Source organism: Nothobranchius furzeri, chromosome 18 (assembly GCF_043380555.1).
Source record: "Nothobranchius furzeri strain GRZ-AD chromosome 18, NfurGRZ-RIMD1, whole genome shotgun sequence".
Taxonomy (NCBI): Eukaryota; Metazoa; Chordata; class Actinopteri; order Cyprinodontiformes; family Nothobranchiidae; genus Nothobranchius; species Nothobranchius furzeri.
In genome coordinates, this window is record NC_091758.1 from 34499188 (window position 1) to 34570732 (window position 71545).

The following is a 71545-nucleotide window of genomic DNA, read 5'->3' on the forward strand; positions in this document are numbered from 1 at the left end:
ACCGTCAACCCTGCTCCATGGTCAACTTTCCTTGCGGGGTCACACCCATTAGGACAATAGGAGGGTTAAAGGTTAACTTGGTGGTGCAATTTAAATTGACTTTAGTTTTAAAAACACTTTCTGTTCTTGTAAAACTTTTGATTTTAACCAGGTGTTTCAATGTTGATAATTAGTCCTTTTAAATGTTAACTTTTTAGTCTTGTCTTTGTTTGGCATTATTTTAATAATGCTTATCAGCTGTTTGCACTTGTTTTCAGAACCTTTTATAACAATTAAACCCATTTTAACACCACCTGCTGGGGACGTAACAGCTGCTAATAAATATTGGGCATCCTGGCATGTGTCCCAGTCGATGACACGATGCTCCCTGTCCCAGCTTGGCACACTTGTACCACGCACTCGAAGCCTTGCTCTGAGTGCACTTCCCAGAAGGGCGCAGTGCGAGTATTGGGACTGGGCCTTTATTTTCTCACATTGGGTTGGTGAATCATGACTTTCTTCAGTATTAATCTGTAAAAAATAAAATGATAAAATTACTGTCTGATTTTTTTTTGGGGAATGTTTATAGTTGTGAACACAGAGAACTGACCTACAAACCTAGTCTTTACAGGTGATTAATCAGGTCCACTTGCAGTTTCTAGCACTAGGCTGGTCGACTGGGATCGATCTTGAGAACATAACACAGTCGAAACCACAAAACACAAAAATACAATTTAGAATATTTAAACAGCATTTCTTCTATGTCCTGGAAATAAAATTGATCTGATTTTATTTCAGCTTTGTGAGAAAAACAAGGTCTCAGGTGTTGATCGGAAGATTAACTTCATTTATGTTATTTATGTTAATTGTGTTATTAAAGCAAACCAATTAATTTTCATGAGGTCATTATTACAAACACAGCTCAGACATTCATGATGGAAAGATTGAATTGTGCATTAAACATGGCAAAATTTATGTTTTCATTCAAATGTTTTTGTTTATGTCAGTACAATCAGCAAGGCACCAAAGGGAATTGAACCTCGTCTCCTTCCAGAGAGTATCGTTACAGGCGCCTTTGACTTTTTGTGTTGACAAGGAAAAGGAAATCCTGCATCAAGAAATACACGAATGCAGGAAAAACAACGTTTTAGGCCCGATTCAAGATGAGTTACTTTAATGAGTTGTAAATGTTTTCTATTTGAATGTTTGGGAGGTGTTTTTAACTTAAAAATACGTTTTATGTTTTCATTTCTTTGGAGGGCGGCTCATTTTTCAGATTAGCAGTTGCTTTTCTCAGATTAGTCACTCAATTTACATCTGGTTCCAACTAAACCTACTTCTTTAACAGAGTTTTGTTCATTTTTTTCAATTTTTAAAAAGTGTTCTAAGGAAACCCAGTGGATTGCATCGAGTCACTGACTTGTTGTGTCAGTCTTTACAGCAATCCTCATACTGAGCAAGCATGCAGCGACAGTGGAGAGGAAAAAAGCCCCTTTAACAGCTAACCTCCTACAGACCCCCAGTTCAGCATGAACAGCCGCCTGCCTCGGCTGACCGGGGTATCGAGATGACACACCCATATTTTTCTCGCTAAGATTTTTGTAATCCGTTCGGAAGAAAGTGTAATGTACGGTTGGTTATCTGAGCCACACGGAACTTCATGTGCAGCCACTTACATTTCTTCACTAGAGGAAAGGATTGATTAGGAGCATGCACCCCCACACAGGATGCCTCAAAACAACCAGCTCGGCTGTGGGAAGTGTGGTATGTCCTGATTTTGGGGTCATCACCCCAACAACATGATTTTGGGCCTAAATAACACATAGCCACTCTCTTGTGCCAGCAGGCAGGTTCCTTTAGAAAATGTATTCAGTAATTTTCTATTTATTATTATTATTATTATTATTATTATTATTATTATTATTGTTGTTGTTATTATTGGAAATAACGCATCATACATAACTTTCAGAAATTGTGAAATCATTTAGAAGAATTGTCCCATGATCATTTTTCCTGTTGGACTTTTTCCAGCTGTACTTTGCTTTCACCACGAGATGGCGCCACAAACACGCACAACAGTAAAGATGAATGAAAAGCTGCAGAAATAAAACATCAGACATCAATTCTGTTTGCTTCACAGCCAGACAGGACACGGTTACAAAAAAATATAAATAAATAAAAATAAAACATTTTTCCCGTTTACGCTCCTGATTAAAACCAAGGGAAAAGTAGCAAATTTCACTTATTCTTGGTGTAATTATAAAGTGATTTTTAAAAATTAATCTTCGTGTTAAATTGTGACTTTTATTTCAGCATTTGGAGACGTTTGGATGAAAATGCGCAAATGAAACACTTCCCTGCTGCTGTCAACCGGTGCGGGACTGCTGAAGTCATTTTGGCATCGGGGACTCATTAAATCGACAGACCAAAGGAATGTGAGGAAAAAAAAAAAAGAAGAGTTTCCAGACTCGGGATGGGTCTTATGGGAGACGCACACCGACTGGGAGGCAGAGCTTTCGCAAAAGGAGCACATATGATGGTAAAATGAGCGCATGGAACTGCCCCCCTTGTTAAGTAGCTGATGGTTGAAGGAATTCTTCCCACTTGGAAAAAGGCTTTCCCCTCTTGGACATCTGCTGGAGGAGCTTCCACAAGGACCCGGCATCAGCTCCTGTTCATCTCCAGAGTGGGCTCCTCACAGTCACTTTTACCCGGAGGGCTTTTATAGGTGAGCACTTTTATTTCTGCTAAATCACTTTGTTGCATTTTAATCATAAAACACATATGTACACACACATACATATTTTTTTTCTAAAATTACAAAAAAAAAACTTTATTCTGAAGCATAAGTCATTGTGGCGATGGGATTACTGCTACTAAATTGATGCAAAAGTCAAATAGACAAAATTAACATTAATATCGCAGCTTTAATTTGTTATTAATGACATTGTAAACCAGTTTCATTGATGAAATAAAAATACAAATGCAGGTAAAAACATGACAAATGAACCAGGGCTCATTAAATGAAAATTTTAGTTATAATAATTATGATTACAGATTTGTGTGTGTGTGTGTGTGTGTGTGTGTGCGCTTGCAGTGTTGCTGCTTGTGCGCCAGGCGGGGTGCTGAGCATGTGGTTGTGCTCTTCACTTCTAAAAATGCCAGTTTAGGAGATTATCTTCTTGTAAATGTTAACCTCTAAAGAAAAGATGATTTCCAACAGACAAGGGTGTGATTTCTAACATTAAAGGGATTGAATGTTGGGGTGCACGTGTGTTTTTGTGCATATCAGATCTCTGGTGGAGGTGTTTGCCGCTGCCCTACAAGGACACCCGCACTCCGTCCCTGCAGGGCTCTAAACCACAGATCAGACGCTGCTGCATGAGCAGGTCTGCACAAAAATGATCAAAGCAACCAGAGAGTAATCAATTTCCAGCCACTGTCTTATGAAACCCAGACAAGCTTGTGTTAATAGTTTTTTTTATCCTTCATTACCAAACACCAGCAGTGTGTCATTCAGTACTAATTACATACCTCAGGGCGAGGGTGTGGACTGGAGGCAACAAGGTGGGGCTCTCATTGTGTAAAGGAGCTTTGATCTTTATGTTTTCATTTAAAAAAAATGAAACTCGTGGATTCATCTCAACCAGTTGTGTTTGTTTCACTTTGACCACAACACGTCTTCTCCCTTCGCCTGCAGACTGATTGATGTGCTGCTGATCCTTCAGAGTGAAACATGAAGATAAGGCTGTCGGCGGTCGCGGCGGCGGCCTTCCTCGCAGCCCTGCTGTCCTCCATAGACGCTCAAGGTAAACGAAACCACCTGGTCTCTCTCTCCTCTTACATAACTGTCTCTTTATCTCCTCCTCTCTCCTCTTTCACCTTTCATCTCCACTGGGAGGGAGGGAGGCGGGAGGCGCGGGGGGCTTCTCAGGAGCAGCTTTAATGTCAGTAAATTTGATCTCTGTCTTCCCCTGATTGTTTTGAATAAAGTCACAAAGTCATGTTGTGTGATTATGTGAGTGATTCATTGATGCTTTAATCTCACCCAAAATCCAGATTTCTTCTGTTTAATCTGTAATTTAGATTTATGAGCAGGTTTTTCATCAGATTAGGTCAATTAAAGTTTGTTTAATGTGTTTCCAGTGTGTTCCTGCTACTTTTAGATTTAGAATAAAATGAGTTTCCCCAAGCTAAATAGGAAAAATGCCAAAATTCTTGGTAATTAAGTTTATTATAATATTGTTAAGGATCTTGTTTGGGTTTAGAGCGGGCTGCAGGGTAAAGTTGATCTTTCATCGTGTCGTTGGAGCTCAAGTTTTCTAAAAGTTGCTTCCAAAGAGTAAAAAAACTTCAACTGTGAGCTCTGAAAGACTCGAATGCTGTGATGTGCTGCAGATATGTTGAACTCATTCATTCATTCAGTCATTTATTTAAAAGCTACTGAAAAAGCGGCATCTGCTTTCCCGCTTAAGTGTAATTTTCTGCCCATACGTGACATTTGTAGTCATACACGATTAACCGTAGTTTGGATGACTTATCGTGACGTCTTATTTCAAACATCTCAGTCCAAATAATTGCATCCGAGGATTTATAGTATGGAAACTTTTTCTGTCTTCCTCCATCCTTTGAGAGTTCCCTTGTCTGCCCTCACATATCTCCACTAACCGAGTGGAAAGATGAAATATGAGAGTAGCGAATGAATCCTCAGACGGCGCAAAGACAAAGAGCCTTTCTGAAGTTTTCTTTTCTTTTTTTTATTTTTTTGCGGCATCCGCAGAATCGCTGAGTTGCAAGACATATGGAAAGTTAATATGCACTAATGTTTAATGTCAGCACATGTTGCGGAATTACTTTGGCATCTGTCCGGCCTCTTTGGGGGGGTCGGTGTTCTGTCCTCCTCCCCTCGGTTGCTACGGTCAGGACTGCTGACTGGATGGAGACGGAGGAAACACAACAGTAGCCAGACTCGGGCCCCCTGGGAGCCAGAGGTGTTCTTTATTAGGAACGGATGGGACCCTCGTTCAAACAACAAGAGCGACCACAGAGTCTAAATAACACACCAGAGGTTGTTATTCCAACAAAACCACATCTTTTTTGTTTTAAACCAGAAGCACATTTGGTCAAACAGGCTGTAACAAATTATGACAACACTCAGACCTTCTCGCCAAGAAGCAACCCGAGTCGAGCAACTGCACTTTAAAGACCTTTCTGAATTTATCTGTCACACACAACTCTTCCTCCTACACATCAAGCACATTCTCTATACCCCCCCACCCCCACGTTTGATGCTGGAGTTGAAGAAATAAGGGTGAACACGGTCCACCGGGGCTCCTTGAGTTGAAATGCCAGGTTGGTGATCCTCCAATCACACTTTTACGTGTTTGGCAGGCTCGTGTTTGTCATTGCCTGTGAACTCCGTGTCCCACACTATGGCCTTCTCCTCATAGTGTATTTTACAATGATATTCTTGCCTGATATGCAAACAAATGACACACAGCTCCAGTGCATGCTCATCTTTCTAATTATTCTAGCAACAAACCACCAAATTAGTCAAGGTAAGGCTAACAAAATCAGCAAATTAGATGGAAAAGCAAGATTTCTACACTGTAAAAATGAAATGTTGGCTTTACTAAACCAAATGATGCCAACTGGTTCTGCGTAACCGAGTTGCATAAATGCAAAGAGATGTATTCATTATCATTTTAAAAGTAAATGTGTATTACTCTTTACCTTGACGCAGCTAGCTTTAGTGGACGTGGTTGACATAACTTGTTTAAGTAAATTCAACATTTATTTCTTAGGCTGATTAAATTAAATGCAATTTTAACACCAGCATGCAACACATACGCTCCTTTTTGATTTAGAGTTAAAATGCAAGCCAACTGTAAATATTTGTCCCTTTTATGTCGGCCATTTTTATAATGCATGCAAATTCACATTCACCCCTCCCCCCCCCCCAAAAAAAAACGAATATCATTATAAAATACGTTTGTCATCTCTGTCTGTGTGGCCCCAGCTGTACATGGAAAACTCCTCATTTGTCCAGTCGATCAAAGTTGTTGAGATAAACAACTTTCTCATGTACATGATGCATGACGCTGCCGGCCGATTTGGCCCGATTCGAAGACGCGTCCCGCTGCTGTGGACGTTTTTGTTCTATTTGTTGTATTCATCTACACCTTTTTCTCTGTTATCACACCTTTTTTTATTTGATTTCATTTGACTCTAAAGACGTTCTTTCATGCCTTCTCACGCATTTTGCTGCCAAAGAAAAAGTACACAAGAGTCTCCAGCGACGACTTGTGTGTTCTTTTTAAAGGTTTGCAATGGATGTGTGCCACTCACTCGTGTTAAAGAAACTTTTTTTGTGTCTGAAATATGTTTATATACAAAGTATATACAACATATGGTGTTCAGTTTTGACAAGATTAACTCGTCACTTTATGGCAATCTTGATTCCATTGTATAATCGGTAACTTGTCTTTTGTTTTTTATCCTAAACTCAGCTCAATCATAAGATAGTATGTGGTCGAGGCATGCAATGTAATGAATGCACTTAGCATGTGTTGTGTGGTTCACTCACTTTGGTAGAGTCTGTGTGAAGTTGTGCACACTGCCAGTGCTTGAGTTGCACGCCCTCCCCCCACCCAGTTGGGCAACTCAAACAAGTGCCATTTTCTGTCCAGGAAAAAAAAAAGAAAGAAAAATGGCTACTCTCACTCTCTTTTAATGTCGTCACTGTCGTAAATGGATGTGGACTGTATGTGCCTGCACCCCAACAACGAACAAGCGCACTTCAGCCGTGAAGTGTTTGTAGTTGGGATTGATGTGAATGCTTGAACAAACGCCTGACGCCCGTTTGATCAGAAACACTTTGATACACGTCTGTCTCCCATGTCGGAGTTTAACTTGATTTCCTCTCATTTGCAGTGGAGCCCCCCTCAGATTTGAAATTTAAAATTCTAAACGAGAACACGGTGGACATGTCGTGGATAAGACCCTCGTCGACGATAGAGGGCTTCAGAATACAAGTTGTATCAGACGCAGGTAAGAGTGAAGCCCGGCGTCGCTTTGGTACGACCGGACGAGCAACTCTCTAACGTTGCACCTGCAAATGCTCCTCCTCCTAGATGAACCGGCCAGAGATTTCACCCTCGGTGCAGACACAACCACAACCTTCATCACCAGTCTGACCCCTGACTTGGACTATACCGTGTCGATAAGCTCCTTTTACGGTTCAGAGGAGAGCATCCCTATCTACGGACAACTGACAAGTACGTAATCTCTTCTATGTACATTTTCCCTCTGAAGAGCCAGACATCGTAATCCTTTAAAGTGGTCTCAATCAGTTCTCAAGGACTTAGAAACCCTTAAAACATTTTAGCTGTCCATTTGGAGCTTCAGGTTTATCATAGCCTACAAATCAGACATAGAGCATTAAAATTAAAAGCCTTTTTTTCCCCACCCAAATTCATGGAAAGAGTGAAGTTATGCAGTTTCCACTTAGCCACTGAGAAATGTTGGAAAGTGATGAGAAATAACATCTGTTTACCGTCTCGGGTTGTTCTCTTTTCATAGCTTATGAATGCGGTTTTGATCCTGCGGACTGGCTTTTATGATGTGTTGATTTTCTAGACTTTCTCTCTCTCTCTGTGAAAAACTTGTACAGCACATTGAAGGTTTTAGCGAGGCAACTCACCAAGTTCTTCTTTTGTTTCAGTTCAGTCGAGTAACACCAGTGGACGAGTCAGGAGGCCGCAGTCAGATGCAATCAGTGAGTATGTTTACTGTGGTATCTACCAAAGAGACTGGACAGAAACAGGCTTTCCAAATCTTCAGATCTATTTTTTTAATTGTCACTGCGATGTTCTGTTTGTGGCAGAGCGGCCACCAGGCCAACGGGGTTAGGTTCGGGTAAAGGGACATAAACATTTTGAAGCTCAATATTGTGTTGCATACAATGGAATAAAAATTGTTTATAATTGTTTAAAGATTTTAGTCGTCGTCTTCCTCTGCTTATCCGGGTCCGGGTCGCGGGGGCAGCATCCCAACTAGGGAGCTCCAGACCGTCCTCTCCCCAGCCACCTCCACCAGTTCCTCTGGCAGGACCCCAAGGCGTTCCCGGACCAGGTTGGAGATGTAAGCTCTCCAACGTGTCCTGGGTCGACCCGGGGGCCTCCTGCCGGCAGGACATGCCCGAAACACCTCCCCAGGGAGGCGTCCAGGAGGCATCCTGACCAGATGCCCAAGCCACCTCAACTGACTCCTTTCGATCCGGAGGAGCAGCGGTTCTACTCCGAGTCCCTCCCGAATGTCCGAGCTCCTCACCCTATCTCTAAGGCTGAGCCCGGCCACCCTACGGAGGAAACTCATTTCGGCCGCTTGTATCCGCAATCTCGTTCTTTCGGTCATTACCCAAAGCTCATGACCATAGGTGAGGATTGGGACGTAGATCGACCGGTAAATCGAGAGCCTGGCTTTCTGGCTCAGCTCCCTCTTCACCACGACAGATCGGCTCAGCGTTCGCATCACTGCAGACGCCGAACCAATCCACCTGTCGATCTCGCGATCCCTCCTTCCCTCACTTTTTTTTAGTTAGATAAATAATCAATATATGAATATATTTTTATATCTAGATTTTAGTTGTACTAGAAAAAAGGATTCAAATTTTATTCAACGAGACCAGGAGGTTTTCAGATTAAAGTGCATCCCTGTAGACCCTGCCAGTTTTCTTTCAATAGACGTCTTAAACGTTCCAGGAAATTACATTTTTGATTTAAATCCCAGCAGATTAGGGTCAGAAAAGTTGAACCTCAGCTGAAGGTTTAGTCTGCAAAGCCACATTTCAGCCTCCGTCTGCTGGAATAACTACAGCAGCCCGACCATCATCGCATTTTCCCTTTGACGCCTGATTTAGTCCAACAAGCTGTCAGAGATTAGATTTTTATTTAGACTTAAAGAAATTAGTCAGTGTTGTAGAAAAATAGGCAATATTTTATTTTATTATATTTTTACCATTTTTGACTTACTTGAAACAGAAAAAATGTGTGCATCTTTCTTCACATCCATCAGTAACCAGTACAGTAGATGTTTTTAATCCGGATTAATCAAAAAGCTTTAATGAAATATTGTTTCTCTACCTGTTTTTTGACAGAGTGCTCCGTCAGTGCAATAGCAGATTTAGTTTTTCTGGTGGACGGCTCTTGGAGTGTGGGCAGAGAAAACTTCAAACACATTCGTAGCTTCATTGCTGCCCTAGCGGGGGCCTTTGACATCGGAGAGGACAAGACCCGAGTGGCTGTGGTTCAGTACAGCACTGATACTCGCACAGAGTTCCCCCTCACCAGATACACAAGAAGAGGAGACCTGCTTCAGGCTATAAACTCCCTACCATACAAAGGAGGCAACACTATGACTGGTAGGGTGCTCATCAGCAGGGTTTATGTTCATTGGTGCAAGAGAGTGAAACATTAAAAAAAATCCATGTATACCTTTCATTTTTAAAGGCGACGCCATTGATTATCTGATCAAAAACATCTTCACTGAAGCTGCTGGATCAAGGAAAGGTTTTCCAAAGGTAGCCATGATCATCACTGACGGAAAATCCCAGGACGCAGTGCAGGAGCATGCTGAAAGGCTTCGGAACATAGGAGTGGAAATTTTCGTCCTCGGTATGTTTTATTATTCAGTGTTTTGCTAAACTGTGCTCCCCCCACGCAACTGTCTGCCTGTTCTTGGAAACCGTTTGATTTTCCATCGGTTGTTCATCATAAGAGTTTACTCAGAAGAAATAAAAAAGGAAAATAGTGTCGTTTTTCATCTGACTTGAGTAATATTCCAACAAGATGTGTGACATCTGCAAAGTGGGTTGGAGGAACACACGAGTTACTGGTGCTGTCGTACATTTTTCCATGTAGGTATCAAAGGAGCAGATGAGGATGAGCTCAGGGAAATCGCCTCCACACCTCACAACAAACACGTGTACAACGTGCCCAACTTTGACCTGATCCAGGACGTCCAGAGAAGGATCATCACTGAAGTTTGTTCTGGCGTTGATGATCAGCTCAGCTCTCTGGTTAGTGGGGAAGAAAGTAAGTCCCACCACATTTGAACAATGAGGGTTCTATACTATCTGTTCTGGACTACAATGGTGAAGTACTTTTTACTTTCCAACAAACCCTTTTTATGTTTTGTGTGTTTTTCTCCAGTGGTGGAGCCTGCGTCTAACCTGCAAGTTACAGAAATCGCATCAAAATCAATGAGGGTGACTTGGTCCGCATCCCCAGGAGAAATTACAGGCTACAAGATCACCCTCAATCCCATGGTACCTGGAATGAAGCGTCAAGAGCTGTACACTGGACCTACACAGACATCCATCAATGTTCGTGACCTTTCCCCTGAGACAGAGTATGAAATCAGTTTGTTCGCCCTCAAAGGTCTGACACCAAGTGAACCCATCCTGGATCTGGCAAAGACCCAACCTGTCAAGGTGCTAACAGGTAAGCGTAGTCTACGATTGTTTAAACACACTCATGTATTGTTGTTAAACCTTGAGGTAATCTTTGATTTCCTCTCTTTTTTTTCCAGAGTGCTCTTTGGGAGTGGATGTGCAAGCTGATGTGGTCCTACTGGTTGATGGCTCCTACAGTATTGGATTAAACAATTTTGCCAAAGTCCGTGCCTTTCTGGAGGTCCTGGTAAATTCCTTTGACATTGGACCAAACAAAATCCAAATCAGCTTGGTCCAGTACAGCCGTGATCCCCACACTGAGTTCGCCCTAAACACTCACCATGACATCAACGCCGTGGTCAAGGCTGTCCGTACCTTCCCCTACCGAGGTGGTTCCACTAATACTGGCAAGGCCATGACCTATGTGAGGGAGAGGATCTTCGTCACAGCCCGGGGAGCTAGAGAGAACATTCCTCGCGTCATGGTTCTGATTACAGACGGAAAGTCATCGGACTCATTTAAGGATGCTGCCACCAAGCTGAGGAATATTGATGTGGAGATCTTTGCCGTTGGTGTGAAGGATGCAGTGAGGTCAGAGTTGGAGGCTATTGCTAACCCGCCGGCAGACAATCACGTTTTTGAGGTGGAGGACTTTGATGCCTTCCAGAGGATTTCCAAGGAGCTGACTCAGTCCATCTGCCTGAGGATTGAACAGGAGCTGCTAAAGATCAAAATGAGAAGTAAGTAGAAGAAAACACGAGGTGATGTCAGGAAAACTTCAAACAAGGCAAAATTATGTTCACTCAACGTGACACTGTTGCGGTTGCAAGTTGGAAAAACTCAGAGATTTGCTCATCATCGTGCTCAACGACCGGGCCGATTTTATCAGCAATACCTGCTAAAGATCAAACGTTTGTGTACGAATGATTTATGAAAAAACATCGAAAGAAAGGCTGAAATATATTTAATGACGTGTGATTTGGGGAGGACAAGGGTGACATGCTCCTCCTTCTCCTGAGGTAGTTGGGATCCATTCGTGATTTCTGCTTATTTGTGCTGAAATGGGGTAGAACGTTATGTTCATGTTAATGAGGTCTAGTGACCAGATATTCTAAATGATTGTTTAAAATTTAGATCTTTAACCCCTCCAACACCACTCAACCCCCCCCCCCCCCGACTCAAATTCTTACAAATTCTTCTTTTGCAGGTCTTCTTCCACCCAGAGACTTGAGGTTCTCCGAGGTTACCTCCAGAAGCTTCCGTGCAACATGGAAGGCTCCCGAGGCAGACGTTTTGTCTTACCTAGTGCGTTTCCGCAAGGCTGAAGATATCCTAGGCGACTATGTTTCTCTGATAGTGCCTGGTGATACCACCACGTCCATTCTTCCCCACCTTTATCCCCTCACCACCTATGAAGTCAACGTCTTTTCTCAGTATGATAAAGGAGACAGTTTCCCTTTGACTGGAAACGAAACCACCCTAGAAGGTAAAATATTTGCTCAGATTTGCAATAAAACTTTTGAATCGAGAAAAGAGTCGGCATTAATGATCTGATTTCCTGTCAGAGCAAGGAACTGTGCGGAATCTACGTGTCACAGAGGAGTCGACCAACAGTTTCAGGGTGTCCTGGCAGGCTGCTCCCGGCCCGGTGATCAGATACCGCCTGACCTATGTTCCAGTCAGCGGCACAGGAGAAATACTGGAAGCTCAAACCCTTGGCCCAGAAACTACCATAGTTCTCCAAGAGCTGTTCCCAATCACCACCTACCGTGTGTCTGTGTCTGCTGAGTACTCAACTGGCATCGGTGACGAAATGCAAGTTGATGGAACCACCAAGGAAGGTGAGTTGGGAAATTTGTTTTAGAGAGGAAGACTTGTAAACCTGTGGTTGTCCAAATTAGTTTTCTCATCCAGCGTTGTCTTCTTTCAGTCCGTGGTTCTCCTCGTGACCTTCGTGTTTCTGATGAGACAATATCTACAATGAAACTGGCGTGGCAGGCCGCTCCGGGGAACGTCGTCCAGTACCGCATTGCCTACAAACCTGCAGAGGGAGGTGAGAGGAAGGAGATTTCTGTCAAAGGAGACACCACCCAGGCTGTGCTGAAGAACCTCCAGCCAGCTACTGAGTATGAGCTGTTTGTTACGGCACGCTACTCTACTGGCATGGGCGATCCCCTACTGGGCACTGGAACCACCTTAGAAGGTAAGACATCAAACAATGTGACACCTCCACAGCCTGGTACCGTTGTTTTGATTGTCGATGCGCTGTTTTGCTTTGCACCCTTGGGGTTTGTACCACTGTGGAGATAAACGTATTACCGTGTCCGGCTTCGTTTCCAGAAAACCTCAGCCATTTACATATGGTAATTTAGGGAAATCTCTCTTTTAGCATTTCCAGATTTCCAAGCCCTGGCTTGGGTTAGGATTATCCCACATTGTTAGACGTTGCCAGACTGCATCATCTGGTATTCCTCATCAGAATACTAGATTATAATTTAGGGAGTTGCAGTTTTAATTTGCAAGTTTGGTTAATTATCAGGGATGTGGTTTGTGAAGAGAAGACAGGACGTGGCACGTGATGCAAGTCCTTTGGCGCAGATGGGTTGGGGAAGCTTTGCCGCCCATGAAGATGGAAATAAGTGTAGAATTCTTGTAAACTTTTAAAACATAAGGAACCGCTTGGAGACTACCTCAGTTTGGTAATAACTTTATATCATGGCTTGCATGGGATGTAAGATTTAAAGCTTCACAGTCGGTGAGATGACATATCGATGGCTTAGTCATCAACCCAGACACAACTTTGCTTTTGCTGTAAATAATTGCTGCTGATTGCTTGCCTTCAGTCGAACACGTCTGACTAAACTCAGCCGTCAGCAGCTGTAGGCCAGCTGTGGGGTTGTGTTGCAAGGATCCCAACAAAAGATGGCCTGGTCTTCTGTTCATCTCACACAGAGCAGGAAGATTGTTGTGGTGTCTCACCACAGGAAAGGAAGTCAGAGAAAGCGAGCTAAGGCGGGGCGAGGTTGGGAAGGGTCAAGAACAAAGAAACTTTGTCTAACAAGGATGAAAATCCCAGTTTGTCAGCTTCAGCTTCAAAATCTGAAGAGCGTACTGTTTAAATAAAGGACTCAGCTAGGGTAATCTGGGGTAGATGTTGGTTTCTGAATTTGGTTACAAAATAAAATCATTTGCTTTGGATAAAGATGGATGACATGCTTATGGTAAGGTAGAGTGGATTACTGTTTTGGCCAAACTCTTCAGGAAAGGGCAGAGAGGAAATTAGGATTGCCTGGATTCAATTATGTGTTCCTTCTTTGGGTGCTTGAAGATCACACCGACTTTGCAAAAATAGGAAAGAAGTTGGAACTTATTCCATTTATCTTTGTCTGTGCCAGCACGAAAACAGAGCGGTGGCTGTCTTTAATTATGCCCAAGGTTTGCATGAGCTAAGCTGGATTCTCATCTGGATGCATTTCAGCGCCATAAACTCGGGTTAGTAGGATTTATTAAAGCGAGTTTTAGTATTTATTGTTCACGATGATTCAGGAAACAATTAATGCAAATCTTTGCCTTTGCAAGAGCCTTGTTTGGATTACAGAATAGACTTCCGAAGGTCAAATCCGTGCTGTCGTCAGTCACACACCCACTCAGGAAAAGCCTCAGTGACAAAGCACATTTCAGAAGCTGTGAAACGGTCTAGCCACAACAATAATCTAACTGTGTTTAATGCCATTCATCACAACTTTCCCACTCTGTGAAGTCAGTGTGGGCAAAAAAAAAAAAAAAAAAAAAAAAAAACTGGAAGAGAGTGACTTCTGCACAAAGAGCTCCCTATGTGGCTTGCTCGAGGTGCAAGCCAGCACAAAAGCCTCGGGCTGGACAGAAACCTCCTGAACTGACTCATTCAGAGCACAAAAGGTGCCACGAAGCGTCCTGAGTCGAACCAGGATATTATACACAAACACGGTCAAATTATTTACTTAAGAACAGGGAGTTTTAGTCAGCATGTGGAAGATGTTACCTAAGATTACCTGGAAGGATGGGTGAGCTGTCTGTCTTGTCTCAAGGAAAACTGTCTGCACATCTTCCTTGAGGGTGGAGCAAGAGACAGGCAGAGGCAGAGGCAAGTGGATGAGTGGAAAATAAAATAAAATAAAAACGGCACTTCAAGATGTGAAGTACAATGCCTCGGGCTGTCTCGGTGAATCAAAAGAGGTCATATGTTCCGCAGTCAAAGCTGGAAAATTGTAGCCACTTTGCAAAGTGATTAACTGCTTGCATGGTACCTGGAACATTTTCAGATTCGGGTTACTGGCTCTAATTTGCAGTAGAGCACATCACCAGGTTAATTCACAACATCTTTCTTTGATTTCCTCCTAAACTGATACCTCCGGCACATTTTTAGACCCTGTCTGTGGCCTTGTCATGCGAGTTTTCTCCACCTTTGCAAAGATCCTGTGAGGTGGAGCCAGGAACAGTCAGTCTTGGCTGACAGAACCTGAAGACTTCACCTTTTTGGTGCATGAGCACCCATAACCTTTCCAAGAGAAATAAAATGAGAATAGTTAGAATTTGGGCACTGGTGCTAAGATGTATTTTTTTTTTCCTGGAGTCATTTTAAAGCGGTCTAAAGCCGGGCGTACACTGTGCGACTTTTTCACTTGCAGCGTTCAGCTTCAGCTCAAACTGTACGACTTCCTCGCAGAGCAGATCTCACGAGTCATGTGCTCACACTGCACGACCCAGTTCTCGCATGCGACCTGACCGCTCACACTCTACGTCTGGTAGCAACACGTCGGCCCTAAAAATATGCTAAAAATAGCAGTTTTTACTCAACACGTCAGACTTTTTTTGTCTTGTCTTGCCTGTTGTCCTTCGGGAGTGCTGCAGGAGGACACACAGGGATTTATGGGGGTTGGATGAGGAAAACGAAATAAAGAAAGTAAATCTGTGTTTTGTGATCAGTTTAATTTGACATGAACACGACAAACACGCTTTCTTGACAATCTTTGTGAGTAAAAAAACGTGTAGAAACAAAAACGAACAACGTGTGTTATTAGGGAAATAGCGAGCGGCGTTGATGCAGGATTGCGCATGCGCCGTGAGCGGTTCTGATACATTTTGGGTCGCAGCTGCTCGCAGCGTCGCTTCAACAGTGCGATACCCTCACGAGGGATGAGCAAAATTTTAAACACGCCAGAAGTCCGTGCGACCTCACGACTGCTGATCGGCAGCTGGTCACGTGGTGTTAATCGCCTCTCGTAACCCCCTGTACACTACACGACCGCTTGGCGCAAAACTCGCCCCGATGTCGTGGATTCTCGCACGACTGGAAAATCGGCTCAAAAAAGTGAAAAAGTCGCACAGCGTACGCCCGGCTTAAGAAAGCATTTAGCCTAATCACTGAAAAATTTCTACCTTTGTCCAAATTGATTACGACATATAAAAGACACATAATCCAATCTTTTAAGACAAAAGGGCATTGCTGCAGCAGGGTGAAGTTTAACGTCTCTTTTCCTTGATTCTCATTTAGTTGACATATTTCTGGCTGCAGATGTGAAAGTTATGCAATCCCAGCAGAAGATGATATCTAGTCATGTCATATGTGGTTTTGCTTTAGACATCAATGTGAATTGTGCAAGCTGCTGTTGTTTCAGATCTTCATTAAAAGCCCTTTGCCTTCAAACGGATGATGGAGTATGGTCTGCTAAATGGAAGTGGCTGTAATCCTTTCTCTGTGATAATTATGGCTGTAAATTACCAAGCAACACGCGAACACGCTTCTTTCAAAAAAAGTGACAAAAGATTTGCTGCTTGGCTCCAAACTGCAGCAGCGCTTGCGTGCCATGTGTTTGCGTGCTTTGCCTTTCCCTTTTAAACCGTCTGCAGAAGTCATTACCTTGTGATCTCCTGGCCTCACGGTTCGCTCGCAGCCGGAAAAGTCAGTCAAGTTCATGCGCCTCATTCCGCCTTGCAACGATAAATCTTCTAATGCGATGATCTGGATATTTGTAAGCGGCCCACGCTGTTTTCATGGTTCTCCAAAATCTGGAACTCTTCATTAGTTTGTGGCTGAAGAAGCATCCTTTGCTCTTCAGATCGGTTTCCACGTGCAACTGAGAGGGAGAGGGTGGGTAGTGACAGTCTAGTGTGATTTTTGCTTAAATGTGTGTTTCATTCACGGTACATTTGAGTTACAGATCATTCTTTATGTTGTGTTATTTATAACAAAGTGCTTTTGTTGGGTTTGACAAATGAGATTTAGAGTTGGACCACCCTGCTTCAAGGTTCTGCTGGGCCTGTGATTATATTCTCATCAGCGGCCGGCGTCTTGGGTTGGGTGCTAGAGTGTGGGCATCCTCGTGTGACAGATCTGGCACTATCCAGACCAGAGAGCCTACCTCAACATTGGGTATACCTCTCAGCCAAGCATCTGCTGGCTGTCCATCATGAAACACATCCATTAAATTCCCTCCGCAGCGCTTCCGACTATTTCTTCTGTCACGATAATCCCCCAGGAGAAATGAGTAGAAAAACAAGGGGGCACGCTCGGCATCTGCAACTGTAGAAAACACACTTTGTGGGTCTGGTTTCCTCCGCTTCAATGGAAAGTTCAAGTTGAGCCGGGAGAGGAAATGTGATTTGCGATGGTTTTTGCAGAAGTTTTTCCAAAGGGCTTCCAGAAAATCCCGTTGCCCAGACGGACAGAGAGATCCTGAGGGGTTAAAGTGGAGACAGATGAGTGAGGGTTGGTGGTTTATTGCTAGAGTGGCTCCTTGTGTTGATTCCTTTAAATCTCCACACAGCTGCTCTAGAAATCAGCACCAGTTTGACAAAACAATCTCTGAACTAAAAGTTGGTACAAGCCCATCTATCTCACACCAGTTGTTTTACACTGACCTGAATCAAAGTACCCTTTTCTCATTCTGTTGGTTTCGTTCTGCCCACAGAACTCGGCTCGCCCAGGGACCTGGTCACCAAAGATGTCACCGACACCAGTTTCGGAGTGTCCTGGGTCGCTGCGCCTGGGAACGTCCGACAGTACCGGATCACGTGGAAGTCTATGTTCAGCGATGAGGCCGGGGAAAAAACTATCCGAGGGGACACCACGGCCACCGTTTTAAATGGCTTAACCCCAGAGACGCGCTATCAGGTGTCTGTGTTTGCAATCTATGGCCACGGAGAGGGTCAGCCATTGGATGGAGAAGAAACTACAGACAGTAAGTTTATTTTTTCTCTTCTGGCCAATGTTTTAGGTGCAAACATTGCACAAGGCATTAACGCCTCTTACTGTATATAAATGGATCACTTATCCTTAGCCTTACTAATCAATAAAATTAGCATTGGGCTGCCATTTGTATAGCGCCCAGCGTTCAACTTTGTGGCTTCAGTATCTTGGCCAAGGACACTTCGGCACATGGCCTGCAAGGCCTGGGGATGGATTAGAGGACAACCACCTTCCCCACTCAGCGACTGCTAACCTGACAAAAAAAGAGTTCTGCACTCGTTTTTTTTCAACAAATTAGCTTTGGTCGCTAATATAAATGAAGGCCTAGCATCTACTAGCTGTGAGGTGTGCTCTGCTGTCTCCTGGCTGCAAAACCAACACAGCCTTCCATGATCGCGAGCCAAGGTGGGCGAGGCCACGACCGTGATGTGGGAGAGACTGGCTTTTTTCTGATCTGACCCTTTCTCCACCTATTTCCTCCATGCAGCCAATGCAGGCGACAGGTGTTTAAGACCATTTTCTTGTGCAACCCCAAGTGACAGATCAAATTAAAAACAGAACAATTATTAAGGGTTCTCAGTGAACTAACTTGTTAAAGTTTCACAACGAAGTAAAAATCTTTGATTTTCCACCACACGTCCAGTTTCAACTTTTCTTTTTGGATTTGATCAAAGCTTCTCCTGATTCTGCCTTTTCACATCTTAACGATCGTGCAATGGTGCTGCAAATAAAACGTAGCGGTGATGTAATTTCCGAGACACCTGCACAGTCGTCATAGGAGACGTCCGACAGAAACTGGCCGCCCTCCTTGTTAGACTATACTCGCGCTTTGATGGGAAAAGCCCGTTGGATGGAAACTTGAACCATTTGGGAGGGATTTATCCACCAGTTAGTCGAATGGAATGTTCTCCCATAAAACTATTTCCATCCAACGGCACAGTTTATTGATTCTGGCCAGCTGAGGTGGCACATACATCAAATACATCCAGATTTTCAACTTAAATGATCACATTCTGCACTCCTATCATTGCCTTCTCTTTTGGAGCTCCACATAAATCAAAGGTCTCGTTGGGTCGAACTTGGACGTGTTGCTTTTTTCCATGAATAAAAGCGCGCCATCTGAATGCTTTCCCCAGCTTTCTGAAACCTTTGACTGTTCACATTATTGTTACAAAAAATCAGTTTAACAAACACAAGATAAAAAAAAAAGAACCAAAGATTTGAGCTTTTCTTTCAAATCCATCCAGTAACCGTGATCAGTTGTGTAAATTTGGGCCTTTTTGATGTACATTTCTGGAAATATTTGAGTAGGTTTATATTTGCACGCATATGGAAACCAAACTTTAGGCGTCCAAGCCTGTTACTGTTTAGGTTACTTAAAGCAGGAAATCCATGCTGCTTATGGCTCTGAAGGAATATTGGGTGGTTACGAGTGGATTCATCACAGATTCCCATTTGAAAAGCATAAAAAATCTCAGCCACTCATCATCACTCCCCTTTGATGTTGTTTTTGCAGTTTCAGCTGCAAACAGAGCCATTGTTGTGTCCGACGAGACGGAGAAGAGCATGAAGGTGACGTGGCAGCCGGCACCTGGAAACGTAGTCAACTACCGAGTCACTTACAAACCGCCAGGAGGACGGCAGCTGGCAGCTAAAGCCCCCGGTGGGACCACCTCCCTTGTGCTGAGACGCCTAACTCCCCTCACTACCTACGAGATCACCGTTGTGCCAGTTTATCGCTCTGGAGAAGGCAAAGCGAGGGAAGGAGAAGGAACCACTTGTACGTTGGTCCCAATTCAACTACATCCTGGTTACAAGAAGCAGGAAACACCAATTTATTTGAAAGTTTTTCTTGATTGTACATTTGTTTTCCTCTCCAGTGTCTCCCTTCAAGGGCCCAAGGAATCTCCAGACTTCAGAGCCCACTAAGACCAGTTTTAGAGTAACCTGGGACCCGGCACCCGGCGACGTTAAAGGCTATAAAGTCACTTTTCATCCAGCTGAGGATGATATCGACCTGAAAGAACTCCTGGTCAGTCCGTACGACAACACTGTGGTTCTGGAGGAGCTCAGGTGTGTCTTCAAGCTGGTTTCTCGTTTTAGCAACTGTTCAGTTTACTATAGAAATAAAATGATGTATATTTTGGTCCACAGAGCTGGTACCAAATACACAGTGAGTGTGTTTGGTATGTTTGAGGGAGGAGAGAGTATGCCGCTGGCTGGAGAGGAGAACACCACATACTCGGATGATCCTGATCCTCTAGCTTTCCCTGAACCAAGTAAAGTTCAAGGCTTTTTCTGGCTTAAAACGCACTCAAATGTGATTTAAGCTGCATTGTTTTAATTACAAAACCAAAGAACACGTTGGAAGTTCCAACAAGCAGAGCTCCTCTGTTGTTTTTCGTCTGCCATCGCCTTTAAAGCGTCGTCTCCAGCTTGTCATGTCTCCCACGAGCTTCAAGACTGAATCACATAAGAAACTTGGGAAAACTACTCTAAACACGAGCTCCATAAAAGACAAAAAGGATCTTTAAATGTTTACCCTCAAAGCGAATCGGCTCATGCAAAAGGCAGTTCCCCATGTCTCGCTTTCATCCCGGTGTCACTTTGGGGTTTTATAAAACCAGTTTCCAGTGGTTTAGAGGCTGTGGTGATACAAGCCATGCGCTGACGTTCTGTTTGCAGGTTTTGAATGTTTTACTGCCCAGTGAGTCAGAACAGGGCATGCTCTCGGGGAGCGTTTTGGACCTGTGAAGGTCAGTGTGACTCAATGCTCCTAATAAGGAGAGTTTGGGGGAATTTTTGGGATGGGGGAAGGTGACAGGGAACGACTTGGTCCTCTCAGCAGTTCTGTCTCCACACTAAATCGCCACTTTCAGGACTTTGCTACGACGTCAGAATACCATGACCATTTCAGCAGTGAGTGACGTCACTAATCAGCACCTAAAGGCGTCCACGGATGTTAATTCTTTTAAAAAAGTTTTATTTTGTTAAAGTATGCCATAAACTATTCCATTTGGGGAATGCTGAAAGTCAAAACCAGTGTTTAATGATCACAGGAATAGCCGTTTTATTAATTAATTTTTTTTTTCACGGTGCTCTGTAGGAGCGGCAGAAATTATAGCACGGTGGGGAATTCCGCCGCTTCTTCTGTTTTTGGGAGAAACGGAGATTTTAAAACAGCATCAATGATGCTTATTTTCTTCTCCTTCCACGTCACTTCACTGGCAGCTCTTCCAGTTTCACAAACGTCGATTGTTTGGCAATGGTTGCTGATATAATGTCCTACCAAATTACGACCAATCAGCATGAGTTAACCACCAGTACCAGAACAGGTCATTTGGGAGTACATACCCCAGTCTGGGTACTTTGTTGGTACCTGAAATTACCCGGAAAGTTGTCCTGTTGAACTGGTGACGCGTGTGTACCATGAAGCTCCGATAGTGGACACAGGCCCTAATATCACCTCAAATATCCCTTCAACTTAAATTAATACATTCTGCAAAAGCAGAAATATTCCATGTTATTCCCATTTTTTTAGGAATTGGCTGCTAAAAATTGGCAGGTGCGTTTTTTGTTTTTGCAGAGAACAAGAAGGTCTGCTGTTTTTAACACAACCGAGACACGTTTATGTCTGCAGCTGTCTCACTCGTGTGGAAGGACAGTTTAGATGAGTCTGTTCAAGTCTTGGTGTTATTTACAAATGAGTAGAAACTTAATCTCATCAGTTTTAAAGTGAGCGTGATCCAAAACTGGACTGCACTTCCTGAGTTTTACAGCTTAAAACCAAATTTTATTCCAAAACGTGAAAACCTGCCAGTGTTGTGGAAACTCAACAAGCCTCCAGCTTTCAGCGATTTCCCGTCTCACAATGGTGGCTCAAGATTTTGTTGTCATAGTTTTGAGAAGTACCGACACAAATCACCAGTTTGTTTCTGGAACGCTGCACTTTGTTTATTCCAACCGTGAGATGTTTCCAGAAGCTTTTCCTCCTTGCTCATTCATGTTTACCCTCCGCTGTTCACAACACGTCGTTTTCTTTGACAAGATCAGACTCAAAGAAACGAGAGACGTTGAAAAGTTCCTTTAAGGTTTCCCAAAGGAAAATCAAATGGTCCCAGTGAATAAAAAAACCCCGTCAGGCCCACTGTGTCTCTATTTCACCCTGACCCTGTTTTGCTAGTCCGTTTGTTAGAAATAATGTGTGCTAACAAACGTATTTTATACTCCTGCAGGTTTTCATGACAGTTTGTAAATCAACAGTTTTCAGTTTGCAGCGGTTAGGTCAACATCTGCCCGCCACCGCTACACATCTGCAGCCCTTGTTCAGCAGTTGGGATCCCTCCTCTGTCATCATGCAGGTGTTTAACAAACGGGATGTAAATGTCATCCTGCTGCTCTGGAGCCCACGTTAGTCCCGCCGGTGGAAACATGTGATGATGGGCCACTGGAGGCACGATCCTCCTTCGGGACTCATTTGAAGGAAAAATATGCTTCAGGAAGGAAGATGATTACGCCACCTGGAAAACCAAAATGATGCTGTTATGTTTGTGGTTGAAAAAGGAATTTGTTTGGTCTTCTGAAACTCTCATCCTTGAATTTTCTTCTTCACCTTTCACATTTCCCTAATTGCCATTTTTAATGTCATATTTCATCTTTGTTTTGCTCATTGGAGCTGAAATGCATCTGGTTTGAGTTTTGCGCATCACAAACCTGCTTCTGCCCTGTCAGATGTCATGTGTAAGACCACGGCTCAGGCCGACATCGTGCTACTGGTGGACGGCTCCTGGAGCATCGGGCGTCTTAACTTCAACACCATCCGCGCATTCATCGCTCGTATGGTGGGAGTCTTCGATATTGGTCCTGATCGGGTTCAGATTGGTGGGTCTGAGGAATCGCATTCACAGGTTATTTGAAATGAAAGCCTTCCTCTGACGAAGACGTTGGGTGTCTTTAGGACTTGCACAGTACAGCGGAGATCCGAGGACTGAATGGGACTTGAAAACCCATCGGACCCGGGAGTCTCTCCTGCAGGCTGTGAACAAACTGCCCTACAAAGGAGGAAACACCATGACAGGTACTTCCATCGCATCCGTTGTGTATTTTTGTGATTAAAGAGGAATAACTGATATTCTGTAATGTTTGAACTGCAGGCATGGCTTTGAACTACATCCTAAAGAACAATTTCAAGGAGAGCCTTGGGATGCGACCTAGTGCCCGTAAAATCGGCGTCCTGATCACTGATGGCAAATCCCAGGATGACGTCATCGTCGCCTCCCAGAACCTGCGAGATCTGAGCATCGAGCTCTACGCCATTGGTAAGCAAACATGACTTCCTTAAAGCCATCGCCAACCCCGCCGGACGAATCCGACTCACAAACTCAGCGGCTTGATTTACTTTAGGTGTGAAGAATGCTGATGAGAACGAGCTGAGGTCCATTGCCACGGATCCGGATGAAATCCACATGTACAACGTGGCTGATTTCTCCTTCCTGCTGGACATCGTGGACAACCTGAGTGACAACCTCTGCAACAGCGTCAAAGGTCCAGGTATGTTTGAGTTTGATGAAAGGGAGGGAATCAAAGAAAACCCTCAGGGATCAAAGCATCTGCTCTACGTTCAGACTTGATTAGCAGCTCACAGACATCCGATCAAATCCTCGGCTAAAAGTCTGGATTAATATGGGAAACAGCATCAGATCCAGATCCAGCCAAACTCCTGGAGATCTATTATTTGCTGCTTCCTCTAATATTTTACCAGCTCCCCTGGGAAGGGAAATAGCTTCCTCCTTAATGAAATTAAAGCGCTACTTGGGAAGTATCGGCTTTATAGCTTTAATAAGTACCATGCTGTCTAGGGTTCTGCTGGGACTTGCAACCGGAGACGTGCTTGTGTGCGTTGTCAGCTTTAAGAAAAGATGAATTTATTCAGCGATTGGAGGTTAAACAGGAAACCTTTTGATGTGTGAACAGGAGGAGCCCCCGACGCACCCACCAATCTGGTGACATCAGAGGTGACTCATCAGTCCTTCAGAGCCACCTGGACCGCTCCCGAAGGCCCGGTGGAAAAGTACCGAGTGGAGTACATGACCGTATCAGGAGCTCCCGAACAGGTACGGCCAGTCATAAACTTCCGCGTCAGCTGAGAGCGTCTCAGTGGGATGTTGGAAGTCTGGGATATTAGCGGGAATCTCCAGTCAAACCTCCGTTTTCAGTCTCCAGTTTGCGCTGGCCACTAGTCCGGTGTCTAATTCTATTACAGCCTGATACAGAGTGAAGGAAGACAAACACACATCTCCCTTTAGAGGGTTGGAATGATCGCTCCACTGGCCAGCAGGGTTTTACCTCCTCGATGTGAGGAAGAGATGAGCGAGTGGTGTCTGAATCCAATTACACTCCAGGAGGTGTTTTTTTTACCATCCCCCAAAGGTTTTTCTCCATAAGTGAATTCTGTAATGCAGTTTGTTTTTATTGTCTGTGAATTCAGACAGAAAACACGCACACTCATAAGTTCATTCAATCTAATGCATTTATTTGTTTTGAATGGAAACATTTGTGCATTTCTTTTACTTACCCGAGATTATCTGTCACCCTGTTCTTTTCTAGGTGTTTGTGGACGGTACAGAGACCACCGTGGTTCTGCAGGGCCTCACACCTCTGACCAAGTACCTCGTCAACGTCTACTCGGTTGCAGGGGAGGACAGCAGCGAGCCACTAAAAGGAACTGAAACAACACGTAAGTCTTTGTTTTTAAACCCTTTAAACCAACTTCTGCAACCGACGCTATCCAAGAGCTTCCTAGCCTGGCAAGCCAGACTAAATAAATGTATTATTTAGTCTGGCAACGCTCCACTGACGGCTCTCGGTTGTAGGGCGGGTTCTACCGTTGTCTTTCAAATGATCTCCGCATGCTACTGGACAATGAATGTGACATACTCACCGCAACAGCCATCGGTAAATGAGGCGGTCCGCAGTTGAAGAAGGAGAAAATACATCATTTTTCTAAAAAAATCACTTAAATACATCTATCTGCTCCTGATTCTAATGAAGCCCAAGTTCTAATAGTCCAAAAGTTTCAAACGAGCAGTCGCCATCTTGTTTCACTCTGTTGCATCATCCCACCCACCAGGCTTATAGAGTGCCCTGATTGGCCCACAAAGCGGATAAAGCTCTGTGATTTGTTCACTAAGCAGATAGAGCACTATGATTGGCCCACCATTATGGACCAATCACAGCTCTTTATGTGTTTGAAACTCCTCTAGAGAGCTGTGATTGGCTAGCCAGAGTCCTGGTAGGAGCTGTGGAGGTTCCAGTGGAGTGTTCCTAGACCAAACTTCGCAAAGCAAGAATTTGGTCTAGTTCACGAGGCTAAGAGCTTCCGATATGTAGAGTTAAACTAGACACGTCAGGTTAAAGGAAGAAAGGAAGCAGCAAAAAAAAAATGTTAGTTAGCTTTCAAACAGATAAAAAGTTTGTTTTCTCACATCCAAAGTCTTCACACGAGGCTTGGAAACTGTCAGTGAGTCCTTAATAACAGCAGAGGCTACAGAATTAAAAATATTAGGTAAAATTAACCCAAACTTCAGACATTGCCAATTTCATGATTCAGAATTTGTCACATTTTGCAAGATATTTAAAGGTTTGATTCTAAAATCTGTTGGGAATAAAATTCCAAATGTATAGTTCTGGAAAACAAGCGTTCCGTTTCAGCACGCTCATGCATCCCCCGTCGTTGTTTTTGTAAAAGTTTCTCCTGAGTCATCCGACCCGCTCTGGCTCAGTTGCACAGATTTCACACGCTGGGACTCTGATTCCTGTGTGGTCTTCTTTAATAAAACTTTCAGAGGTAACGTGTAAATCGTGATTTGCCTCTCAAGTCAAACGCGGCTGCACTGGGAGCAATAAATCTTAATTAGATGGAAATTTGAAGGAGATTTAAAGGTTTTATTCACTTTTTGACTCCTTTTTTTGTTACTTTGAGATCTTTGATGCTTAATTTGTGCATTCTATAAAACGTGCATGCATACATCCTCATTTGCATAATTGTATTTTAACGCGGCTAAATTTTCAGATATTTTACACGTATCCAAAGTTGCATCCGTTTGTTTTCTTTTAACCTAATGTCCTGTAGTGCCTCTGAGCGCCGTGAGGAGGATGACCGTTTATGATGAGCAGACCACCACCATGCGAGTGCGGTGGGAGGAAGCGCAGGGAGCCTCGGGCTACATGCTGCTCTACAGCGCCATCAACGCCACCCAGCCCACAGACGAGCAGGAGGTAACGCAAACTCAGCTCAGAGAGCGTGGGAGCTAAACGGGGAAAACAGCTAATCAACAACCGAAAAAGACACAATGTGACAGAAAAAAGTGGATGTAGTCGTAGCAAACGCACCTAATCATGCTGCAAAATGATTTTGATGAAATGCAGATGTTACTCAGAAGAAGCTTGCACAAAGCCACCACAGTTTTTTCTCACACTTAAGGAAAAAGAGAACAGAAAGGGACCTTGTTAGTCTCAAAGGGGAGGATGAACTATGATCTCAGTCTGCCAGGGGATCGTTATGGTTGTTCATGAAGTGTCAGACCCGGTGTGCAACAACCAAATCCAGCAAATGTGCTTAAAGCTAAAACTTCTTCTCACTGCCTTCAGACACGAGTCTAAATCTGTTCCTCTCTACGTTTGCTGCTTTGTTCCAGCTGAGAGTGAAAGCCGGAACAACCGATGTCCAGCTGACGAAGCTGCTTCCCAACACAGCCTACTCCCTCTCTCTCTTTGCTCTTTACGGCGAAAGCGCCAGCGAGCCGCTGACCAAGCAGGGAGTCACCCGTAAGTCACAGTTTCATTCCACCATGTCAACACGAAGCCCTTAAATACACCGTAGCGAAATCTCTTTTTTCCCCCCCACTTTCAGTGCCGATGCCACCAGCTGGAGAGCTGAGGGTTCGCGACGTCACCCACAGCACCATGGTGCTTCACTGGGATGCTGCTCCGGGTCCTGTTCGTAGCTACATCATCACCTACCAGCCCGAGGAGGGAGACGCTAAAGAAGTGAGTCGAGCTCCTGTTGCTGGATTTAAAAAGAAAAAAAAAAAACAAGTCATGTGGCAGCCAGATGTTAAGCCGCTTGGGCGTTTACCACACGGATGAAAAGGTTCCTGATGTTCCCACGTCTCTGTTCAGGCTGAAGATACAAGATTTACAAAACCCTGAAAACCTGTATTCTTCACTGGTTGTCTGTGGGAATCATCTGGTTTGATGGTGATGAATTTATCTAGATCTGTTTGACTGATGCTTTATTGAACTGGCTCCAGTTGCATGATAGATCCTGCAGCTGGTTGCTCGGACATTTGGAAACGTTCCGGGATTAGGCGCACAAAGAACGGGTTTTGAAACCATCAGAACGCGATTCTGCTTTGCTTTACGTGTGGTACTTTACGGTTGCTTGTTCTCCTTTGGGGAGCTCTTGGGAAACAGAGTCTGTGGTCTGCGTTTTGGTACATCCTCGGTCGTAAATCAGATCCGTAAAGCTCCCGGGATAGAAGCGCACATGTGGAAGTGGCTCGAGAGCCGAGGATGTCCGTGATGGAAGCCAGCGACAGCGTGCTACTCGCAAAACAAACAGCTGGACAAATGATCTCCAGGTGAAGTCTCAAGCGGGCAGATTATGATCCCGCTGAAAGACAAACACATGGCCACATGCTTTTAACGTTAGTTTACTTCTTCCCAACGAAACCTAACAATCCTGTTTGTTGTTCTGCAGCTGGAAGTTGGAGGCAGAGTGACGGAGAGGCAACTGGACAGCCTGATCTCACAGACCGAGTACGCTCTAGCGGTCACTCCGGTGTACGACGAGGGTCCTGGGCAGCCCATGCTGAATTCTGCAATCACTGGTACGAAAATGACAAACTTCCACGACGAGTTTAGATCATAGCTAAGAACAACCGTTGTCCTTTTTTACAGATGTGGTCCCGGCTCCAAAGAACCTGCGGTTCTCCGAAGTGACCCAGACCAGCTTCAGAGCAACCTGGGATCACGGCGCTCCCGATGTGGCTCTTTACCGCATCGCGTGGTCCAAGAAAGGAGAGGAGAACTTCCAATATGTAAGAGAACGATCCGCTTTAAATGAGTTTTTCTCAATCTTCTTTCAAATCTTTTCAGCTTTTGCCTATTTTTGAATCATCAGGCCATCCTGAACAGCGATGAAACAACCCACGTCCTGGAGGAGTTGGACCCAGACACGCCTTACGACGTTCGCGTCACCGCGATCTACCCGGACGAGTCCGAGAGCGAGGATCTGATGGGCACAGAGAGGACATGTAAGATCTTTAATCTGCCTCACGCAAAACGGTCGTGACTTGGTTGGATGTTAGTTCTGGGTCTGTCAGTGGTTACAGATGTTTTTAAAATGTTCAGTCAAGGGTTTGGCCGTTACATCTTTCTATTTCTGCCTCTGTAGTGTCCAAGGATGCTGGTAGACCAGGTAAGAATGTAAACGGTGAAAGCAGTAGGATGCTTTTTATTCGTGACAAAAGCATGAAGTCATCAGGACTGTTGTTTACGGGACAACAGTCTTTTCATCATCAAGAAACGTCCCTAACCCATCATCCCCCGCTCCGATGGCGCTGCCGCTGACACGGCTCCGCCCTGCTGTTTGTCTGTCCTTGTCTGTGTTTGTCTCTGACTTTAAATCAGTGGCTGAAGATGGATTTCCTCCATGCATGCCTGAGAAAATACGGAATTTAAATGGTTGTTTTTGAAGTCCATCCCATCCATCATCATCATCATCTGCTCATCCATCATCTATTTGTCCATTGCATTTATGAGTCAATCAGTCATCATCATCATCATCATCATCCCAGCTAAAGAAAAGACACGTCCTTCAGGAATGTCTTTTCCTCTTTAAAGCTGCAGTCCTTGTTGGTTGACTAGATGAAAACGGTCTTATAAAAACTTTATTGACAAGAACAAACAAGTCAAAGCCAACAAAATAACACAGGACTGCATCTTTAAAAGATATCTAATGGACATCCATACATCAAACGCTTCTACTAGACGAAACAAAAGTCCATTTGCCCGTAACTCGTGAATAATCCGCCTCTTTGGATGCTTCGCAGTACCGAACGCACCGCCCACCGACTTGGTTGTCTACAACGAGACCACCACCTCCCTGAACGCCAGGTGGACTCCACCTTCAGGCCGGGTCCAGACCTACAGGATCACTTACGTCCCCACATCTGGAGGCAAGAGTCAGACTGTAAGTCACGCCCCAACACCGGGGGGTTTTACAAAAAAAATGGATGATTTTGTTACATTTCTAGAGGATTTGGACTGTGCTCACAGTTTTCGTGACATATTAAGTGTTAAACAAGTTCAGCTGCATTTTCAAAAACAGATTTTGGATGCAAAACCCGAACTTTCAAAACAACAATTTGGTCTCACATCTGGCAGCTGGGGGGAAAATGAGCAAGATGGTGGGAATTAGAGTTTATTATCTATAAAGTTTCAAACATCAGCAGGTAGACTCATTATTCCAGGACCTTTGCTCCTTTTTCCTACACTCTGCGTTCCTCCCACGAGCCTCTTCACAAACGTTTCTTGGCTTTTGAGGCTTAGTGAATTTATTTCTACCTCCTAAGTTGTTACGTGTAAATCAGATCTCAGTGTTTGGTGTTTTAGTTCATTTTCAGTCACATTTCTTGAGCCATTAAGGTGACGTTTCCAACTCTTCTGTTGTTGCGTCCTCCGACACTGCTGAAGCTCTCCTACTGGTCCTAAACATGTGGCTGCTTTAACAAATGTGCAAACGCTCCATTTTCTGTCATGTTTATCACTTATTCTAAGGGTGAGACTTAAAACAGCGTGTTTGTGTGCATGTGCACCCACACTGACAAACACATAGTTTCACCATAAAATAAACCAAGGTCAAGCTTAACATTCCAAACAGTTTGGGTTAGAACATTTCTCCTTCAGTTCTTGGCTTCTTTTAAGGAAGCCATCCAAGAGAGACACAGCTATAGTCAAATGTAAGAATCCTCCTAGTTGAGGGTTTAATTAGAAATGACACTTGCGCTCAACAAAACCAGCAGAAATACTGAGTTGCTTTTAGCAGCAATACTAACAGCAGCGGTAATTTGCCTGCTGGACGACCTTATCGTTCTCATTTTGGAGGAATTTTGTCCCCCCCCCCCTTGTTTTTTTCACAGCATTGCTTCAGTTTGCAATGTGCAACAGTCCACAGCTGTCGTATGATCCTGCCACAGCTTTTCAATCAAACCGGGATCTGGACTTTGACTGGCTCATTGCAACATCTCCATGTTCATTTCTTTCATCCGTTCTGCTTGTGGACTTTTGATCATTGCACGACCCCACTTGGTCCATTTCAGGCAAATATGCTTTTGGAAATTTAGGATTTATGGGTTGTCTATATGGTGCTCAGTAGGAGTATAACAATACACCAATCTACTATAAAACATTTATTATATGGTCAGAAATCCAAAATGCGAAAATCCATATAGTAACTATCAACCACACTTTTATATTGAAAATTGTTGTATTTGAAATTCCTCTGACATGCCTTTTTCCTGCACATCACCAAACGTGGTAAATGAAGAGTGACGCCATGGCTAGCAGTGAGAAAGAGGTCGGTTTTTAATCCTCTCTCTCCTGGGAAATGATCGTGTTTGGTCACCTGTAATATCGACTCATTTTGATTGATGGGTCCTAAATCGAATCAAATCCAAATGGCAACATAACTAAATTTAAGATATTGGCAAACATCAAATCCACTGTGTCAACCTAATATTGCATTATGATCAAAGTAGTGACTTACACCCGTAGTGCTCATGGGCTGAGGCCCAGATCATCAGTGTTCCACCTCCATGCTTAGCAGCTTGTATCAGGCATTTCTTTCTCTTTTTTTTGGAGTCATGTTGAGCATAAGATCCACTTTGGTTTGGTTTAGTTTAAGGACGTTGCTCCATAACTACTTTTGATTTTGTTGAAAACTCCACAAAAAGGAAACAAAAAAGTAGACTCACACACATTTAAAGTGAATACAAACATTAAAAAGTCCATTTGATTCTTTGTTAGGTGCCGAAAGCCAAAAGCGGTGCAGTAAATTCATCAAGTCATGACAAACACCTGCTTCAAGCATCAGCACAGAGGTTTACTTTGGCGAGACCACAACGTACCAATCAAGTACAAAAACACTCTGAAGCGTCAACAGCCCAGTAGTTCTCCGGTGGAATTCTTTCCATGAGGTTATTAATTCTCAGAAGCCCATGGAGAATTTCTTTTATCCCATCAAAAACAGATCACGTATATTTTCCCCAACACACGATGGATGTTTGAATGTTTTATTTGAAGTTACAGCAGGAAGGAAATTCACTTTGGGCAGATAACAGCTGAGATGATGTTTCATCACTTAAACCAGGGAATTGCTCCCAGTAAGAGTCTCTTCTCCATCTAGACCCAGGTTGGAGGGAAAAAGACCAACGTCCTGCTCCCCAAATTGACCCCTGACACCGAGTACTCAATAGACGTGGTTGCCGTTTACGCCAACGGAGCCAGCGGGGACCTGAATGGACTCGGAAAGACCAGTAAGTGATTGACTGGTGAAGTACGAGTCTGTTATGGTAAATCTGCTGTAATAAATACATCACACATATTTTATTTTTAAACAACAGAGCCATTGGGAGGTGTCAGGAACCTGAGGGTGACCGACCCTACAACCAGCACCTTGAATGTCTTTTGGGAACCTGCTGAAGGAAGCGTTCGTCAGTATCGGATCTTCTATGTCCCCGCAGCTGGAGGAGAGGAAGAAATGGTAAGCAGGAAGTAACTTTTGCTACTTTCTCCTTACAAATCACAAAAATGCACAATCTCTCCTACTGAACAAAGCTGTTGTGTTTAGGCTCAGGTGTCAGGAAACACCTACAACACTGTGCTGAGGAACCTGCAGCATGATACAGTTTACACTGTATCTGTGGTTCCAGTTTATTCCAGCGGAGATGGACAACGCATGTCTGAGAATGGAAAAACACGTAAGAAATGCACGCCGTGGATCATGAGTTATAATAAAAGCAATGGTAGAAAATAGACGGTGAAACACTAGAATTAGAAAAGCCAGTCAGATCTACGTCACATTATCCAATTAGCATTCATGTACTCACCCTTCTTGGCACGACAGGGAGCGCTGTTGTTGATTTAGAGTCCAGGAGAGAGTAGAGCCCGTCTTGGCTAGTATAAGCTAACAGTTAGCATTAGCAACTCTGCTAGATGGCAGAACTCCTTCAAGCTTGTGTTACTTGTGGAAATCAAACATCAACGTTGCAGGGCAAACGGAGTCAGTGGTAGAGTCGTGTTGCTGTTAGCCAATCAGAGATGAGATGTTCGAATTAGAGATCAGAATCTGCTGCTTCGGCTGACACGTGCTCTCATGAACACTTCTAGTTCCTGAAACAGGAGCGCCAGAGCTTTTACGCTACAGGGAACATAGGAACAGCAGTAGAATGGGTGAATGACTGATCGTGTTGTGCAGCGCCTTGGGGGGTTGTAGAACCCTAGAAGGCGCCAAATACAGGCCATTTACAGAGATCGTCTCACAAGGCCTTCATTTATACTAGAGGCCACTGTAAACGTGGTGAAAAACGGGTGAACTTGGCCTTTAAAAAATGTAGATCAGGATTGGAAATGCCCTCGGATATTCACGGATTTCGTGCTGATGGGAAGGTTTTCCTGAGCCCAGATACCATTTATGTCAGTCCAGAGGGAACTCGTTGGCCTCAACTGCTGGCTTCATAAACGTCCCCAACTTTCTTTCATCATCCAGATCATGTTAGCCAAGCCAGCATAATCAAATGCAATTAGCTTTTATCAGGGAGTGGATAAGCACACATGAAATGTATTTTCCGTTCACGATGTAACATAAGCAACAGCTGAAAATGATGGTTTGGTGTTTGTTTCAACACACTTTTTCCAGTTTGTCCCACAGTTAAACCACCAAACTATGATGGGAATGACTCAGCATTTTGTGGTGTGATTGCATAGGAAGAAATTCCTCTGGACTGGCAGAGTCGCAAAGGGGTCTCCTCTGTCTTTACCGTAATAATAATAATTTACATGCTGGGATAAAGGGCAGCGGTCGGCATAATGGAAAGACTCGAGCATGCGGGAAGGGATGTGTTGAGTAGCTGGCTCCTCATTTTGGGAAAAAAGCTAACAAGAGAAGTTGGAATTGAAAGGAGGTATTATATATTTTATGGCTCTTGACTCTCTTGGTTCCATGTGTTCCACTTTAACCTCCGTTTTAGGCTTTTCCTTCCTGATTTTTTAACCAAACCCAAATTCTGCAGCCACAAAGCAGTTTTTTTTGTCTAAAGTTGATCTAAACCTTTTATTTGAAGCGTTTGGCCATTTTGTCTTTCTATTTCTGCCTCTGTAGTGTCCGGGGATGGTGGTAGTAGTCCAGGTAAGTCTGTTTGTGGTAAATCATTAGGACGCCTTCTCCTCATGACAAAAGCATGAAGTCATCAGAACTGTTGTTTCTGGGACAACAGTTGTTTCATCATCAAGTAAAGTCCTTAACCCATCATCCACCGCTCTGATGGCGCTGCCGCTGACACGGCTAAGTCCGAGTGTTCGTCTGTCATCGTCCATGCTGTCCATCCATTCTCTTCTGTGTGACTTCAAATTGAGTGGCTGAAGGTGGATTTGCACCATGCATGCTTGAGAAAACAAGGATTTAAATTGTTTTTTTTTAAAACCCGTCCCATCCGTCATCTACTCATCCATCATCCGTTTGTCCCTTTGCATTCATCTGTGCATTTGCGAGTCCATCTATCATCATCATTATCTAATTTTGTGATCAAGCAACATTCAGTATCTGATGCAGTGAGAATTTGCAGATACCCGAGCAACAAGATTTTGTCAGTGAAACGTTAGAACGGAGGCTCTTTCATCTGCTTTTTGCATTTTTCGGGGATATTTATGAGATTTGACTGAGGAGCGGCACAGAGCCATCTGCTTTAGTTATGAGGAAGGTGCTTCACACAGAGCTGCACGTTTCATTAACCTTCAGGGCACGGACAGGAAGGGCCCCACTGACAACGGTAAACAGCGTCTTAAACGGACCCCGGCTGGTTGCTCGGGAGAATTGTTCCCATTTTATCTCTGTGCTATAATTTATTATTTATTTAATCCATAAAACCAAAGTTTAAAGCCATCTTATCCAAGGACTCTCCATTTCTCTGATGCAAACATCTCTCTTACATTTGAATGTTTACCTTGGCAGTGGACCGCCTTCCAGCCAGAAACATAAAGGTCTACAACCCCACAACCAACAGCTTGAACGTTCGTTGGGAGGCAGCCACAGGCCCGGTGCAGCAGTACCGAGTGGTCTACGCTCCTCTGACTGGCATCAGACCCTCTGAGTCGGTGAGTCCCCGTTCCGAGAAGAAGCAAATGCATCAAATCTAGATGCACAACATCTGCAGCACACTCTGTGTTGTGCTTTACTGTTAAACTGCTCATCAAATGAAGTAGTGCGTTTTTATGCATGCATGTTTGCAATTTCCACCATTAATGAACCACACGTTCATTTAAGGAGAAGTTCTTGAGAACATGTGCAAAACGTGCACGGCATTTTCATTTGTGTAGAATCCATAAAAATCTCAGCTTCATCATCAAAATGAGCTCCTAACAGAAAGATTTCACCATTCTGATCTTTTTTTTTGAATATATACTCCAGTGGAATATTACAGAAGCAAAAGTTGCCGTTCTGTTTATATTATTAGACCTTTTCCATGCCCAGAGCCAGTGGTTTGCGTCAGTGACCTCTTTCAGCCAAAATTTCACACCATCTGGAGATTTATAGCCTGAATTATCAGCTTCACTGGTGTCAGCCAGCACACAGATTTTATACTGATGCTCCCAGACACTTCAGAGGCTTTTTCTTCAGAAAACACCTGAGCACAGTTCCAGAAAAGAAACAAACGGATCTGCGAGCAACATGAAAACACAACAAGCTGATTTAGACTCCATATTCTGTTTGTAAAGACCCTGTTGTACTATCGTTTCCCTTTTACATCAAAAACTCCTCAATAAAGGACTGTGACCCCCTCAAAGAGGTCATCAGCAGGCTAGAGGAGGCCTGACCTTATTCTGTCCCGCTAATTACCCCAAACACAGATTGCTGAGCCTTTGTGTTGTCCTCTGAAACGGTCAGGCTGTGTTAATTATCACACAGACTCCCCTTTTGTAACACCACACCCTTCAACATCAAAGGAGCTTTTCCCTTTCATGCAGCGAGAAGCTGTTTTCGTTTAAACACAGCGTAAGCTCTAGTTTTGCACGTTTTCCATTTAGGAACTCCAAAAGAATGTTTGAAAGCCGACGTGTTTGTCTCTGCTCAGGTCCTGGTACCAGGCAGCACCACCACAGCTCTTCTGAGTCAGCTTCTGCCAGACACTGATTACAACGTTGGAGTTGTGGCATTGTACAGCGATGGAGAAGGACCCACTGCTAGTGACGCTGGAAAGACACGTAAGTTACTAGAGATCACGTTGGACCAACTCGAGCTGTGAGTTACAGAAAAGTTTCCCCGTTTTTAATCACAGTGCCACGTGGCGGCCCACGGAACATGCGTGTGTATGACCCGACCACCACCACCCTCTCTGTCAGCTGGGAGCATGCAGAAGGTCCCGTCACGCAGTATCGCATCTCCTACGAGCCAACCACCGGAGACCCCATCGAGGAATTTGTGAGCGCGTTTAAGACAATAAAATTTGATCCTTTAGAGTTAAAAAAAAATCCAAAGAGCGCTTTTTAAAAACAGAATTTTCCCCTTTGTCTTGCAGACAACCGTTCCAGGGAACAGAAACAACGTGATCCTGCAGAACCTGGATCCAGACACACCGTATAACATAAAAGTGACAGCCATCTATGCAGATGGACCTGGAGGGCAGTTGGACGGGAATGGACGCACAGGTACAAACGCTTCGATCAAGCCTGATTATTAACTATTAACGACCACGGCACACACACATCCAGTCAAACAAAAATTGGAATATTTCAGTGATAATTCTAAGAAAACTGAACCTTTGACCCTTAAAAGCTGCTGGACTTCCACTTTATGACCCAGATTAGTGAGAAAGTTTAGTGACATGAAGTTCTTGACCTTTCAAGGATGCAACAGTACCATCAGCCTTCACCACAGATTTATTAGCTGCCTCTCCTTCAATGAAGGAAATTGAATACTTAGATTGTTGGTCAGAGTCTTGCTCAACTTTTCATTCCAGACCAAAGAATTGCATATGATGAAGCCCCACCCTATTTGAAGCCACTTGTTCTGTTTTTTAACCCAGCTGACTTCCCTTCATTTATTGCTTTCTGCAATATTTTAGGCACCATGAAGAGTTTATGAACTCATTAATTACGTTGCTAATAGATCATCCCTGTTTCTGTTTCCTGCAGTGGGAATGCTCGGACCCAGAAACCTCCGTGTTTCTGATGAATGGTACACCCGCTTCAAGGTAGCCTGGGACCCCGCCCCCTCCAGGGTTAACGGATACAAGCTTTTCTACCGACCCGTGGGTACGGAGGAGCTTTTATTCCCTCTGGAGAAAATGTGCAGACAGTTCTGTTTGAGTTCCACTCGTCTGTTGCTACACTGGTTGGAGGCATTCTTTCTTTATTTCCCTGTGTTTGTTTTCAGGCACCAACACATTTTCTGAGATGTTTGTTGGAGATGTGACCTCACACCAACTGCAGAACCTGAATCCTGGAACCACTTATGACCTACAGGTGGTGGCTCAGTACAACACGGGCTCTAGTCAACCTCTGACTGGCCAAGGAACGACACGTGAGTGGATAATCCTGCTTTGTGACGGGTTGAATGTAAAATGGACTAACACATTTGTGGGATTTCCTTTCAGTGTACTTAAACGTGACGGGCTTGTCCACCTACAATGTCGGCTACGACTCTTTCTGCATCCGATGGGCTCCCCACCGAGCCGCCACCTCCTATAGACTCACCGTCAGTCCTGTTGACCGTAAGAGCTTTAATCGTTTTCGTTTCTGTCTCTTTAATCTGTTCGGTCCTGATGTCGTGATTTAGTTCTTTACCTCACTTCTAGGGTCAAAGCGTGGATCTCAAGAAGTCACAGTGCAAGGCTCCCAGAGCACCAACTGTTTCGATGGCTTGAGCCCCGACACTCTTTACAACGCCACGGTTTACACCCAAACCCAAAACCTGGAGGGCCCTGGAGTCAGCGTCACAGAGAAAACATGTACGAAAATGACAAAAATCTTGGCAGAAGCTGCTAAAATCTCAACTTTCTAAAGTGAATCATTGATTTTCAGCTAAAAAAATAAATTTGCATGTGATTCTGTTTCGCACCAGTGGTCAAACCCACTCCTGTGCCGACTCAGCCTCCCCCAACTCCTCCAGCTTCAGTCCCACCTGCTCGAGATGGTGAGGAGAAATTTAAAACCAAAGTTTATTTTTAATGAAAACATTTTTTCTATAATTCTAAATAAATGATTAACAACATTATTTTCACTACAGTGTGCAAAGGAGCAAAGGCCGACGTGGTCTTCCTCATCGATGGCTCCTGGAGTATCGGAGATGACAGCTTCAACAAAGTCATCCAGTTTGTTACAAGCATGACTTCAGCTTTTGATGTTATCAGCCCGAGTGGCGTGCAGGTGAGTGCACGTCACTTATTTCTTTTCCCCAACCACAAAAACGTGAAAATCCTGCGCTCGAGTGTTCATTAGCAAAATATCACCACCGGATGGATTTTAATGAAAGTAACTCTTGGATCGTCGTCTGTAACTGATGAACTTTTATAGCTAACCAGATTCAAGATGGCCGCTGCAACCGATCAACACTAGTCAGCATAAAAATGGCTATAACTCAGTCAGTTTTGCTAGTATTGAGGTAATATTTGGTGTACCAAACCATTTTTACATGCAATGATCTTAGATTTGGTGTGCAAGATGTCAGCAGGCAGACATCATTCCTTTAACCCTCCCACTGTCCTAATGGGTGTGACCCCACGAGGAAAGTTGACCATTGAGCAGGGTTGATGGTTTATCCCTTGGGTTCATGTGGCAGGGGTGAGGAGTGAGCACCACCTCACTCCTGCCGCGTGGACATCTAGGGATAAACCATCAATCCTGCTCCATGGTCAACTTTCTTCGCGGGGGTCACACCCATTAGGACAGTGGGAGGGTTAAAGAACGCTTCATCTTGTTTTAGAGTTTTTATTCCATACTTGTTACTGTTGGTCACGGTCTTCTTCTTTGTCCTCTCACATTTTCTGAATAGGCTGCATTTGTGCAGTACAGCGATGACGCCAAGACCGAGTTTAAACTGAACACCTACCACGACAAGGGTGTTGTGCTATCAGCTGTGAAGTCAATTCGCTACAGAGGAGGCAACACTAAGACGGGTACCCCGCTTAAATAAAGGAATCTTTCAGAGAAAAACGGATAATTCCTAAAACTTTCTGTACTTGTTTCCCCCTCGTTCCAATCCAGGCATTGCTCTGAAGCACGTCTACGAGAAGGTGTTCACATCAGACAGCGGCATGAGGAGGAATGTCCCCAAAGTGCTGGTTGTGGTCACGGATGGGCGGTCCCAAGACGAGGTCAAGAAGAGTGCAGAGAAACTGCAGCACTCTGGTATGCATGAAGGAACTTCTCATCATTTTTGTTTGTTTGTTTTACTTCCTTTCCAGCGATAAATACAAAGCTTGTGGCTGATTATTTATTAAACTCCTGCAATGCTCCGAGAAGTGATGACAGATCCTGTGGTTTTTATTAGGTTTTTAACAATGGCCCTTGTTAATTGTGTGTGTGTGTGTTTGGCCCGCAGGCTATAGCGTGTTTGTGGTTGGAGTGGCTGACATCGACAGGAGAGAGCTGACAGCCATCGGCAGCAAGCCCAGCGAGAGGCACGTGTTTGTCGTCGACGATTATGATGCTTTTGACAAAATCCAGGACAACCTGATCACTTTCATCTGTGAAACGGCAACGTCCAGTAAGACAGTTTTATTGGTGTTCCTGCACAGGAAGCTCACTTCTGCTGATTCACCATAAACAAACCTTCAACATTACTTCATATCCAATCAGATTCCTCAGCTCCTGATGTTTTTGTCCCCTTACAGCGTGTCCTTTAATCTACATGAATGGATTCACCACTCCTGGTAAGTAACCATTTCCCGTGAAGGTTCTTAAGTTTCAGTGGTGCCACTTTTTCACTGTGTGTCTGCTTCCGTTCAGGTTTCAGAATGCTAGAAGCTTTCAACATTACAGACCAGACGTTTGCTGGCATGAACGGCGTTTCCATGGAGCCTGGTTCCTTCAACAGCTTCGTCACCTACAGGCTGCATAAAGATGCCTTCCTGAACCAGCCCACCAAGTAAGATTTGAGGCAAACAAAGAAGAAGTGGGACTCTCACGTTGCACCTGTTTTCTCACGCATCATCTCTTGAGAGGGATTTCCCAAATCCATTTTTTTGTTAGTTGGTAGAGCTTGTGGAATTTTGCAAGAGACAAAGGTGGTTTAATGTCCTAAAAGACACCTTGCTTGTTTATCGTTTATACTCAAGGCAGAAAAACCACATGTGGATCAAGGAGTTTACCTCACTTAAAAGAAACTTGGAGTAATCTGCTTTGGGATGGTGTATTCATGTTTAAAATGGTGCCAATTTAGTATGCATGGGTATTTTCATTTATCTAATGCACGCAAAGTGCAAACCAGAGATAGCAAATACTGTCCGTGTGTGTGTGTGTGTGTGTGTGTGTGTGTGTGTGAGTGTGTGCAAAGTGAAAATCATTAGCAGGTTTTACAGCTTGTGTGACAAACTCTTTGCAGCTTGATTATTCCAACATTGGAATGTAATATTCCGGTTCCCGTAGCTTGGTCCTTACTGGATGTTTTCTATGCTCACAGGGAGATCCATCCAGACGGTCTTCCTCCGTCTTACACCCTCATCCTGCTCTTCCGTCTCCTGCCCGACACGCCGTCCGAACCGTTTGATATCTGGCAGATTGCTGACAAAAACAACAACCCTGAGGTCGGAGTCACTGTGAATCGTAAGTTTCTAACATTAAAGCAACATGGCATCTTAATCCACTTTGGATATTTGTCAGTTTTTTAATTCAAAACGATGAATGAAGTCATTTAGGCTTTTTATCCTGGCATAGAAACCCCTTGAGGGTGTGGTCTATAGCATGATGTCATTAATGGCTACAGCTAAGGCTGAATGCTACGCTAATCACTGAGCTCCAATACACACGAGATAAATCCATCCATCTTCTTCCACAGTTAGCTTGACGTTTACAGACTGACTAATTACCATAAATCCTCTAATATTGGCCTGTATTCAATTAACGGCCGGGTATCACATTTTGGCCGGTATTGGAGTCGGCGGAGGTGAATAACGGCCGGCTTTTTACTGTGGCCGGGTGGAATGTGGTAACAAGCAAGTACCACGGGGGTGTGGGGGTGGGGGGGGGGTTGTGTCATTCGTCTCACTTTTGATTTGCCAGTGATAGACCGCGAGGGTAACTTTAACCATGGCAGGTGCGGAGACAAAGAGGAGGCGAAAATTTCATATCAAGTTCAAAGAGAACGTGCTGATTATGCTGCAGAACACTCTGGCGAGCAGTAGGGGTTATATGAACTAGTCACTAGTCGACTTCACCGCTCTATAGTGACTTTTTATGCCTGTCATCGACTAGTCGCTGTCACGTGATAATGACCGGCAAGATGCAGTCCACGGAAAAGACAGCAGCCTGCTGTCAGCAGGTGACGAGCTCCTGCGCGTCGGGAGGCAATGCGCTGTGCCAGAGCGTCGGTACTGACACCCGCCGTAAAATGGACATTTAACCAAATTGTGACCTTTACCCTCTTGCAATTTAACCTTTCCCTCACCCCCATCCTAATCGTAACCAGCTTGTGCATGCAAAGCTCTCTGATTGTTGACGCGCTCCAGACATCTGCGTCCTGAGCACGGCCACAGTAACATTATCAAATTAGGTGTTGCCACCTCAAAAACTAATTTAACCGCGATCGTTCATGTCGGCTCATTTCCTTTTATGTTTTCTGTCTTTTATTCTTTTATTTGTGCCTGATGCTTTTCGCTGCTGTGGAGCGGGGCGCATCACCTGTTTTGTCCTCGGTGACGCACCTCACTGATGCGGCCAGCGAGCACTCCGCTGTTTCTGCGGTCGGTAGATCTTTTAGAACTGCAGTTCAAAGGTAACTCATAAGGTGAATATATATGAACCCAGGTAGCAGTTTTTCTTTAGGATTTAGAGGAGATGCAGGAAGATAATAAACAGAGACAGGACAGAAAAGTAGTCAAATAAAATCAAGTTAGTTTTTGTACCTGGTGGTTGCAACAAACAGACACCATTGAAGGTAATCAGAAGTGAGGAACAGAAAATGAAATAATTATTTTAATGTTTAGAGCAGCAGGAACTCCGAGAGGCTGCAGGCGCATCAGTGAGTTTGCGGCTGCTGCGCAGGGGGAGGGGGGGAGGGCTGAAGCAGAAACTACCGTTGTTAAAAGAAATGTGTTTAACTTTGAAAATGTGGGCGCAATTTTAATTGTCAAAAACTCCAGCAAACCATTAGTTCATTTTGCTCAAATAGAAATTGAGGCCTGCCTCTACTTCTGCCCCTCCTTCCAATAAAGGCCTGGAGCTTGATGAGCTTGAGTCAAATACAGGCCCGGGCCTGTATTAGAGGATTTACAGTAAATGCAGCTCAAGTTAGCGTTCAAGCTAGCGCCATACTAGCCTATAAATGCAGCATTAAACAATTATCAGCACTATCATTTCGCTTATTTTAATAAAGAGTTAAAATATTCTAAAATTTTAATTATTTGGTATTCACCTGACCAAAAGAAAAAATGGCCACTTCTTCTTTCACCGCTTCAGTTTTCATTGATGTTATTTGGCTTCCCGTACCTGCTACAAGAGAAAAGAATACGCAGCAGCCTCCAGAACCATGTGCTCTCCATAGATCTGAACGTTGCGTGCATCATCAGACACCGTCAGGGATTCATCAAAGGCCCCTCTGTTTTCAGCTTCCAGTCAAACGGTGACGTTCTACAACAAGGACACTCGAGGAGAGATTCAGAAAGCTGTCTTTAATGAAGCTCAAGTGAAGCGAGTTTTCCATGGGAGCTTCCACAAGGTAAACATAATGCACGATTCCCAAAGAAACCATTGTCTATGTACATTTGAAAGTTTTTTTTAATTAAAAATTCACTTTTCGTGAACAATTCGGGGACTTTACATTCTGCTTATCTTCTCCCTTTCACATATATTTCTTTTCTGTGTCTCTTCCGCCTCTTTTATCCTGACTGAAGGACTTTTTAATGTGAAATCCTGATGAACAGCTCGTTCTTTGGAGCCGTATCGTGTTACATTCTGCTTTTAATCTTCATGTCAGTTTGCTGTCAAAGAGTGTGCCCATTTTTCATGATTTGACATTTAGGTTTAGTTTTTTTTAGCTGAAGCACTTATTTTAAGTAATGAGCTTTAAATGCTGTAAATAAGTGAAAAGAGGAGTGAGAGGGAAGGTCTGATGCATCAGTGGAGGAGCTCTTTGGTTAAACAGGAGATGGTAGATGCCCAGTTAAACCACTTTCTGAGAAAAACTTCCTAAAGATTTGGCTCCATTTTCTTCTCGAAGCAAACAAAAAGAGGTTGTGATGGTGTTTAAGGGTCACTCGAGGAAAGAATAGAGATTTTAGAGCAAAAATGAATGATGTAAATATTTACATTTCCCAGAATGCCTTGTGTAACTGAACTATACTGACTTGTTTGGGTGTCAGGCTGAGCTTTAATAGTATATACATATGAATGAAGTACATTTGAGACTCTTATTGTGAAGGTTGGCAGGAAGTTCTTTGTGTTCTGCTTTGGAAATTTTGTATTTTACACAGTAAAACACACCAACAATCATTAAAGTAAAAATGTAAAAAAAAAGAGAAGCAAATTCGGTCATTTTCTGTTCTTGAGCATGCTCCTGATTTAAACTTTTTAAAATTTGGTCACTTACTCTTTATCTATTTTTCCACTTGACCCTGTGATATTGTTGTAGCATAACTTTAAAGGTGTGGAACACTGAAAAACCATTTTTAAATGATTACTTCTGATTACAATCAGTCACTCTGAGTTTTTCATGCAGGCTGAAATAGTCTCCTATATACATCTCCTGCATTAGCTTCTGATAGAAAACAGACGGTGAAACTCTAGGATTAGAAAATCCTGACAGTTCTACGTCACACTGTCACCAACATTCATGGACTCCTCCATCTTGACTCATGACGGAGGATGCTGTGGCTGGTTTAGCGTCCAGGAAACGACATTAAACATCTCAGCTAGCAGAAGCTAACCATTAGCATTAAAGTTAAAGTCCATGGCTGATCCAGGCGCTTCTGGGCCTTTTTTTCCCTCCCCGACTACGACTTGCAAGGCATTTATTCCTTCCAGAGACCACTGCAATTGTTTGATTAAACGGGTGTTCAACACTTTTAAAAGCTCCTGCCAATGAAATTTTGCAAAAAAGCAATAATTACAACTAATAAGTAGATTTAAGGTGTTTTTCCATGAAAGTGCATCTTCCTTGCAGGCAACTAAGCTAATGCTGTCAGTTAGCATTTATTATAAACCAGGATTTTGCCTCCAACTCAAAACATCCGCTCTCCGGTGGTTCTATTGTGTTTAAAGAGACTTTCGTTCCTCTTCGTCAGCTAAACCACAATATTAGAGCCGTATGCCCAGCTCATTGCAGTCCCTGGCAAATGTAAACAGACACATCAAATGTCTCCGTGCACAATGCGAAGCAGCAGGGAGCCTCAACCATCTCGTTGTGCTTTAAGCACAGTGGGATCCGGAAACTCTAACAATAGAGTATATTTTCACTCAAACTTGGAATGTTTTCAGTTAAATTTCATTATTTACCTCAAGTCCAACCGCGTTTAAAGTTTGGCTCGAAGAACAACATCTCCTCAGTTAATCAAAGGTTATCAAAAAAAATGATTTTTTTTTTTTGACCAGTGACTTCAAAGTTCACCCACTTCCTGACATTAGAGAGAAAAGAGGGGCGAGTTGGCTCGGAGATCAGAGGCTTCCCAGTTTGACCATTTAACATCTACGCGGCTAATTGCGGACTAACCTCATGAGTGGATGGGACTTTGCAAACAGTTGGCTCGGTTTTTGATGTAATGACATCATTTTTTCTTTTCTTGTAGTTTTTCTTGCTGGTCTAGTAGGAAGGGGGCTCGATCTTTGTGTGTTTTCTGTTCTCAGCCTGCGGCCGTAGAGGAGACTGTAGTCTGAATGCGGACTATAGCTGGTTTGTGGTGCCATAGCCGAGCTGGCGAGTCCTCAGCGGTCTACCTAGCTGCTTATTTGTTGGTCTGTTCATTGAGTGCTGCTGCTGCCTGTGGTGATGGTGTGAGTTTACATGTTGTCAGTGGTTTTCTGAAACTTTGTGGCTCTTGCAGAGTGGCCTCAGTAAGCGTGGGCTTTTTGTGTCTGAGCTGAGATCTCTTGATCGGAACCAGCCTTCTGAAAGTGGTCTTAAATTTAGCACTTTGAGGCCCTCTTTAAGTTTTCTAGGTATTTGTCTGTTTAATAACTTTTACCCAAACATGAGTGTGAGCTAGAATGACGGCGTAGGGTCAGAGAGTACATCTAGATAAGACAGGCTAGCTAATAAACAGTGACCCAGGCTTGTGGTTTACCGCCACTCATGACATGATGGAAAGCCCTCAGAGGTGTCTGCAGTAGATGCAGACCCAGTAGGGAATCCCCTCCCACATACAAACCGTACGAGTTCCTGTAACCTAAAGCCAAAAGGAAATTTGACTAATTTGGTGTCCAGGGGTTCTTTGGTAACAAGTAATACTTTCTGCATTCCATCGTTTAATATTCATGATTATTTTTACAGCAGTGGAGTCAAAAGAAACCAGACAAAAGATTGATTTGAAGCATCTGAGCTTCAGCATAAATCAGCTCTCTGTCTGACCACAAGTCAGCATTTTCGGCTGTTTTCACCCAAAACAAAACTGCCTTTTTTAAAGGTTCATGCTATTTTTTGTAGGGGCAAAGTAGCGCACGACAAAAGCCATTTTGCATTAGTAACTGGGAAAATGAACAGATTTTTTTGGCACTTGGTTAACATTTTATATTAACAGAAAATCTGATTATGTGAACATAAACGGCTTAAAATAACAGTGTGCGTTCTAGTTTTTCCCTTCCTGGAAGCATCAGCATAAAAGTGGCCAATCTGATTAACTGAATTCCATTTCAGTTAACAGATTATTAAAAGTCCAGCAATGGAAAGTGCAGAATTCCTTGGAGAGGCTCGCTTTCCATTCTGTGTTGGTGTGATAGTTTCGTTTCCAAATGATTCATCTACTTTACTCCTACTATTCAGTTTGGACCACTTCTACTGACGTTTTGATGCAAAGGCGTTATCTTTCTTTAATTTACCAAGATAATCTTACTAGGAAAAAAATACTCATAAAAACTGAATGATCAGTTTAATAAAATAAATAGTTGCTGGTCACACCCACCCATCTCCTAATTGGGACGCAGAGTAGAGCTGCTGCTCCTTCAGCTTGGAGAAGTGAGAAGGAGTTCCCCATTTGTGATGTCACAAACGGGGACTGTTTGAAACAGCCCGTTTGAGGCATGATTCCTAAAACCAAACACTGTCAGAAAACTTTGGAGTGTTTATGGAGTCATTAGACACTCACATGGCAGCACTAAAAGATGCACAAAGTGAGTTTAGCATAATACGTACTCTTAAAAGCATGAAAGCAGGCTGGAACCCTCTGTGGTAATACAACAACCATCGCCTCTGAGTGCTAGTTGGTATTTTCCACTGACTTGAGTGTTTTTATTGGGTTTACTCACTGGTCAGTGAGGTAATACATACATGCTCATAATTTAGCATCCCAATGGATCATCCAAAGTTGTTTCGGTAAGCCCGCAAGAGCATCATCATATGTGACATGCATGCCAGGACCCTGGGATAAATGGCACCATTTTCTCTATGTGGTCCACCAGATAGTTTGTTGTGCTGCCAAGGAAGTAGGCTGTAATTTTGTGAATAGTTGCCAGGAACTATGGCCTAGTCTGTGGCTGGTATAGCTTTGTAGAAAGAAATGGTAGCGTGCTTTCTTCCGACATAAAGAAATGCTTGTTTGACAGAGAGGAAATTTAGCAACTGCAAAGGGAAAGTGTGGAAAGTGTAGGACCTTTGATGGCAAGCCACAAAATATATTGTTTCAAGATGTGGAACGGGGGTCTAATGCACAGGAAACCCAAGAATCTGGCCTTTTTTGTTCTTGGTCATTATGTAACAGCCGGCTACTTGGGAAAGCCAACCGTTGCACATTTCTTTTTTATGGTTCAAGCATCTGTAGAGGCATAAAAAATCTCTCGCCAAATCAGTAATCATATGAGATTAATGTCAGAGTCTGTGCTTAACAAGGTTTTGCAGAGGCTTAGCACTTCTAATAATTGCTTGAAGCCTTTTGGAATCACTTTTATGATCAGTTTTGGTCCATTTTCAAGTGCAAACATGTATTTTCTAAATGCAAATTAATGCCGAGGACAGCTTTTGAATTTTCCAAATGTATGTGATGCCGTTTGTCAAACTATTGTCTGGCAATGACTTTGGCCAATTTTTGCAAATACAGCAATGTTTTGTTAAAAATGCCCTCTCTCCTTCTTCTCCCTCCCCCAGCTCCACATTTCTGTTTCTCCTGAGAAGGTCAAGCTCCATGTGGACTGTCAGGAAGTGGCAGAGAAGCCCATCAAAGAGGCCAACAACATCACAGTGGAGGGCCTGGAAGTGCTTGGCAAGATGGTCAAGTCAGGAGGTGGAAAGAAGCAGTCTGCAACAGTAAGCACAAACTTGTAAAGGCAAAAAATGGCTGGAAAAAATACATCTGGAAGAAAATTCCTCAATCTTCAAAAGATAAAAAAAATCTAAAACCTTCTTGGCAAACTATTCCTGGTGATGGCTGCAGGGAGAATGAAAGTGTGCAATCTTGGATTTCTTCAAGGGCACCATTGTTTGGTTTTTCTTGACAGTGCATTTTCACTGTAAATAGGAGCCATTTGTAACACCCTTCCATGTTTATTCCCATCTTCTCTCGTGCAGTTCCAGCTCCAGATGTTCGATATTGTCTGCAGCTTGAGCTGGATCAGTCGGGACAAATGCTGTGAGCTCCCATCCACAGTAAGCGTCTTCCCCAAGCTCTTTAGTTTCACATTTCCTTTCTGGAGTTTATTTCCTGTGGTGTACCTAAATGAAAACCAGGGTTGAAAACAACCTTTTCTAGAGAAAGTGTCTCATCTGAACAGAAATAAACATTGTTTCATCCGTAATCCTACTATCTTAATGATGGATCCCAATTGCATGCCAACAACTCTTCAATTTTGGATCCCAAACCAGAGTAAATAACATTTATTTGTGCTGAATAAAGGATGATTGCACGCTTAAGCCAATTAAAAGCAATTCATCTGTAATTTGCAGCCGATATTAATGCATCACATGCATGATTGCAGTGTTGCGTAACTCGTTATGTTAATGATTCCCATACAGACAAGTGGACGAGGTCTGCAGCTGAAGGCTGCGCACGTACTTTGTGATAATAAGTGACTGAGCAGTTTTCATTGTGATTGCTTCTAAACTGTAATATCAGCAAAGTGAAACTCACAGATTTCCAGGATAAAGTCACAAAATCTTTGACTGTTGGAGCACAAACCCTCAGTCATCACAGATAATTAATGTGTGTGTTTAGTTCAACTCATGAGCTTATTTGTCTTTTTCAGAGAGTCGAAGCCAAGTGTCCAGCTCTTCCCCACTCTTGTACTTGCACACAGGACAGCATTGGCCCTCAGGGACCTCCCGGACCAACGGTAAAGATAAACCGTCACTGCTTTTTGTCTGTCTTCACCTGATAAAGTTATTGTCCCAGAGGCCTTGATGAAGATGATGATGATGATAAAGCCACGCAGTGCGATTCTAGAGTTACAGTGGACACAAAGCTTCATGTTTGAACTTAAAGAGTCTAAGTTTGACTTATTTATTCATTTATTTTAAAGTTCCCATCTGGAAAGAAGCGCTAAGGATTAAATTGACATCCCGTGAAGAGATGTCGGCTCAAGGAAAAGCAGCAAACACCCGAAACCGTTAAAATTATCCTGGATTATTTAATAAACTAGAATTGACCCATGGAGGATTCCTTGGTTCTTGGACTTTTAGGGTTTTTGAAACCTGCTTCTGTGATGTTCACTCAGGGTTTCTGGCTCTTTCCTTTTCCAGGGAAGCCCAGGTACTAAAGGACCACGAGGAGATACGGGATCACCTGGCAACCCCGTGAGTCAGACCTAACGTCTTCAGCATGCTGTAAATGATTTTAGAGGGATTCCTGAAAGGACTGGCTTTCATAAGTCTACATTATCTGTACTGTTTAACAGGAAGATAATAAGAGTTAAACAGCTGCTGCTATGTTAGCAAATTGGACACATCTGCAGACATTTAACAGCCTTAAACTCTCCCGTAAAGGAGGCTCAGTCCAAACACTTTAAAGGATCGATCCCAAAACACAGTTTACCATCAAAAGAAAAGTTCTGATTAGGTTTGGTTGCACTTTTCTCTTAAAACGTGGTTTTGTTTTAACACCTTGATGATGGTTTGTTTATTGCTGCAGGGCGGAATGGGTCCACGTGGTGAGCCAGGACTCCCAGGTCCGTTAGGACCACCGGGTCCACAAGGCCCTAACGGACTGTCTCTGCCGGGCCCACCTGTAAGTTCCAGACCTGCTGACATCATGAAAGTGATTTATTTAGCTGATATGATAGTTTGTGAGAATGCCCACCAGTGAGTGGCATTTAAAATTGACCTCGAACACTCCCCTCCCTCTCTCAGCCAACTGGCAAGAATCTCTTTTTTCTCGTGAAACTACACCATCAGTCACGATCACCGAGTAAAATGGTAAAAGCCTAACTTCTTTGCTCCTTCCTCCTCAGGGTAGCTCAGGACCAAAGGGAGATCGTGGAGACCCAGGCATTACTGGTCTGCAAGTAAGCACTCTTTTCTCATTTGTGGTTTATGAACAGGAAATGGGAAACAATCCCCTCAGAGCAGCGTTACTACGGGAGCTTGAATTCAGTCCAACAACCAGATTGAAAGCACACTGAAGAGTGGGAGGTTTACCGTCAGCAGGGACCCAGACTCTTAAATCCTCCTGCTGATTGACAAACAGCAGCGATGCAGTTAAATTATTGTGAAGCGTAGACTCGCGTTACTAATGGAAATGGAACTCGTCCTCCAGCCTGAAGAAGACTGACTTACAAAAGCAAACAGAGGATGGAAACCATATTTGCCTCTATGACAGTTGTGGTTAAAATCTGTGAAGTTTAAACTGTTAGGGCAACTCTGCAAACGCAATCACGGAACACACACCCCTCCCTCCCGTCAGGTGTCTTCCCTGAGTCGCGTCTGCCAGAAACCCGCAATGCCGGAGGAATCCAGATAGCGCTAAGCACCAGCCGCTCTTTTCTAAGTCCTAACGTGTTTCGTTGGCCGTGACTTCAAATGGTGTTGAAGTGGTAGCAGCCGGCTGTTTCTCCTCCTCTGACATTACTGAGCGGAGAACCTCTCACATTGGTGGTGTTCTGTTGCTAAATGCGTGAGTGTGTGATGAGTGGAGGACCCAGGGAAGTCCGCTGGTCCAATAGTCGCTTTGAGTCCAAAACGTCTTTTTTTAAAATCTCCACGATATATTCGTAGCTTTACTATGTTAGAACGTTGTTAAGAGGCGTGAAATTTAAGCCAATTTATTTTCCAAATTTGCCATTGCAGCTTTAAAGGGTGGGAAGTTATTTTGGAAAGCACATTTTTATGTGGGCTGGTATAGTTAACTCCCACCATTCATCTGGGGAGGATGTCATCACCGATTGGTCATTCTGGCCCTGAAATGGTGAAAATTGGAAGAGGATCATTGTTGGGGATTTTATCTGTTTCATTACAACAACAACAACAAAGTTGAGGCTCTCTTCTCTAAAACATATGAGACACAAGAGAACTTTTAAGGTTTTTACAAGAACAATAATGTATTTTCTTTGGCTAAACAAGGAGGGGAACTTCCAGTCAGCAGAGGCTTTTGGGAGCTACATAAAAGTTCGTTTTTTGACGATTACCATTTGATTAAGTAAGTGTTCTTTTTTTCCCAGGGTTCTCCCGGCCCACGTGGCCCTCTGGGCCCTGTTGGACCAAGCGGAGCACGGGTAAGAGCCATGCATAGAGAAGATACCATGTTCAGCGTCTAAAATATGGATCCACCTCATGTCTTATTTCCATTTGAACTTTATGCTGCTTGTCGCCTTCATCCAAAAGGCTGCAGCTACTCCATTTAAAAGGACACATTTTAGGCAAAAACAAACAAAAGTAATGACAATGATGTATTACACCAGCAGAGTCCCCCTGGGAGCTGTAACTCATGTATGACTGCGTGTTGTTTCTACTTAGGGGCCACCAGGAAAGGAGGGACAAGCTGGACCCAGAGGCCCACCAGGGCCAATGGTGAGTGTCTTTTAGTGCCAAATAAATACTTCTCATAAAGAAATGGAAGGAAAAAAAAGTGTGCTTCTCCTGATACAGTATATCTGCAACAATTACTCCTCTGGCTCCAGATTTCCACTCTGCTGGAACAGCACATAAAACCCAGACTGGGTCCCCCCACAGTCGCGAGAATGATGCATGCACCCCTCATTTTCCTTTTTCTGTGGTTTGCGGAGGTCTGACTCTATTTAAGCCAGCCATCATGTTAACAGGCGGCATGCCAGTATGGAGTGGTCTATAGCATCCTGAGTGCTACAGGAGCCATTAGCGTGATGGTTTGTGTTGGAGTGTACATGCATCCTGCTTGTACTGCTGTTGTGCACGTGTGTGTTTCCATCTCCGCTCCACTGTTCTTGGCAGCGTTTGGCCCCCCCCAACACACACACACACACACACACATTGCAGATGTCAACAAACTTTGACACTTGTTTTACAACCATTAACATGGAACGGTAGTTAAAAATTGCTGTAACTTTTTTTTTTAGCTAAATTAAAAAAGTCTTAAATGTTTATTTTGTATTTTCTAGGGAAGCCCTGGAAATCCTGGTGTACCCGGAATCACTGGAAAACCAGGAAAACCAGGAGAACCAGGAAACCCAGTATGGAATACATTATAGGACAGAAATCTATGTTGATGAAAAGTTGAAGCTAGTTCTAACTTTAAATGTTTTCCTTCTAAAAAGGGACCCGTTGGCCTTAAAGGAGAAAAAGGAGAGAGGGTATGCGTTCATGAAGCGTTCACAATATCATGGATGAGCAAAGAATTCATCGCCTCATGAAACTGTCTTTGATTTCCAGGGAGACTTTGCATCCCAGAACATGATGCGCTCCATTGCCAGACAAGTTTGTGAACAGCTTGTGAACAGTGAGCAAAACATCTCTGGAGCCTCTGGGAATTTTAATGCCCTTGAAATTCACGGCTTAGTGAGATCCGTCTGATTTTGTTTTATGTTTACAGGCCAGATGAGCAGAATCGACGTTATGCTCAACCAGATTCCTTCCGGATATCGCAGCAACACTCCAGGGCCACCCGGTCCTCCTGGGCCCCCTGGCAGCCAGGGAGCACGAGGAGAGCCAGGGCAAACCGGAAGATCCGGGTTCCCTGGAAACCCAGGATTACCCGGAAATCAAGGAGAAAGAGGTAAATGTTCTTGAACTTCTTCTCATTTTCGTTAGACGGTGTTACGCTAGCATGGATGTATAGAATAAGTAGGAACTGAAGCCATGTTGACACCTTTTAAGGTCTAGTTGTAATTCGGTCCACACGAACAGAAATTTTTAGCAAAACAAACTTTTCATTGGCTAATTTTGTCATGAATTATTTGGGCCTTAGTGGAAAGTTGAATTATTACGAGAAAATGTTGAGAGATCCCTATCTTTGTTATGGATCTGCCAGTGCAATGGGCAGGAATGTCCACATTCTCTCCTGCATGGAGATCTTTTATTTTTCAAACAGGATGGAAACGATCACTTAGACCAAGTATCCAGTTTTTATTCAATCGAAACCTTTTTTGTTCGATTTTCATTCATTTCCAAAATGTTAATTGTGAACTTTTTCAGGTTTGCCAGGAGAAAAGGGAGAGAGAGGATCTCCAGGAGATAGTGTCAGAGGAGTTAGAGGTCCACCAGGACCACCAGGTAACACGTTTATATTTATAACAGACTCATCTAATCAGATTCCAGTTTTATTAAATGTTGCAGCTGGAGCCAGGAACACTAAGTCTCTGTTAGATGTTATCCTTACTATAAAACACTGATTTGACACCGTTTCTGTGGACCTACTTGGAGTGCTCCCATTAGTCCATTTAAACATGACACATTCCAGCCTGGACTCTAATTCACCTGCATGTGGGTCTCAGTCATTTGGGCAGCTGGACTACATAAATTCTGTGGCACAACCTCCAAGGAAATTCACAAAGCTTTGCTTTCTAAAGGATTTATGGTACGCGTATACCCCACTTCTTCAGACAAACTTGAAACACGATCTGGTTGATGAAGCTATTTGAGAAGAATTGAGTCGAGACATCCATCATAACTCAGCTCCATGCTGCAGATCTTGAAGTAACTTGTAGAAAATGTCTTTAGGTTGATTTATTAAAGCAGCAAATCTACAAACCAAGCTAGCTTTTAAACACAAACACGGTCACAGAACGCTCCCCCCTTCCATCGTATATCATCCCTGGGCCACGCCCCCTTAGAGCGCCAAACACCAGTCACCGTTTTCTATGTCCAAATGTCTTTTGTTGTCCATGACGTCAAAGGGCTTTTTGGGACTCTTCCCAAAGTTGAAGTGGTAGCAGCCGGCTGTTTCTCCTCTGATGTTATTGAGTGGAGAACCTCTCACACCAGTGGTGTCCTGTTTTAAATACGCGAGCAATGGAGGACCAAGTGTGGCGGTTTGAACGTAGAACGTTGTTAAGGGGTATGAAAAAAATGATTTGTAGCTTATTTGTTTTCCAAATTTGCTGTAGCAGCTTTGATGAGGAAGTTGGTTTCTGAACTGGATCGCTCTTTTGAGGAAGAACTGGTCAAAAACCAACAAGAACCAAATACGTCTGTCTTTGAACGAAGTGAGAAAACCAGTGAGAGAAAGTCCACTCTGATGACTCACTCTTGTGTGTGTGTGTGTGTGTGTGTGTGTGTGTGTGTGTGTGTGTGTGTGAGATTCAGATTGTTATACAATAAGCTTTCTCTAGCGGCTTCATTGACTACACATGGACTCACTTAAGGAAGAAGGGGGGGGGGGGGAAAGAAAACGGGGGGAAAATTCCATCCCAAGTTAGTGCCGTCTAGACAGACGGGCCGGGGTAGCTCCACACAACCACAGACTGCATCTCGGGTCTTTTTTCTTCTTTCTTAGTCAAGTTCTTTAATTGAGCTGTTGAAAAATTGAAGTTGCTTCCTCGTGACCCCAACTGTTTCCACAGAAAATTTACGGGTGATGTCAGCTGTACTCCAGCTGGACTCTCCTAAACCGGCATCTCTCTCATTTGCAGGGCCACCTGGAGAGTCGAGATCTGGTCCCCCAGGTCCTTCTGGCTCCGCTGGGGTTCGTGGCCCTCCAGGACGTCAGGGTACTCCAGGTGTGAGGGGACCACCAGGACCCCCTGGATACTGCGACTCCTCTCAGTGTGTTGGTATTCCTTACAATGGACAAGGATACACAGGTACACATCTGCATGCTTTGACTTGAGGATTTAGACTAAGTGTATGCACACTAATTACATTTGCAACTCATTGCACTAGTTAATATGTAATGTATGGAGGTATTACTGTAGGTGTTCATTCTTTGGTGGTCGTATCTCCTTAAAAATGTTCTAGTTTAAACCGACCTCAGTCAGTGTTGATTCGCCTGTTTGGAGGTTTAGTTCCGATAAAGCAAACATCTGCCCTGTAACAAACAACATGACCATCGAGCTGTGGCCATCTTTGTTTTTTTTAGTAAAATCCCACCAACCTTACCGATAGAGTGCTGCTTTTGCCCAACAAACCAACCAATAAGGAAGTACGCCATACATTGTGGAAGAAGCAGGGAAGAAGACGGAAATACATTGTTTTTCTAAATAAATGCGCTGTGATTGGCCAGCCACAATACTGCCCGGGGTTGGAGAGGTTCCAGTGGAGCATTGCTAGACTGATTTACAAAGCAACATGTTTTTGCTTCTGCAAATGATGACCTAGATTCTAGGCTAAGATAGCTCTGCAGCTCGATCCACACGTTGTCTTCTTCCTCATTCGTCCGCACCTACCGCGGACGTCGGTCGGCCAGACACTCACTTCCTCGTTCGACCTTTGTGAGTGACTAAATCAGGACATGAATAAAGTCAAATCTAGGCAGAAGTGATACCTCCATACATTTCTAGACAACTTTAGAAAGTTGCATGAATGCATACTAGCCCTTGGAGTACAATAGCTTGCATTAATTAATTGAAATGCCATTAAGAGAATAAAACTCACCCACTTTTTGACCTGTATGTTTCCAGGTTTGGCATAGTAAACGTTCTGTCATCTGTGCCGCTTTCTCTCTGAAGTCCTGCTTCTGAGATGTTTGCCCGTTTGCTTTGGGCCTTGCAAGGATAATCACCATGGACATAAATGCTGAACATTAAAACGAAACATTACAAAAGAATACCAAAAAAAAAAAGGAGCATACTGGCACTAACATCATGTCACAGCTACAAGCTACAGTGATGGCAACCTGCTGGCCTGTTTGCATCTTGAACCACAAACCGTTGGGAAAACTAAAACAAAAAGAGACAGAGAGACTGAGCATTTCTCCGAAGGAAGCAGCATGTACAAACACCAGCCGACACAACTACTAACAACGAGGATCTCAGAATAGTAATAACGTGGAGGTGATATGTGTAAATAAAACTAATGTTTTTGCCTTGTAAATGACTGAACCAGGACTAAAAATCATGTTAACACCTTTTTTTGAGCTTGTGCCTCATAACTCACTGCTTACTCACCACCAGCATACCCCCCCCCCCCCCCCCTCCAGATAATTGGTCTTACACCTCTGGTTCAGACTTTCGCATGTTTCAATGTTATTATCGAGGCCTGTGATTGGCCAAATTGGTGCAATTTTTTCCCATCTATGCTTTCATGTTTCTTTTGTAACAGCTGGTCTTTTTTTATCAAAAATGTTGGATTTTATTGTGAGATTTAGAATTTTTGTGTTTTTTTTTAACCAAAAAAATGGCATCATTTCTATTAGAGATATTTTGTAATTCTGAGTGGAAGGTTTTTCTAATTGTTTATGTAAAAAGTTGATTTTTTTTTCTCGATTGGCCAAATGCTCTTCCAGCCCCCCGCTACCAGCCGGATGTCGAGTCTCTACCCGCGGAGCCAGTTGGAGGGGTTGAGACAGTGCAATCGCAAGGTTACATGAGAACCCAGCGAAGAAAGAGATCACAACCACAGGACAATACAGGAAGACTAGCATCATAGCCATGATCAGGAGCTCTCAGAAACTAATATTCCACAAATACTTGAGTTTGAATACTCAGAGTAAAACTATACTTATATGGGTTTGATACCTCTGGCTCTTTATATATTTTTATGACATGAAAAAGTTTTGCGAGTTTAATAGAAATCTTTACGTTACAAACCTGTGTGCTAGCTAAATGTTTCCCCTTCAGTGTCTGCTTGTTTGCAAGTGTTTGCCAGACTCCAGTTTGGAAAGCACCAACCATGTAAAAACCAGCTAAACATATGTGCAAACACGCATGTCCCTTAACAGCAACATGTTCCCGTTTCTAAATCCGTTTCAGGTCCTCTGTTGGTCAAAATCGATCCGTTTACGCCCAGACATTTCTGTTTTGTGCTGCCTGTAAGCGCTATGGTAATCTGACTAACTGTAACAAATCATATGTGTTCTTATTTTTGTTTTGTTACCAAAAAGGTTAAATTGCATGATTGTGTTGTATATTTACTGAGGTCAGAATATAGTTGTTGTTTTCTATCAAGGCAGTTTGGATTTGGTGGCAAGACTATGGCCATAGGATTGCTTTTCTCTTGTTTCAACTGCACATTTTTGTGAATTACACACAGCCTTATTTTCTTATTTATTTCTGAAACGGAAGAGGCATTTTTCAATAAAACTACTGAAAATGTAGCGACTGTTTTGGCTTCTTGGTCCTTTTCTTTGACTCCAAACTGATCTGTGTACAGTGCGTTATGTGTGGAGACGGAGCTCTGCTGGCAGGACCATCAAAATGTCAGATCTACAGCTGCTGTCAGCAATAAATTCCTCCGAACGAGTTCATTTGGTCATGAGCGACAAAACCGATTCTTCTCAGCATAAGTTCCTCAGAGATATGCTTTGAAGTCCTAACCTTTATTTATTTTGACAGCTGAGTATATTTCAAACTCTCCTGAAAGTCTGTTTGTGTCAAAGCGAAAAAAAAAGGGAGTTTGAGAACAACTTTACCGTCATGTGACCTGCTGCACAGACGTTTACATAACTTCTTGGCATCTGTCCCATCAGGTTCAAATTTTTTAAATTCCTGAGAGGAAACAATAAAAGTGCGTTAGGGCCGATACCGAAATTGGACAAATATTTCTGCTTAAAGAGCATTTCTAATGACGCCAAAAGGACTAAGTGTTTATTTGGACAAAAGAAACTGATTTTTGAGGAGTTCTGCACAAATGCCTGAGCTGGGAGTGCGGTCCAGAGGGGTCGAGATCACCACAACAAGAAGACGACGTGAGAAACTCCTTTCAGAACAACCCTTTAAAGTCTGGCTCCGATATGTTGATGCGCACAATGAAGTCTCAATCACAGATCGGCCGTGATTTCATGGAGTGTGTGAGCAGCTGGAATCTGTCAGTCATCAAAGAACGTTGGATTTAGAACAGAGGACAAAGACTGGACGCACTTTATAAAACCCAGCTTTCATAAAAACTTAAAAATCTTCAATCTTTAGACTTTTTGACTTTGTTGAAATAAGCAACACGACGTCCACATGTTTCAACATCAGGCTGTTACCTGAGGCAGCGCCGAGGCCTTTCCCCCCTCTACAGCAAAATCAAGTAATGCTTTCTTTTCCAAAGCCATAAATAAAATGGTCTGGTTGATACCTGAAACCATCCAAACTGTGCTGTTGTCTGGTTTTTGCACCAAGATTCATTCAAGATTGTTGACAGCTCTACGTGCACGTTCACTTTGTGCTGAGTTTCAAAAAGCTGCTGCAGTCTGTGGTCGTTCTAGGATTTGAAGTTTCTGATTTTCCTCCCGCTAAACAGCAAAGGCATTTCTTTCTCAGTGTTGAGAATTTATAAAGAAAGTCAAATATTCTGAGAAGCCTCTGATCCTAAACTGGAGGTAGGAGTTAGGTATCGACATTCAGCATATCAGAGGGGAACTATTGTGTGTTATTTTTAATAATTATATAAATCAAGAAAATTAAAACCTCAGATTTGAGCCAGAAATGGAATAAGTCTAACAAAACATTAAAAAGATGTCATAGTTTTGTTGGATTTGGACCCAAGGTGATGGAGGTGAACGCTAAGGGTTTAATAAAACCTAGGAACCAAAATGAACGAGAACTTTAGAAGGAAACCAGACAAAGAACCAAGATCACAGAAGAATCTGACTGAGGGAGAGGACTTTTAAAGAGTGGGACTGGTTGCTAAACAGGAACAGGTGAACTGGTAACTGATGACCAACAGGTGTGCAGAGGGAATGAGTGGAGCTGAAGGAAAAACGGAACTAGGAAAACGTTAGGGCATGTGGTCTTGTGTCCATTGGAACCATGCAAGATCTTTGGACTTAGGACACAGAACTAGCAGAAAGGAATCATGGGAACATTTAATCCTGGGACTTTAGGGAATTTGGGAGTCAACATGGAATCCATTTAACTTTGGACCACATGGGAAACTTGAACATGTAACCCTTGGGAGCTTAGAACATCAGCACTCCAGGATGAGAGTGGTTTGAACTTACAATATGAGACCATTGGAATTTTGTGATTGCCTTTTTTTAAACATGGCACCCTGGCAGCATCTTAGGAACGGTTCTCACGAAAGGACTTCTAAATTGTCAGATGATTTTTAAAGCGGGAGACCCTACCCATGAAGATGAAAAAAAAAACACGAGTATACCAGTTTTGGTCCAACAGTCTGCAGCAACACAGCAAAAACTCAAGGACATTTTCCCCTGGTTGGATGGGAAATCTGGTGAGGAATCTCAGTTTTTCTTCGAAACGAGACCAAGAAAATCCAAAATTTTGTAAAGCTCCAGAGAGATCGGAGCAGTCCAGGATCCCTTCAGAGCAGACCAGAATGATCTTAACACACCACACACTGTTAGAACTGAAGAGGTCCTTCACTCATATTTTAATACATTAGCAGTGGTCTATTGTAGGAATGCCTTGTAAGTCGCACTCTGGGGGAAAAAAGCTCAGGTGCACCTGTTTCAGCATGGAACATTCTGCCAGAGGAGAAAGTACCATCATCACCATCTTGTGAATGTGTATGTGCATGGGTGAATGACTGATTGTGTTGTAAAGCACCTTGGGGGGTTGTAGGACTTTAGAAGGTCCTATACAAATACAGGTCATTTACTATTTACCAAAGCAGCTCAGATGACGGGAATTGGAGACTTATTTCCCGATATTTAGACATCTCGCCTCTGATTGGCAAACAGCAACGTGACTCTGCAACTGACTCTTTTTGTTCTGCAACGTTGAAGTTTTAAAGCCTGAAGGAATTATGCTGTGTGGTGGAGTTGCTAATGCTAACGGTTAGTTTCTACTAGCCAAGATGTCCTTTGCTGTTTCCTGCATACTAAACTAACAGCCTCCCCTGTCATGAGTCAAGTTGGGTGAAACTCGGGATTATTTTTTTATCTGATTCCACCATCTAGTGGCTGACAAGTGTATTGCACCAAGCAGGGTTTTTTTTACAGCCGATAGCAATGCGTCTCATTAAAGAATGCACTCCTCTAACTGACAAAAAGAGCAAAAACACTTTGTTTTACAATAATTATACTCAAGTCATTTATTCATATATTTATATTTTAAAGGCATACTTGTCCATGAGAAAGATCACCAACTCTGCCTCCACCGATGTACGTCCTTAAACGCTTTAGCATGCTCTATGATTGCCATCTCTACGTAAGCGGTAGTCTAAAGGTTGGTTTATGCTTGACGCGTCCGCGAGGTCCGTACGGCTCCGCGCAGCGGAATTGCGTCATTTTAACAACCACGCCCCTCCACCGCGCCTCCGCACGGCCCAAAATTTCTGCAACGCGCACCTAGGACAAATTCTAACCATGCGGACGGTCGGACGCGGAAAAACATGGCGGACTAGCAGTAACTAGTATGGCAGAGGTTCGTAAATACAGACATTTGTATGATTCAGCTCTCAAAGATCACCGTGATCAACACGTTGTTTATAATTCTTGGAGAGAAATAGCTCGCACTGCCGGAAAAGACGAGGACGCTGTTAAAAAATGCTGGAATGCCATGTTGTAAACAACAGTAATTTTTACTTCTACTATGGTGTAGTGTTGGATGCATGCCGTAGAGCTCCATGCTGCCCCCTACAGTTTGGGAGAATATTGGCTCACCGCAGAGACAAGCCGCATGAACCATAAACGCTGCGAGTTGTGAAGCGCGTTCCATCCGCGAGCCGCATCACCGAGCGGAAAGTAAATGCGTCAAGCATAAACCAAGCTTTACACTAATGCATATTGCATGGATCTCTGTGGGACGGGGGCAGGCTTAGCAAAAATAAAAAAAGACGTATTGCCTACATTTCATCAAAGTAAGACAGAACATACATAATTCCTGAATGGGGAAAACTCTGGGAAACTCTGGGAAAACCCCATTGCAACTTTAAGTGACAGTGTGACGTAGATCTGTCAGGTTTTTCAAAACCTGTGTCACCATCTGTTTGGTATCATAAGCTACTGCTGGAAATAGGTGTAGGAGACCAAAATGGTTTCTCAGTGAAGAACCTCTTTAAGATTATCGTTAGAGTTGTCATTGGGTGATTTCTTGACATAGTCCAAGGAGAGGACTCTGGTCAAAAATAGCTTTGATTATCCTGTCGTTGAGGCTTGACTCTTGAAACTTATAAACATTCAAATCTATCTAGACTCTTGGTTCCTAAACTTCCTAACCTTGAGAATTAAAAACCTTGGCAATCTTTCGATCTTAAGACTTTTGAGGAAGATGTTATCGTAAGAGCTTAGAACAACAGGAACTGATCCTTAGACATTTAGGAATGTTAACACCCAAATGAAGATGGGAGTCATTATACAAAAGGATAAGAAGAAGAAGCAACCCACACATGCATGATGAGACGTTCACACTAAGTGATGATTCGCTCAAGCTTCAAAAGGGCTTTGATGCACAGAATGTTAAAACTATTCGGACCAACTCCGAGGACCATCTAAAGGTCTTCGTATGGAAGGAGCAGATTTCTATCAGCTGTGCATTACCAACCTTGGCTCAAGGTTCAAAGCGAGCAAAGAGCTCCTCAGCAAAGCAGCAGTTTCTGATTTAAAGGTGAATAAAACCTTAAAGAGCACAGAGAGATTTTTCTTGCAGCTTTCTTGTGTCACAAGTGAAAGGATAGTGAGTGCAGGCAGGAGCCAGATGCAAACAGGCAGGAGGGAAGGAAAAATAGTGGAGTTAATAAATGAAACCAACGAGCTGAAATGAACCGGTGTGAAAACAAACCCATGAGCTGGGTAAAGATGCAACTCATTTATGTTTAATGGTAATTATACAAAACCATCAGAGGATAAAATAAATGCCAGGCACCAAAAAGAGGTGCAAGTATGGAATTTATGCATTTCAGGGATCAAAAAAGACGTTTTAATGGGCGAAATAACCGGTGAGAGAATCTGAGGAATGGCAGCTAAATAACAGATATCACATGCAGTGAATATCAAAAACGTATGGCATGGTAATGTTTAATATGAAGACACATTACAGATCACTCACTGTTATGTGCTGCAATGGTGACGTCTGATATTATCGGTCGGCATGAAAATGTGATATTGGAAATTATCGGTTTTTAGTCTTTCAGTGACACAACTTTTACACACCAGACACCTATTTTACATTATATTATTATACACTGAGGCCAGCGGTAACTCAGGAGGTAGAGCGGATTGTCCAGTTGTCAAAGGTTGTTGGTTAGATCTCGACTTCTGCCAGAGAATGCTGCTGATGTGTCCTTGGGCAAGACACTTGACCCGCCTTGCCTGCTGGCGGCACCGGCGTTCTTGCTCCCATCAGTGCACTCCAGGGCAGCTGTGGCCACACTGTAGCTCATCACCACCGGTGAACGTGTGAATGACTGACTGTGTTGTGAAGCGCCTTGGGGGGTTGTAGAACCCCAAGAGGGCGCTATACAAATACAGACCATTTAACATAAAACTCTTCTGCTTCGACTCAAAACTTTTAGCTTTTGAGATAGTTTAGTTTGTTTGGCACAACTAGCCTGCATTATATTGAAGCAGTTGTCATATTTTACACGTAAAAGGTTTAAAGTTTGAATATGCGTGATAGGAGACGTGTGGTGTTAGTTACCTAAAACGATTCAGTTTTTCGTCTTTCTTATGTGGGCAGAGCCCTGCAGGTGTTGGTACATACGACGGAAAATACAAGTTAGAGTATGTCGGTAAATCAGTAAAAAATACAATATGTGTCCAGTGTCTCCCCAGTCCCTTCCATGTCTCTCCCTCTCCCAGTGTTCATTTTAATTGTCCCACTGCCCCCAAATGCAGTTTAGTTTCCCTTTGTATCGTTTTATCTATTTACTTTAGTTCTTCTCCTTGTGCATCAATGACCTTTGTCCCGTGTTTCTCTTGTTTCCCCATATTAGTTGTCTTTTTCCCTTCAGTTTAACCTTTGCCCTCGTGCCTCTTTAGTCATCCTGTTCCTCCTGCTAAGTCTAGTCTTATTATCATTTTAGTCTTCAGTTAGGCTCATTCATGCTCATTTCGTTTCCTGCTTGGTTTTTCTCCACTGTTATGTTATTTACTTCTTGTCTTCTTCTGCTTATCAGTTCAGTCCATTTATTTATTATACTCCTACTTCCTGTTTTGTTCATTTCTAGTGTTTTATATTATGTTTGTAGTTTCATTCACTTAGTCCACAGTTCTGTTTCTCCCTGCAGCTTTTGTGTGTCTTCCCCAGAGTCATGTTAATCCTTCACATCTGCTGCTAATCTTCACACCTGTTCCCTGTTCCTCATCACTGCCCAGTCTATTTACACTCTGCTCAGTGCAGCACTTGCTTTTGGTTCCTTGTGCTGTGTGTGTTTGTACCTTACTCCCTGTGCTCCCTCTGCCCTTTGCCTTAATTATCCATTCAGGATTTTTAGCCGTTTAACTGACTGCCTTTGGGTCCGACAACAACATCCACCGGTACCCTACCAAACATCTGTAGTTATAACTAATTTTAAAGGTGATTAGTCGCCAGTCCTCCAAACACACCCACATCACCCCGCTTCTCCTCCAGCTTCACTGGCTGCCAGTCAACTTCAGGGTTCATTTCAAGATCCTGGTTCTGGTCTATAGGGCCTTACATGGACAAGCACCATCTTACATTGGTGATCTTCTTAGTCCCTACACCCCCAGCAGGTCCCTGAGGTCCAGTGATCAAAGCCTACTGGTTGTGCAGCACCAGGCTAAAGACCAAAGGTGACAGATCATTTCCTGCTGTGGCCCCCAGACTCTGGAACTCTCTCCCCCTGAGCCTGAGATCAGTGGACTCAGTGGTCTCCTTTAAAAAGCAGCTGAAGACTCACTTGTTCAAGCTGGCTTTTGTATGACCTTCTTCACCTCTCTCTCTTTATTCTGCTCTCCCCACCTATTCCACCTTCCTCAGGATCCACTGATTTCCCTCTTTCCTATTCCCTCTCTCTCTTTCTTAACATTTTTTTAATCACAATTGCCTATTTTTGCTCATTTTAAATATATTTTAAACATTTTCAAATTTCTAAAAATATTTTTACATTTTTGTTTTTGTGAAGCGCCTCGTGAATTTTATCTTGAGAGGCGCTATAGAAATGATATTTTCTTCTTCTTCAGTGTTCTCATGATTGTGTTTAGTTTTCATATTTGGATACATATTATTATTAAAGGAATTGTTTTCTTTTAATAGGCAGCATTTGGTCCAATTAATCATCTCCGTTTTATCATGTAGATCCACATTGTTTTAAATTGATCTGGGGCGCAATGTTGCTTGGAAAAATGAGGAAAAGACCAGCAATCTTCATCCAACTGGCCACAACCAAAGTTTTGAGCATCTTTGAACTTTTAGCTGAAATTCTAAAAAATAACTTCCCTTTTAAGAGTTTTTAAAGCGCACATCACCAAACCCTAAATAACCCCAAATAATGTCCATCTTGTATAATACAGTTATCCATTGAATCAAATAAAGAAGTCCTCTGCCTGAAAGGAGGCTCATCTTAGGACTGAATGGCTTTAATTTCAGGCTTGCCAACTAAAAGCTGAGGGAGGAATGAAGGAGTCCTTTTGAACTTGAAGGGGGTTTAACTTCTCCTCAAAGGGCAAATATTCATTCAGCACACAGACAGTAGGTTTCCATTTGCTAAAAAGCCAAAAGCAGCAGCAGAGCACAACTCCCTTTTGAACACTGCTGAACTCACAGTTCTCCAGCTGACGTTGTAAAATAGGATCTTTGGTAGGAAATTTTATTTCTTTCAGAAAAAAACAAAAAAACACATCCTTGTTCGCCCGCTTTCTAACCTGTCGCCAAAATATCCTGGCAAGGACCCGTGCAGGGGGCGTTATGGCAAAAATCCCACTTACTCCCTTATTTTAGGTCTTGAATTTTTCCTTTAGTGCCATCACGAGGTTCTCTGCATGGTGTTTGAAACATGATTTTATACTTTTCTACAATAATCTAATAAAATTAAGTAGAAATACAAATGTTTTTGGCAATAAGCCAATGAAGTGGGCCCCTTTACAGCCAAAATTGGTGTTTTAAACATAAAATGCATGCTTGGTTTTTTTGAAGGGTTATTTCAGCCTAACAGTGATAACGATGAAGTTGTGTTACCATTAGGCAAATAAAAACGACCATATTTTGATTTGAAGCCCTACTGTGCATAGGCCGCCCAAAGGTCAGCCCTTCACCGAGTTCACAGCTCTGCCGTCCGACGCAGGAAGCATCACACGCAGAGCGCAGCTGTGGAGATCAATGGTTGAAGGCCAACAAGTGTTTTTATCCCTCTGCAGAACTTTTAAAAGTTTGCACGAATGTTTGCAAAACATCTGATTCTTTTTGCAGGATGACCTGCGGTGATGTATTTATAGAGATGAGGGTGGTCTTACATGAGATGGAAGAAAATGTGAGCTAAAAATCAACGTATTATAATGTCTTCACCTCATTTCAAGCTTACCTTTCAGATTTCACAATGATCGCTGCTAATATTACACGTTTATTCACAAAAACCTTCAGTAAAGGTTTAAGTAAATCACATTTAAACTCTCTAAGGCAGCCGTGAAGCAGCTTTGTTCAAGTTTTTTTATACTATTTTCTCCATTTCCTTTTAGTAAAACCTTTGTATTTTCCAGTCTTTTCAGCCAAGTGAGGTATTTCATCTTTGGAAGCCAAAAACATGCAGAAATCCAGCTTTTCTGACAGGTCACAGTGACTCTAGTTAGTATGTTTAAATAAAAACATCAGAAAATAAGCAGAAGCTTGTCAAATTGACCTGGGAATGAAACAAAAAGAAAAGCAGCATATTTAATTAAATCTTGTACATGTATATTTAAAAAAAAAGCACAATCTTTAAAGAAATTGCAGTGATAAAATAACCGACTAAGTTACAATAACAAAATAATGATTATTTGGAAGTCAGGGAGCTTGATTTCAGAATTTCTGGGTCATATTTTGGCATTGTGAGTACAAATTACATACTGGCTTCATTCAGACATGTGTGGGTGTGAGGAAGCTAAATGTGTGGGCCTGAATACTCCACTCCATTGGGAAGAGGAAAAATGCTCACATAGTGCTGTGTCACTCTTTCCTTTTGGAGGAACTTTGAGAAATCCTCCGCAGGCGGCAGCAGCTGTCGGAGCCGTTGACCCCCCAGCGGTGGAAGGATCTCCATGACTCAGCTCCCAGAGGCGACTCTAAATGTGAGCGAGAGCCGGAAACGACCCCGACTAATCTGTAAACGGCGTGTAAAATGTAGGAGGTGATATCTATTAGCATGATGTCATTTGCTCTTTTGTTGTAATTACAGGAAACAAGCATACAGCCCGTGGTGCATTCATGTCATTTAGAGGCAATTGTAAAAACATGTTGTGAAATATTGAGGCAAGTAGACATCATTATTTGGTATTACTGAAATAATTGTGTAATTACACAATGTTTCTTCACTTAATTTAGGTTATAATCAAAAGGTCTTTTACTAAAAATTATGGAAAGTAGTAATTTAGTACAATGAACACATTTATTTCACTCATGTAATTAATCAATGAAGGTACTTTCTGTACTTTGGCATCAAATAAACATTGGTCATGCAAATTAAAGATAATTTATTTGCCAGAACAATTTCTCAGATTTTTGTAGAGCAACGTGTGTCTTTTAGAAAATTAACATTTCCCCCCCATTTCATGATAAATGGTCTGTAATTTCAAACAAGCACAAGAAAAAAATGCAGTTGTTTCAGGTAGGATTTTCTGACACCCAGCCAGTGCTTCTTTCTCCCTTTTCAGTTGCCTGTTAGACTTTGACACCAATTTTCTGTTAGCAGAATGATCAGAAAGAAAGAGGAAAGGTAAAACTTTTACCTCAACTCAACCAAAACTCACCTCAAACTCAGCCCAACTCAAGGTCAATTCAGTTATACTCAATTAATCTCAACTCAAACTCAACCAAACTAAACTCCAGCATAGTTTTGGAAAATATTTTACATTTAAAGGTGCACGACGTAAGAAAGGAATCCTGTGGTCAAATCTGGGTACTGCGGTCTATGTTTGTAAACGAGTGACTATCTCACTCCCGTTCCAGTTACGGATCAGCGCCAGAAGATTCTAGATATCAAGCAAAGACGAGTGATACACGTGACACATTATTAGTCCGACTATTTGTTTCTAATTCACCGTTAGCCTTGTTTGCTCAGCGTTAGCCTTTCTTTACTCAAAGTGGCATCTTGGCGTTATAAGAAACTTCTGAGTCACTCCCATTTACTAGCTTTGGGGAGAGCAGCCATCTGGGGCATTCAATGACCAGAAGAAATGCCAGATTTGTTATTTTTTTCAGTGCTCAGGAGACTACAAATCAGCGTAAATGATTTGTTTGGCTTTAGGAGTTCAGAAATGATGATTTCTGAAGGCGTCATAAAGGCTACTGATTTTCTTTTTCTTCCATCCTGATTCACCAAAAACTCTTCCAGTTTTACAAATGCTGATTGTTTGGTTATGTCTGTCATTGTCCTTTCCTACTGAGTTACAATCAATCAGCATCACTGACACATTTTTGAGTACATGCCCTAACACAGCCACAATATTCTGTTGGTCCCTGATTTGGTTCAGTAAATGGTCCTTTCGAGGCCGGCCCGGTGAAATGGAGAGACGCTGCAAAGGTCTGGTAACATTACACAGAAGCTCTGATAGTGCAAACAGGCCTAAAGAGACCACATCTTCTAAAAAAGAAGAGAAAAGGAAGAAAATGAAAAGTGTACTTCGTCAGACCCTTGACGCCAAAAGTGCACTTTTCCTTCACTTATGTGCAAAAAGGGGGTTTTCCCTTTTCTTACTGCAGATCCCAATACAGCGTAAAACTGACGCGATGGGATATCCGCTGATGCGGCACCGAACCAGCTCATATATCTGCACCTAAACCTTAACGTTTTGCTATTTATAACCTTCCCCTCACCCTCATCCTAACCTTAACCCTCTTGCTACCTAAACGTTACTCTCACTGGAATCAAGCGTTTGTTTACCATGCATTCTGACTGTGAATTTTTGTATTTGCCGCCCAAGGGGAACGTTAGAACATACCATCTGGCGAGGGGGAGGTTACAAATACCCTCTACTTTTAACGTCCACCTTGGTAGTTGAAACCTCCCCCTCGCGTTGGCTCAGTCCAAACCCGACCAATGACGAGGCGGCTCCCGCCGTTCACTTCATGGAGCCGGCTTTTAGAGCGACCGACACATCACCAACGTGTTAGCTAGCAAGATGGTTAAGGTAATAAGGGGAAGGTTAAATAACAAGAAGATGCGGTTAGGGCGAGGTACAATGAGCTTGTTTTGTGCCCTGGCTGCGGACATCCCATCACGTCAGTTTTACGCTGCATTGGGATCTGCAGTCAGAAAAGGGAAAAAACCCTTTTTGCACATAAATAACGAAAAAGTGCACTTTTGGCGTCAGGGGTCTGACGCGGAGGGTGGCTGACCAAGCGTTTGTTTTTGACGTGCTGGGAGTGAGATCTTTGACTTGCTTTGGCTCTGTTGTTGCTTTGAGCCGCGTTTAAAGGCTAACCTACAGGAAGTAAATCAGAACAAACAGTTTTAATTAACAAAGGGAACTAATTTCCTTTAGATGGGAACATTGCTGACTCCAGTATGGGTAAGGAAGCTCAGACATCTGGAAGGACTTCAGATGGAGCAGCTCCTGCCCCTGTTTAAAGATAGCAGCATTGTGGTGGAGGGCTTTGGGTGGAGAACACTCTCACAACAGATCATATGAGGATTAATTATCACAACCTTTCTGTTAAACTTAGGCACAAAGACTCACAAGCGTCTCAGCCAGACGTCGTAAAGGCAACATGCACAAAGAACTGGAAGAAGGCCGTCATCATCGTCTTCCTCCGCTTATCCGGGTCTGGGTCGCGGAGGCAGCATCCCAACTAGGGAGCTCCAGACCGTCCTCTCCCCAGCCACCTCCACCAGCTCCTCCGGCAGGACCCCAAGGTGTTCCCGGACCAGATTGGAGATGTAACCTCTCCAACGTGTCCTGGGTCGACCCGGGGGCCTCCTGCCGGCAGGACATGCCCGAAACACCTCCCCAGGGAGGCATCCAGGAGGCATCCTGACAAGATGCCCAAACCTCCTCAGCTAACTCCTTTCGATCCGGAGGAGCAGCGGTTCTACTCTGAGTCCCTCCCAAATGTCCGAGCTCCTCACCCTATCTCTAAGGCTGAGCCCGGCCACCCTGCGGAGGAAACTCATTTCGGCCGCTTGTATCCGCGATCTCGTTCTTTCGGTCATTACCCAAAGCTCATGACCATAGGTGAGGATTGGGACGTAGATCGACCGGTAAATCGAGAGCCTGGCTTTCCGACTCAGCTCCCTCTTCACCACGACAGATCGGCTTAGCGTCCGCATCACTGCAGACGCCGAACCAGTCCGCCTGTCGATCTCCCGATCCCTCCTACCCTCACTCGTGAACAAGACCCCGAGATACTTAAACTCCTCCACTTGAGGTAGGACCTCTCTCCCGACCCGGAGTTGGCAAGCCACCCTTTTCCGGTCGAGAACCATGGTCTCAGATTTGGAGGTGCTGATCCTCGTCCCAGCCGCTTCACACCCGGCCACGAACCTACCCAGCAAGAGCTGAAGGTCAGAGCTGGATGAAGCTAGGACGACCACATCATCCGCAAAAAGCAGAGACGAGATTCTCCTGCCACCAAACTCGACACACTCCACACCACGGCTGCGCCTAGAAATTCTGTCCATAAAAGTAATGAACAGAACCGACAAAGGGCAGCCCTGGCGGAGTCCACCCCTCACCGGCAACAGGTCCGACTTACTACCAGCTATGCGGACCAAACTCAAGCTCCTCTGGTATAGGGACTGAATGGCCCTTAACAGAAAGCCACCCACCCATCATAATTTCTCTTTAGGGAATTTTACAGCTGGTGAGGCCCAGCCATTGCGCTTTATTATGAGACTAATATTTTGAGGAGAATGGGATTGCTTATACTGTTTTCACCTCTTTTGGCCTGGCTTATGGATATGCTAACTCACTAGGACAACGTTTAGGACCACTTGAACCTCAATTGGTGTTTTTTTGTTCTAATCTGACCCTGAGTAAAAGTTGCAGTTGCAACAAAAAGTTCAGTGTGCGGTCTGTTTTTCATTTCAGGCACAAAAAGTTGCCGCTCCCATCCACACCTTAGAATTGAGGCTCCATGTTGCTTTTATTAGAGTGAGGAAAAGGCACTAATTCCCTCCATAATGCTGCAGTTAATAAACTGTAAGCAGCCAAAGGAATGAGACTAGAGGCACGTTTGTCCCTCACCGGTCATTTGGAGACACTTTACTTTTTACTGCGTCACATTGAAGCTATTGTGAAATATCTTGAGGGAACATGTTAGCTTCAGGTTACAAAAGCGTTCCGACTTGGTGTTTCCATGACAAAATGTGGCCAGTCCAGCTTTAAATATATCAAAGTACAATTATAGCATGGATCATTGTTTCTAATCTGCTCCTGGTTTAGGACTTTCTACAGGAGACATCTTTCTGCTTAGACTCTACATAAAGACGGTAGTATCGTGCTGAAAGTGCTGAGAAGTCTGATGGTGTTCTTCCGTGTGGGAGGGACATTCCAACGGGATGATAGGGGCTCTACAATCCGGTTCATATCAGTGATGGATTTCACAGACGACTGCTGTCTGACAAGAAAACAGATGACAACTGGAGGAGTTTTCCTTCCTTTAGCCTCTAAAACACTCGTATTAAAAAAAACAAAACAATCCACTTAGAGGATGGACGTCTGTAAGGTGGAACAGACATTCTGTATGTAGAGTAAAAAAAAAAGACTTGTTCAGATATGAGTCGTTCAATGTGAAAAGATGATGTTCTCCCTCACAGATTCATTTTGTTTGTCACTTTGGATCAGCAAACCCATTTTAAATATCAGACGAGGTTGACACGAGGAAGTACAAAGTCCCAATTTAGTTTAATTCATAAGAGGGAATAAAAAGGAAACAAACTCCTTAACTTAATTACTGGTTAACACCATACAGGTCCGGAAGCAGCAAAGCAACCCCAAACCATCACACGACCACCACCGTGTTTGACTGATGGTTTGTTCTGTTTCTTAAAAGCGATGTTAGTTTTCCACCAGATGTAATGAGGTGCTCTTCTGCCATGTCCATGGGATGCTTTCCCAGATGCATTATTTTTGTTTGGGTTATTGTGAGACAGGCCATTGTGTTTTTGGTCTTGAAACTCTCTCATGGGTGAACTCTGACCTCAACCATGTGAAACCTGCAGTCCTTTTGATGCTGATCTGAGTTCTGTCGTTCTTGAGTGAGGTGTGTGTTGCTTTTTGCGATCGTTTATCCTACTTTCTGTTGTCTGTTGAAGTTATTTCCTAATTGTTGTTCAGTCCTGGATGCGTTTAGTGATTTTAAACTACACTTAAAAATTATTGGGTTAATCATGATTAAAAAAGTGAGCATTCACTTTTTCTACAAACTTTTTTAAAGGGATATTCCACCTCAAAGTGAAATGTTGTCTATTACCACATTCCCCAGAGTTAGATTAGTGAGGAAAAAGCATTTTGTAACCAGCACCGTAATTCTCCTGGTCTGGCAGCCATCCGTCTGCCTTAGCCCAGCATAAACAATGGAAGTGAATGGGAACTAGTAGCATTTTCGTTGCCAATTATTCTCATCTTTTGGTTGTTTACAAAATAAGGATGGGGCTGCCATCTTTTCCAGCCGCCGCACCATCGTCTGGGTTGAATGCTGGATTTTTTCAAAGTAGTCTTCCTTTGTTAAATGTTCCTCACAAACCATATATCTTTTATTTTCCAAAATGGGTGTTTCTGGAAGTCCCACGGCATCAAACCACGCTCTTCTCCATTCCACATCTGTGGGAATCACGTGAAATATCCGGGTGCAGAATGCCTTCGGCTTGTTTTCACATCCCTTTGCTACACAAGTAACGGGCATTTTCTTGTATTGAGCCTCTACAACTAACTAGGGAAAGAAATAATGTGCAGATTGCACGTGTATCTTTGTTTACAAAAGCCAGGCGGCGCTTTCATTTTCGACCACTGAGTTATACACATGTGCGGGTTACAGCGATGCTTAGTCATAATATGGTGCCAAGTCGAAATCGGCTCCTGCAAATACAGTCGACATGATTATTGAGCTCAATGAGAAAAATTGGTATCATTATTGAGTCATTTGCAACCAGTTACGCTACTAGTTCCCATTCACTTCCATTGTTTATGCTAGGCAAAGCAGACAGACGGCTGCCAATGTGGTAATAGATAAAATTTAATTTTGAGGTGGAATATCCCTGTAATAAATGAAATAGTCATTAGAAATGAGCATTTTTTTATTTGTTTGACATTGAACTGTTAAAATTTTAATGTCTGACAAAGAAGTAAAACAGAATATTACTGCTTAACTCGTCCGATTTATTCATTTGCTGGTTTTAGTCTCCGACAAAACCCAAATTCCTCGTCCTTTTAGCAAATCTTGTGAAAACATGAGGTGAACAAATGTGAACCACAATATAATTGTTATTGTTTCTAACTACAGCCAGTTCCTGTTAGCAGGGTTCCTGTTAGGCAGATCCATCATTAGACTTTTATGATCAATTAAATCTTCATGAGAACAGCAAACAGCTCTTCTTCTCATTTTCTCCTCCTTTTGAAAAGTCAAAGCAGTCCAAGAGGAGCCCAGATGCAGAGTTACGGGAATGACAAATCAAAGAATAAATGTAAGCCAGCCAGATAAATAAAATCCTGCTG

The 71545-nt window shown here is 43.2% G+C and overlaps 1 protein-coding gene across 6 annotated transcripts; it reads left to right on the forward strand.

The window, feature by feature from the left end:
• The first annotated feature begins 2496 nt into the window (after positions 1–2496).
• Positions 2497–55948, forward strand: col12a1a (collagen, type XII, alpha 1a). 6 transcript variants are annotated; one of them, XM_015970333.3, is made up of 67 exons: positions 2497–2707; positions 3680–3788; positions 6913–7029; positions 7113–7256; positions 7703–7756; positions 9137–9400; positions 9489–9653; positions 9900–10073; positions 10191–10481; positions 10570–11172; positions 11640–11918; positions 11998–12273; positions 12363–12635; positions 17383–17652; positions 19177–19440; positions 19541–19733; positions 19815–19939; positions 22392–22541; positions 22618–22737; positions 22814–22978; positions 23064–23210; positions 23634–23773; positions 24267–24396; positions 25792–25937; positions 26357–26486; positions 26572–26708; positions 27421–27550; positions 27621–27760; positions 27844–27976; positions 28117–28140; positions 28775–28914; positions 31129–31258; positions 31346–31485; positions 31573–31702; positions 33103–33129; positions 33952–34094; positions 35072–35201; positions 35276–35418; positions 35516–35645; positions 36132–36251; positions 36373–36519; positions 36593–36709; positions 36794–36946; positions 37060–37131; positions 37225–37364; positions 37990–38113; positions 38202–38345; positions 38539–38703; positions 38831–38869; positions 38946–39084; positions 39619–39761; positions 41762–41871; positions 46444–46602; positions 46864–46941; positions 47538–47624; positions 48031–48084; positions 48419–48514; positions 48738–48791; positions 49944–49997; positions 50239–50292; positions 50859–50930; positions 51015–51050; positions 51130–51196; positions 51290–51472; positions 51892–51969; positions 53328–53498; positions 55139–55948. In XM_015970333.3, exons 2-67 carry the CDS (start codon positions 3716–3718, stop codon positions 55279–55281), a joined length of 9369 nt encoding a protein of 3122 aa, XP_015825819.3. In that variant the 5' UTR covers positions 2497–2707; positions 3680–3715; the 3' UTR covers positions 55282–55948. The 6 variants fall into 6 exon arrangements, with proteins under 6 accessions (XP_015825819.3, XP_015825823.3, XP_015825821.3 ...); XM_015970337.3 differs by lacking the exon at positions 55139–55948 and adding an exon at positions 54315–54941; XM_015970335.3 differs by lacking the exon at positions 33103–33129.
• Positions 55949–71545: the final 15597 nt, after the last annotated feature.

Bases quoted from the DNA above. Each gene is read 5' to 3' on its own strand.
- col12a1a (XM_015970333.3), top strand. From the start codon at position 3,716: ATGAAGATAAGGCTGTCGGCGGTCGCGGCGGCGGCCTTCCTCGCAGCC. The intron at 19,441-19,540 runs GTACGTTGGTCC...TTTCCTCTCCAG, and splicing joins GGAAGGAGAAGGAACCACTT to TGTCTCCCTTCAAGGGCCCA. The intron at 39,762-41,761 runs GTAAGTTTCTAA...CTCTGTTTTCAG, and splicing joins GGTCGGAGTCACTGTGAATC to CTTCCAGTCAAACGGTGACG.